The 70589-nt window shown below is 46.8% G+C and overlaps 5 protein-coding genes and 2 long non-coding RNA genes across 10 annotated transcripts in view; 3 read left to right on the top strand and 4 right to left on the bottom strand.

Moving 5' to 3' along the window:
- LOC103633549 (probable indole-3-acetic acid-amido synthetase GH3.11) overlaps nt 1–68 on the top strand; it is a 7556-nt gene extending 7488 nt beyond the window's left edge. For both annotated transcript variants that reach the window (XM_008655231.4, XM_008655234.4), the window contains one exon: nt 1–68. This exon is cut by the window's left edge and continues 792 nt beyond it. The gene's annotated coding sequence lies outside the window, so the exon portion shown is untranslated.
- A 4438-nt stretch (nt 69–4506) lies between these two features.
- On the bottom strand, nt 4507–6043 carry LOC100283516 (copper chaperone). Its single transcript, NM_001156416.1, has 3 exons — nt 5881–6043; nt 5708–5783; nt 4507–5587 (listed from the first exon to the last, which is right to left on the bottom strand). Exons 1-3 carry the CDS (start codon nt 5914–5916, stop codon nt 4710–4712), a joined length of 990 nt encoding a protein of 329 aa, NP_001149888.1. The 5' UTR covers nt 5917–6043; the 3' UTR covers nt 4507–4709.
- Nucleotides 6044–14120: 8077 nt separating this feature from the next.
- On the top strand, nt 14121–23094 carry LOC100278707 (uncharacterized). Its single transcript, XM_008655230.2, has 2 exons — nt 14121–14566; nt 22844–23094. Exons 1-2 carry the CDS (start codon nt 14337–14339, stop codon nt 22878–22880), a joined length of 267 nt encoding a protein of 88 aa, XP_008653452.1. The 5' UTR covers nt 14121–14336; the 3' UTR covers nt 22881–23094.
- Nucleotides 23095–29043: 5949 nt separating this feature from the next.
- LOC100279883 (uncharacterized) lies at nt 29044–36789 on the bottom strand. Of its 3 annotated transcripts, none has more exons than XR_556563.4 (8): nt 36268–36789; nt 35968–36057; nt 35329–35387; nt 32502–34394; nt 32276–32384; nt 31861–32107; nt 29499–31706; nt 29044–29414 (listed from the first exon to the last, which is right to left on the bottom strand). It is a non-coding gene; the product is annotated as an uncharacterized lncRNA (long non-coding RNA). The 3 variants fall into 3 exon arrangements; XR_002263367.3 differs by having other exon boundaries at nt 32502–32585; nt 36268–36786; XR_556564.4 differs by lacking the exon at nt 32276–32384.
- Nucleotides 36790–37230: 441 nt separating this feature from the next.
- On the bottom strand, nt 37231–38362 carry LOC103633548 (flowering-promoting factor 1-like protein 5). Its single transcript, XM_008655229.4, has one exon. The coding sequence runs from the start codon at nt 37909–37911 to the stop codon at nt 37588–37590; it is 324 nt and encodes a 107-aa protein (XP_008653451.1). The 5' UTR covers nt 37912–38362; the 3' UTR covers nt 37231–37587.
- Nucleotides 38363–59818: 21456 nt separating this feature from the next.
- Nucleotides 59819–60618, top strand: LOC111255644 (uncharacterized). The gene is made up of 2 exons (NR_151591.1): nt 59819–60083; nt 60240–60618. It is a non-coding gene; the product is annotated as an uncharacterized lncRNA (long non-coding RNA).
- A 5974-nt stretch (nt 60619–66592) lies between these two features.
- On the bottom strand, nt 66593–67675 carry LOC100381856 (Protein SRC2-like protein). The gene has a single exon (NM_001174643.1). The coding sequence runs from the start codon at nt 67656–67658 to the stop codon at nt 66714–66716; it is 945 nt and encodes a 314-aa protein (NP_001168114.1). The 5' UTR covers nt 67659–67675; the 3' UTR covers nt 66593–66713.
- Between the last annotated feature and the right edge of the window lie 2914 nt (nt 67676–70589).

The raw sequence follows: 70589 nt of genomic DNA, 5'->3' as shown, positions 1-70589 counted from the left end.
ATAAAATAAAGTAAAGAGAGAGGCCACGCATGCTTTTCCGAAAGCATCAGTGGTGAGTGAGCTTTCAACCATGGTAATCATGCATGGCCTGTACGTGCCATTGTGCCAGTGCTAATTGCTTCCAAGCTAAGGACTCGATCCCGCCCGCGTATACCGTACCTGGCTGGCCGGTCAAAGCTACGTAGCTTAAGAGACTGAGCTAGCTTAGCTAAGCTAGAGCACCACATGACACACCGTCAGCAGGTCAGACAAGAAGCAAAGCGGCGCGTGGCCGACGGCTCCTACAGTCCTCCTACTGCACTCTGAAGACTGAACGTGTGAATGGACCCATCAGGATCTCCATTTCAGAATTCACCTGTGCCGCTGTGCCTGTGTGCTGGCCGCTGCCTGCTTTTTCACCTGTCCGTCTCGCTGGGTGCTCTAGCTAGATCCGCGGCCCCCAGGCTAGAGATTGTTTAGCACAATGACAGCCACAGATCTCTGCCGCCGGGATTCCATCGACGGGACTGATGATAATTAAAATGTCAGTTAACCCCGTACGTACGTAGAGGGTGGCGTGGCTAGTCAAACCCATGCTGATGATGGCCAAGTGTGGTAGCCTGGTAGGCATGGCATGTGACTGCACGAAGACCATCCTGCGACGGAAATGCTTTTCAGACTTTACAAGACTGGAGTAGTAGGTTTCTATAGCTACATTGGCATGTATGTGCTAGATGTAGTATTAGTATACTCTATTGTGGATCAATTCAAAAGGACATGTGACCCAGGCCATAACACACTATCGGCTTTCTTTCTTGCAAATTAAGGTTTCACTGGCAGCATCTCACTTAGGCCCCCTTGAATGCAGGGTTTTTTTTAAATCATTTCCTATGTTTTTTTTTTCTGTAAAAATGGACTGCTTCCGTTGTGCATTCTAAAGGAGACCTTAGACCTGGTCTAGCAAGATTCTCTCCTAATTCACACACTAGTTTAGGGGTGGATCTTTGGTTAACCGAAAATTTTCGGGTTTAAATTTAGAATTTTGAGAATCGATACCTCAATTGACAATGAATTTTATAATACCCGAAAAAAGGGCTTACTTGTAAACTCCACATTTGAACCGGACTGACTGAGACGCAGACACGCAGTCACGGATACGATTCCGTCAAAATACGGCATGCTGAATGAGGAAACGAATCTGGATCGGGTCTACCGGGCGGGAGGTGGGGCAACGCTCGTGCCATGAATGAGGCCATTAATGAATGTTGCTGCTGGCTGCCGCCGCTGCGGCGCCTGGCATTGACATTGAAGAAGGGTCATGATCCTCCCTGGCTCCCTAGTACCTAGCAGGCTAGGCTAGCACTGGCAGCGGCAGGCTTTTTGCCTCGTCTCTCGCGGTGAGCAGTGACTCACCAGGACGCCTTCATCACGAGTACTGTAGGAGTAGATCCTCCAGACTCGCATCAAATTAGTGCATTTATATAAGAGATACGTCAAAACGATTTTCAAACGCAATAAACAACTAAGATAGTCCATTATACAATGAATATAAATGTAATTTAATAATAAATACAGAAGTAATGTGTTTGTACTTCATCAGATCGATAGAACAGACGATGAATTTATATCGTAAGAAGTGAAACGTCTGTTGCTATTTGAGTTACAAGCCAGAGACGTCTCTTTACGGAGAGACGGCTCCACGTTTTTATGCAAATGCCCCTCTAAACACTTTAAGATACTCTATATTAAACATCAATCTACATGCTCTTAGTGTTTATTTCGATTTATTTCCAACTTCTAATTGTTAGAAGTTGTTGTAGAAGAGAGAGTTTGATTTTAGGAATCACTCTATAAAAAAGTTGATGTATCATGACTTATTGTTCATATTAGTACTATAAATAATAAGACGGTGATAGATTAACTCATTTCATTTCACAAACCAAACAATAAAAGAAAAGTGAGAAGATGATGGTCTAGCTCATTCTAGAAAACAAACACCTATTAGTTTTTTAGTAAATTTTTATGAGAAACATTTTGGTGAAAAAATGTCTAAAATCAACGTGAAAACAGAATCCACTAGTCATTATGAAAGTACGAACCCGTCACTTTCTAGATAGTAACCCTATATCATTATGAAAGTACGAATCCGTCACTTTCTAGATAGTAACCCTAGGAACCATATCATCTTTGTATCATCTTTCTACGCACGTAATTTCAGCTGTATTCAGATTATCCTTAGAAAAAGCTAAAATAAATAAAACCTATACTATATCCAGATGGTTGTATATATAGCCACGTAAAACAAAAATTTTCGGCAATGCGTAGTGAAGTTTAAAATATTAAGGCTTATTTCAGCGATACCGTGTATGTGAGCACGTAAAACATTGTTTTTCATTGTATGATAAAGAGTGAGATAAAAATTTGCTAGAGATAGTCTAATAAAATGCTGCTGATATCATAAAGCCTCAACTACAACAAAGCGCATGGATGGAAGTCGGTCGACAGGCGCCTTCAGTGACATTTTGGCTGCTGTTACGTCTTCCTGATGACTGGATTGGTGTAATCAGCTTTTCTTTATAGTTAGATAAAAAACTTAGCTATGTTTGTCGCTGTTGGTGTCAGATCTAGGCTGCTTTTGGATTAAAATGGTTTGGTTACTTTGTTAGATTATCAGTCTCTAGATGATCGGTTAACTGTTTCTGGTTTGTTGCGCCTGTTTGTTTGGGTGCCCCTTGCGTAGCTGATAGTTGCGTCGATCTTGTCGACTTTTGGTTAATGGTGGTGTTTGTGGTCTTGTAAGAACCATTGTCCAGTTTCTATTTCTTAATGAAATAGGGGGTGCTCCCCTTGGTCAAAAAAAATATCTAGCTGATTGTTTATATAGCAGTGTAAAACACTAATTTTTACTATAGATGGCAACACGTAATGAAGTTTAAAATATTATGCCAACTCTAGTAACACCGTGTATGCAAGCGCGTATAGCACTATAGATATAGTGTTTGCAGAAAGAAGTTTGAAATAAGAAGTATGATAAGAAGTGAGATAGAAAATATGATAGAGATAGTCTAATAAAATGATGCTGATAGCCTAAAGCCTCAATTCACCCAGACGGGAACGGGATTCGTCATCCCTGGCGTATTAATCACTATATCAAAAATAAGGTGATGTATTATAAGGTCATTCCTTAAATTTTATGGAATGACTTCTTTATTCATATTAGTATTAAATTATAAGGAATAAGACAGTGATAGATCAACTCATTTCATTCTACAAAACAAAAAAAGAGTAAGAAGATGATGAACTAGCTCATTTCTGAAACCAAACATTATATTAAATTTTTAGTTCATTTTTATGAGAAATGTTTCGGTGAAAATCGTTTAAAGTCAATTAGAAAACAGAATAGACGAGTCGTTATGAAAGTACAGACATGTTACTTTTTAGATACTAAACCCTATAAACCATATCATCTCTCTACTCATGTAATTTCAATTATACTCAGATTCTCTTTACAGACATCTTTATAAAAGCTCGTCTCAAAATACCGAAATAAATAAAAATAGACTATATCCAGCTGATTTTATATATAGCTGTAGACGACAATGCGCAGTGAAGTTTAAAATATCAAGGTAAAAGTTTGAAATAAGAAATATATGAGCGTATATAATACGATTTGCACTATACATTGTTTATAGGTAAAAGTTTGAAATAAGAAATATAATAAAGAGTGAGACAGATAATTTGATAGGAGATAGTCTAATAAAATGCTGTTGATATCCTAAAGCCCCAACTCACCTTAGACGGAAACGGGATTCGCAATCCTTGCGCAGTACCGCGCGGAGAAGCCACACCCGCAGGCCCCAGCACCTGTTGTGCATGTTTGTTTCGGCTTCTGGCAGCTTCTGGCCACCAAAAGCTGCTGCGAACTGCCAAACGTTCAGCTTTTCAGTCAGCTTCTATAAAATTCGTTAGGGCAAAAATCATCCAAAATCAATATAAACATATAATCGGTTGAGTCGTTGTAATAGTAGGAATCCATCACTTTCTAGATCCTGAGCCCTATGAACAACTTTATCTTTCTCTACACGTAATTGTAATAATACTCAGATTCTTCCACAGCTAGATTCTCACACAGCTAGATTTTCAGAAAAGTTAGTAAGAAAAAAGCTGAACCAAACATACCCGTTATTCTTCGGGGAAACGTCATGACAAGAGGTTACTAGCAACGCAAAATGTCACGGGAATCATTCCCAAGCAATCATCGTGGGAAAAGGCCTGTCAACCAACAAGGCCCCACCTTTTGATTACCCTGCTTGCGCCGGGGGATGTGGGTCCCGCCTCGCCCCCCACCCCTCACCAATCAGGCAATTATTATTCTAGCAGAGTATTTAAACCTCCGCTTCAATGCCCTACCAACCCACATCACCTTCAAAATTTCAGTCACAAGCCGCCGTACCCATACCCGCGCTCCAAATTTCACGAGAATTTCTTCCACGAGTTCATTCATAGCAATGAAGAGAAAGCCGTTTGCAGCTTGCAAGTGGAAGAATACCACCACCATCTGATTACACGATGCGCCGAGGAGCAATTTATAGCCGAGGGTACAGTAAAAAAAATTAAAATCTGGAGCGCTGTCCGCCTAATTTGACGGCACGAGACACCATCGGGGAGGCTTGTGGTTCACGAGAGCCACCGTAGACGGCCCGGGGACACCACGCCGGCGCGTCGTGACATCACATGAGGCTGCACGAGTTGGCGTTGTCCTCGTTGAACATGTTGTTGTACGACTCGTGCGGCGGGAACGACCGCACGCCGCCCGGCGGGCCGTACACAAACTCCGCCGGCACCGGCACCATGGCCGGGTATGGCGGGTACCAGTACGACACCATCTGCGGCGGCGGCGGGGGCATGGGCACGGCTGCCGTGGGCGCGCAGTACGACACGCTGGAGCTCGGGTGCGCCACGTTGTAGCTAAGCACCGGCTGCGCAGCGTAGCACGGGAACGCGCCGCCGCCGCCGTGCGGGCGCTCGGGACCAGGCGCCGGCGCTGGCACAGCCGAGGGCTGCTGCGGCGCCTTCTTCTCGGGAGGTGCCGCCGGGGTTGCGGCCGGGGCCGGGACATCCCCCTCGCCGCCGTCCTTGGGCTTGTTCTTCTTACTCTTCTTGCCCTTCTTCCTGCCGCCCTCGCCGCCGTCCTTGGGCTCCTCGGCGGCGTCTGGCTTCGCGGCCACAGGCTCAGGGGAGGAGGCCTTTTCCGCCTCCTTGGGCCCCGCGATCACCTCGGCGGCGTCGCTGCTGGCCACGTCCTTGCCGGGTTTCGCGTCGGCGGCCTCGCCCGTTCCGGCATTCTTGCCCGAGCCCTTGTCCTTGGCCGGTTTCTTCTCCTTGGCGTCGGCCTCAGCCGCCTTCGTGTCCGCGGCCTCCTTGGCGCCGCCCTCCCCGGGTGCAGCAGGCGCGGCCTTGTTGGCCTCGACGTTTGCCGGCGCCGGCGAAGGCCACGGCGCCGCCTGCTTGCCGGCCTTGTGCAGCCGCCGGACGAGCGCGGCCGCTTCCACGCTGCCTGTGACGGTCACCTTGTGCTGCGCCGCGTCCACCGTCACCTTGTACACGCCTGCACGTTCGTACGTGCACCGCCGGCCGCCGCAGACAAGCAAAGCAACCCGGTGAGTGCGCCGGCTGGGGAGTGGGGACCCTAAGAGACGGACGAGCCCGCACGTACGTACGTACGTACCTTCGATGCTGTGGAGCACCTTCTTGACCTTCTTCCTGCAGCCCTCGCAGTGGATGGACACCCGCAGCGCGGTGGTCTGGCGGCACGGGAAGAGCAGAAGAGAGGACGTCAGGCGGTCGGTCGGTAAGGGAAACGCAGAGACGCACGGAGAAGAAGCGGTCGTGCTCGCTCACCGTGTACTGCAGCGGCTCTGCTTCCCCTGACGCCATGGCCGAGAGCGAGGTAGAGTGGCCTGAGCTTGAGTGGAGCGCCTCGCGCGCGTGGCTGTCTGTCTCTACTGTGGGGGTGGCAATGCCAGTTGCCAAGGAGGTTGGGTGGGAGATGGAGTAGCTGGCTGCTTAGTGTTGCCGAGCTAAAACCTTTATAATGGCCAGCCAAGCATTGTAGCCACCGTGTACTACTGCTTCCGGAGGAGCAAGTGACACCGACAGGTGGAGCCCGCGCGTGCCGGCAGCAGGGGATTGGGAGCTGGACTGCTGGAGGAGAGGAGAGGCCGCTGATGATGATGCGTCATGGTGGCAGTGCAGCTCCCACCCTGATTAGCGCATGTGTTCCTTCCTGACAGTGGGAAAGGATGGCCCGTCTGCATTCCCGTGTGACAGGGACCGGTCCATGTCGATCGGTCCGTTCCATTCCAGGTGCGGTGCCGGTGCAGGTTTTGGTCTGGTCTGGAGGCTGGAGCTCGACCTCGACAGGCCAATAGCAGCAGGCCCGCCGTCGAGGTCGCGTGGTTTCGGTGGTTCCGTTCCGGCGCTGGCCCTGAGCCTAGCCGAGCTGACCAAGGCCCCTTTCTCCGAGTTGACACACAGAACAGATACGATACGCGCCGTAGGAGGACTAGTAGCTACGGGCACGGTGACAGCAGCGGGGATCGGAGCAGACAGCGCTGGCGTCGCTCAGACTGTTCCTTGTACAGTTGTGCTACTACTCTACTCCTGCAGCTGCTAGGCCTGCTATCTGCACCCTTCTCTCAAGCGCCTGTGGGTGCGTACGTGTACGTCGGTAACGTGTAGTACGCTGTAGTAGTAGTGCTAGTGTCCACGTCGACACGTAGGAGTACGCACGCTGCGATGCATGCGGCGAGGCGCGCGGCGCGGGGAGCCGGCCGGAGTAGCTGCCAGAGCGAGCACGCGCATTCACCGCGCATCCATCCGGCAAAACAAAACGTCCGTAGGGTAGAGAGATTATTCATTCGTTCAATCGTTCGTGGACATTAATTAACCAGTCGTGCTAGCTAGTCTGTCACGTTATTTTTTTTTTGTGAATGTACAGTACCTGAACAGTCGTTTTCGCTGGCTTCTCCTCTCTCGCAAAAGCCCCGTCCGGCCTGCACTGGACCACCGTTGAACTTCTCGAGATGTAAAGGTAAAAAATGTATACAGCAGGCAGCAGTGGCCGCTAGTTGTTGGACGTGTCCTGACCGTACCGTACGTGCAGCTGGGGGACGAGACGACCGCACGACAGAGAACTACGGAGTACGTAATAAATTTCCCTCCTGCCCATTAGACAAAAAAAAAAGATGGGGAGAATGACACAAACATGAAATAGTAGGATCATGACTCTTGGACATGACATATGTAGTACCGTACATACAGTACACCATTTATTTGGGGCTCCTTTGAGATCTAAAGGAACTAGATATATCATACTCTAGTATTACTCAATGGATTATGTATTTTGATGGATCGGTTTATATAATTAAGGACAAGAGATTGCCATCACACTTGTTTCACCAATTAATGTCTCTTTTGACTTCTCTATCCGATTGAAAACGTATTGCAGTAACAATCAACTCGAATATGAGGCCCTCTTATTCGGTTTAGAGCTTTTATATTCTACATGACTAAACCATATGAGGGCATTTGGCGATTCTCAGCTAGTTGTCCAGCAACTTTTAGATAAATATCAATGTTTAAACGACACTTTGAATGGTAGCTTGAAAAAAATATTGGGACATGATCCGTTCTTTTATCGAATTCGATATTCGGCATGTATATCTAGAGTTGAGAATTGCAAATCTAAGAACTTGGCGTGAGATGAATCAGGTTATCGTATAAAGCAATGAAGATTTCACAATGCTTAAAGTCCCATAACCGGCGTTGAGACGAATTCCTAGGCCGCGGACCATCCGGGCTACATAGCCGGACAGTCTGTGGTGTGTTCGTATCGTCCGGGCAAGGAGTCTGGACCGTCCGACTGTACCAAAAGACATCTCCTTGATTAATTCGACTGACAACACAACCGACGCAACTGATTGGATGGTGCATATAATTAATTAGCTACGTAATTCTAGTATTAAGGCAGACATGAATGTTCGGCATACAACTTTCAAATATGTTTTAATTGATGATGAACTCTACAGTCGAACTGTCAATGATGTCCTACTTAGACGCTTGGGCCCAGATGATGCTATAATAGTTATGCCCGTAGTGGATGTAGGGATTTGTGGTACTCGTCAATCGGATACAAAGATAAAGTTGCTATTGAGAAGATCTTACTTCTATTGGCCCTAGTTGATTATTTTAAATACTACAAAGGGTGTCAAGTTCGGCAAGCTGCAGCTACCAACTACATCTTATTATCAAGCCTTGATGAAAGGGAAATGGACCTAATCATTTCCTATAATCGATTTTGGTGGTTGACGCCCAACACAAACCAGCCACTCTCGGGTTTCTTCTAGGCACCGGACATTGTCAAATTGGAGCTAAAGACTTAGAGCGTGCTGATATTTGGGGCACCGGACATTGTCCGGTGCGCCAGGCCAGGCATCCAGCGAACCAGCCACTCTCGGGTTTCTTCTGGGCGCGCTCCACTATAATTCACCGGACTGTTCGGTGTGCCACCGAACTGTCCGGTGAGCCAGCGGAGCAACGACTCCCTGGGCCAACGGTCGACGGCTCAGATGAACAGTAGTGAACAGTGTCGAGACAGAAGTCAGAGCGCAGAAGTCAGAGGTCACCTGACTATCCGAAGATAAACGGCTCCAACGGTCAACTGCTCCAAACCCTAACGGATGCGCTGACGTGGCGCGCATGGGACAGTGAACAATGACTGTCTGGTGCGCCCATCGCCAGCAAACTTTGCCAACGGCTAGGAAGTGGTTGGGGGCTATCATCCAAGCATTCTGAATTCAACATTCAATACAAGAGCAAAAGACTACACTCCAAGACACATTCAATAGATCAAAAATCCTCTCCAAGTCCCATAATCAACTCCACCGCTTAGTGACTTGAGTGAGAGAGTTCTTGTGTTTATTTGTGCTATTGTCGCTTGGATTGCCTTTCTTCCTCCCTCATTCTCTTTCTAAGTGCTTGTAAAGCTAAGCAAGAGACACCAAGTGTGTGGTGGTACTTGCGGGGTCTTTGTGACCCATTTGATTAAGGAGAAGGCTCACTCGGTCTAAGTGACCGTTTGAGAGAGAGGGAAAGGGTTGAAATACATGTTGCAAACTTTGCAAGGTGAGGATGTACCCAAGGCGTTGAATGATCCTTTCTTGAAGCAATATCATCCGCAATATGCTTAGGTAAACCGATGTTATCACATCGAGTTGTTTCCAGCCTGCAGCGTTTTTGGTTCAATCAGCTTCCCCAAAAGAGAGGGGGCATGTGTTGAGCTCCGTTTGTGGCATAGGGCACGGTCGGACGGTCCGACCTTGAGGCCCGTACGGTCCAATCTGCAGACGGTCCGCCCTTAGGCGCAGACAGTCCACGATTAGATCAGATAAGAAGGATTAACTCCTATCTTTACACTTGTTTATCTCCCTAAACTCGTGGGAGTTGTTGGAGAATGCCTAGGAACGGGTCTAGACCTCTCCCTTATATATTTGAAGGGTACAACCAAGCCTTTCTCACCTCAATCTTCATCTCTCTTCGACTCTACGTTGTCTGTAGACGTCTTAGGTGGCCTGCCAATTTCAAGACAAACCCTAGAATCTGTCCTCCTTGATGGGTCCCTCCCGGGGGAGTCAGATCCAGGTGCTGTTGGCGAACGCCGACGCCTTTGTGCACGCAGTGAACCTCGCTGCTGCCACAGGTCGCGGTCCATCTGGTCCTAGACCGTAGATCGTACATGCCTTCACAGAGAGCACTACCGCTAATACACCACGCAGTGATTGTCGATCAGATCGACGCCAATATCAGTGCACTTTGAATAACCATAGTAAAGGCATCTAGCTAGGTCGTCCTAGCTACCATACAAATGTGGCCAGTACTAAGATTCGTTACGTTGCCAAACAACATGTTTACTTTGAATAACCTTTTTCTCTTTGACACCTAGTAACAGGAAGAACAAATCTTAGTCCTGCCTGATCAGCTCGTGAACTATCAGGCTTAACACAGGGTACGTACGTGAAGCTGTCCTCGCATCTCCATTAGCAAAGGAGGCCCTTTGTGGCCCCACAACCACAGGTACTTCGCTGTAGCAATAGTATGTGAAGTAGTAGTACTATATGACTAGGAGCAATTGTAGTGTGAATCGTGATGGAGAGTAGTGTTTGAGGTGGAATAAAAATGATTCATCTTTTTGTCGGCATATATAATAATTGTATGTAAACTTAAGCACATATATGTGTATATATCATGAATATCGGGTATAATTAGATATTTATATATACTCAAATAATTGAGGCTTAAAGTATCTTCATGTTACTAGCCAAATGACTAGTCAAGCCAAATTTTAGCTACTTAGGTAGCGTTTGGTTGAGGAGCCAAGTAAAACGGAGCCATTCTATCCCTGATTCTAGGAACGGAGCCGCTCTGTTCTGTGTTTGGTAAGCTGGAACGGAGTGACTCTGTTTTTTGTTTGGTTGCAGAGTGAACTGGAACAGAGCGGCTTCATCCTTTGTTTGGTTGAATAGGGAGGCGCGCGAGCTGCTGTGCACGGATGGGAGGGCGAGCTGTGCGAGCGGGATGGGAACGGAGCGGCTCCGTCCCATTGATTTTTTTGGAGTGGGATGATTCCGGATCTGAAAAGAATATTCCCTAATTGGAGACATTCCATTCTAGTTATTTTGTAAACAAACAATAACAAAACTGGAACATAACGGATCCGTTCTACTTGGCTCTTCAACCAAACACTACATAGATTATCTCTAGTAGAGCATGAAAAATAGTGGATACGAAATTCTAGACGACACTATTTGCATTTAAAGGCTCTTTGATACCGGTGCTAAACTTTAGCACATAACTCTTAATTAATGCCTAGCACTGTTTTGAGCACGAGCAGCACATGCCTGCCACACGATTGGTTCGGGGAGAGAGAGAGAAAGTAAGTTATGCGGTGGGAGAGAGAAAATAGGATTGGGACCAATTTTGATATAGTTTAGCATCTTTGGACTTTGGTAGAATATAAGGTGTTTGGTTTATAGGGATTAATATGTAGTCCCTTTAATTAGTTCTTATAAACCAAACACCCCTTAAGTGCTAATGAGTGCTATAAAATTAAGCATAACCCTTTTAGCTACCTTATTTGTCTATTTAGTAGCTAAACTTAGTAAAAAGTGTAGTGCTAAACTTTAACAAGGGGAAACAAACGGGGCCTTAATAGAAAAATAACTCCCCAACTTAGTAGCCATCTAATTAGCCAAGCTATCTGCTCTCCAAATTAGGTCTCTCACTAGTCAAACTTGGCTAGCCACTCTGGATAGCCAAACTAACTTGCTAGAGTTTGTTAGAGTGAGATACTATATATATAGTTTAATCTTTATGGAGAATCATATAGATCTTTATGGAGAGTGAAATAGAGAGTTTCTTAGAGATGCTCTTAATTTTTTTTAAAACACATGGTGTTTGATATAAGTCATTATATATATCGGAGCTTATAAATAAACATATCATGAGAAACTAGCCAAAACAGTTTACAAGACCATTGTTCGTTACCATTGCAAAGTAAAATAGTACTACCTTTATAGGTCTCATGATCACTTAAATATCTTAAAGTGGCTAAGGTTATTCATCCGTTACAAGTACCATATATACCAAACTAGCTGTTTGGTCCAGGTAACTCTGCCCCGCTCTTAAGCAAACAAGCCCGCCAACTTTGTCACGCTGCTAAGTGCTAACAGCCGGCTAACTCAAATAGCTTGCGCTGTAGGTTCAAAATTCCACTCAAAAGAGAGGTGGCGGCGGTAATTATTCCCTTGTCCAAAAGCACGCAAAAAGCTCGCCCCATCCCATGGACATGCGAGCACCCCCAAGCCGAGCCGTCGTCGCCTCGAACCGCGGACGCCGCGCCTGGCCGCCAGCTAGCGGCTGGCCTACTAGCCCTGTGGCTTGTGTCTGTCTGCCACTCTGCCCTACCGCGGCGGGATTCAATGCACTCCGCGCTGCCGCTTCACGCAGGTGGGTGGACGAGGAGATGGAGATGGAGATGCAGTGCAGTTAATTGAGCAGCTCGAGGTACGGCCGCGCCGTCGCCGGCCGGCCGGCAGGCAGGCACATGGGGCCTGTTTGGTTCAGCTTTTTTCTGACCAGCTTTTCTGAGAATCTGGCTGTGAGGAGAATCTGGCTGTAGGAAGAATCTGAATATTATTAGGATTACGTGCGGAGGAAGACAAAGATGTTCATAGGGCTCAGGATCTAGAAAGTGACGGATTCCTACTATTGCAACAACTTAACCGATTATATGTTTATTTTAATTTTGAATAGTTTTTATCTAAACGAATTTTATAAAAGCTGGCTGAAAAGCTGACGAGTTTGGTAGTCCGCAGCAGATTTTGGTGGCCAGAAGCTGCAAAAAGCTGAAACAAACAGGGGCATGGCTCGCTCGCGGTTTATCCCATCACCTGATGCATCATGCTCTGGCTACATCATGCCTACATGGAGTTGGAGTACATGCGGTAGCAGTAGCAGGGATCGGATCGGAGCCGTCGCTCGCTGGTCGTGGTCGATCGCTAGCTAGCCAGCTAGCTTATTAGCTAGTAGCAGTGACCTTTCACCACGTACTGCGTCGTCGTCCAGTCCGGGAACGTCGTCCTAGCCAAAAAGGCCCCTCTGCATTTGATCGTCTCCTAGCGCTCTCGGGCCCCGGCTTCAGACCAGACAAACGTACGTGTGTACACACATGCATGCACGTACGTGTGCCCTCCTCTCCTCCCTCTCCCTCGTCATCGTTCTCCCGACTGCAACCGTAACGCACCGTCGTGCACGTGTACATGCCTCATGCGTGCAGCGTGCACCGGCCATGCTCGTCGATGGACGGATGGATGGCCGTCAGTCACGCGCCCGCCCGCCCAGCCCAGGAGGACACTGCATGCGGCCGCATGCATTCAGGCGGCGTCTTGTCTGTGTCGCCGTCGTACCGGCAGCCGCACGAGCCTGGGCGTACTGTACGGTACAGTACACGGCGGGGAGCTAGGCCGGGATCGCCCACGCGGCCACGCCCACGCCCACGCCTGCGTGCGTCAATTTGCTGTCACTGTTATACAGATATTTGCACGTGTAAACTTGCTTCCCCCCTCTTCTTCATCCATTGGAAGGAGATGAATGTCCGGCGCAACAGCCTTCACCTCGATCTATACTACAAGCAAGCACCATGCCAGTCACGCTTGTGTTTCAGCTGTTTCTTCTTCCATACTAGCAGCTAGCATCAGTAGCAGCATGGCTGAGGGTGGCGCCGGGGCGTTCGTCGATCGTCGTCGTCTCGGCGACCATCCGGTTGTTCGATCGGCGATGTGGGCCCCGCCACCGGATCGACTAGTGTTTGTTTGTCTACAGTGGAGCAAGGCTGTGGGGTAGATTGTTTTCTTCCTCGCCCCGGTCTGCCCAGCCAGTTGCTGCTCTCCGCCTCCAATGGTGCGATGCCTTTGTTAGTCTGGTCGCGAGGGCCTCTGTCTATGGTGAGTACACACGCGTGTGGCAAGGCAATGGTATGACCAACCGCTCGGAATTGCTAAATTTGCACGAGGTTCACGAACACAGGAGCCAATCGGATCTGAGCATGGATCTCAGTCAGCAGTCACACTACTGCTTTGGCCTTCTTCTGCAGTGTTTACGCCACTAAGTTTTGGTGTCTAATGATTAACATAATCTTTAAACTAATGATATTTATTATATATTTAGTTTTGATTTAAATGACGAAGAATGGATTTGGGCGGGAGGAACAAGATGATTTTAATTATCAATACCTTAACCAAGACAAGAGTTGAAAAGTAGAACAAATGGACATCCACTGCCTTTGCGTCCACCCACCACCTATCCCTCGCCCGCCTCGACTAACCCTAGTCGCCGCCGTGCAACCGGGTCCCCTCATCTTCCCTCCACCCACCCAACTGGAGAAATTTGCCATTATGGATGTCCTCAGACGTGGCTTCGACGATTTGGAGGCGTAGGCGAGGGATTCTCTATTATAGAAAACTAGGGGACAAACCACACTTCAAAATGGACATGACCACACTATTACCAGTAGTGAACGACGATTAGGACCGTTGAGACAGCCACCGTCCCAGCGCCGTGAGTGCTCGCGGCTTTCCCGTCTTGTCCCTTCTCTCTCTTCTCTCCTTCTCCTTGCTTCAGAAACGCACCAGAGAGCTCTCGGACCGGATTGAAGTGCGCCGCCCGTGAGCTCTCGGCCGACGCTGGGAACTTGAGCAGACTGGGCGAGCACTAGGAAATTTGCGCCGTGGGAGCGGTGGATGGACCTCCGGGAGGCGTCCGTCTGCCACGCCCACGACGAGCTGCTGGCGCTGAGCTCCGCCGCGGCGGCAGCCACGGCGGCCGAGGACTTCCTCCGGTGGCAGTTCCCCGAGTCCCCGCGCGGGAAAGGGTGGTGGTCGGCGGCGCGGCAGCTCGTGGAAGACGCCTGGCGCAGCCTCGGCGAGGCCAAGAACGCGGCGAGGCTCATGGACAACTTCGTGCTCTGCGAGTTCACTACAAGAAAAAAGGCAAGGAGTGTCGGCCAAAACCCCACACTCTTACTGAAATAAGCCGACACTCTAAGTATAAGAGTGTCGGTTGACCGACACTCTTAGCCGTCACTCTAAAATGGACGCTCTTATTCGTATAGAAGTGTGGGGACCGACGCTCTTATGTTAAAAGTGTCGGTTCAACAAGCAACCGACACTCTTATGTTAAAAGTGTCGGCCAGTACCGTGGCCGTCACTCTTACTGCGCGCACGCCAGTAAGCTACCTGTGCGCATATAAGAGTGTGGGGGCCGACACTCTTAGTGAATAATTTTTTTTAATATCCAATTTTATTTTTCTCCCTCCCCGGATGGGAAGCCTCCATAACAGCACAATATAAGCACAACATTCAATATATCACAACACAAGCACCATATTCAACATAACATAACACAAGCACCATATTCAATATTCATACAAGTTCAAGTCCATACGAAAGAAGTTCAAATCCATCTAAAACAAGTTAAAGTCCATACAAAACGCAATCATAGTAAGTTCCACACAAGCCTCCATATTAATTCATTCTGTTGGTGGGTCATTGGAGCCGCCGCCACTTGTGTTCATCAATAAGTCCATAAACGTGCTCTGATCCGAAGGCGGACTAGCATGATGTGAGCCCGAACCCTTTAAAAGAAACAAACATTTGTTAGTTTACCGAGTAACTAATTAAACATATACATAGACTGCAACATATACATGCATGTTTTCTAGTAACTGCTTAAACAACGAAGCAAATAGAGATGCAAAGGATATCAACTTAACGTACTGATCCTGGTGAGTGTGAGGGCAATCCTGGTGATTGTGACTGCCCACGAGGAGGAAATCCCCACGGCATCGGCGGTGGCATCTGTGTTTGCATCGGTGGCCAAATGCCTGGCTGGCGAGGTGCCCACGGCATCATTTGCCCTCCTATCACACCCAATGGCATCAATTGGTCTTGGACAGAAGTTGCAGAACCCTGAAACAGAAGACACACTCTTGTTTATGATTAAGAAGTTACGGTGATCAACAATAAAAGTAACTATAGATCATGCGAATGACAAAAGTTTAAAATAGATCATGTACAAGCAAACATGTAGAAAGACAGAGAGCAAGCAACCAATGATTATCAGACAAATGATGTTTAGTAGAGGATTGTACCTGTGATCCATCTGCCGCTGCAGTGGAGCGGTCCGATGATTGTCCAGACACCGGATGTGTGATGATAGGGGGTTGTTGAAAAGGCGGCATGCCGAACTGAGTTCCGGCACCTCCATACATCTGCAAATAGATTATTCATCAGTTTTTCAGTTAATCGGACTTGAGAAACAACGAAATAACAAAAAAATGATACCTGATGTAGCATCCAATTTTGCATTTGTTGCATCTGTTGCTGCACTTGTTGCTTATATTGCGCCATACTCTCCTCCATCTGAGTCATCTTCTCAAGCAGCTCTCCTTCACGTGCAGATGGTCGTCGGGGTCGATTCGACCCAGCTGAGAAATTGGACCGTCTAGTGTAACTCCGACGGGGGACAACACCGTCACCAATTGCTAACCTGTAAGAGTATCATATATATATATATATATATATATATATGTAGTAAATGACAAGACATGACTAAACAGTAACAATGTGACAAGCGCATATACCTCCCATGTGGTACGCCTCCACCAGCCTTATAAGCCGCCTCCGTATCGAACTCACCAGTGAGCCAATCCGCGTCTGGACCATTTTTTTCTCTCACGTTGTCAATGTAGCGAGCCTATGAAAAAATCATCCAAGTCACAACAAAGGCATATCATGTTCATCTTAGAGTCGATTTTCATACTTACCAGTTTCTCTGTCGCATTACTGTCATTCAGTATTTCCGGATGATTCGGATCGGGACCCTTGTGTCCCTCGACGAAGACTTGAAGCAAAGTAGGCTCCACTCCATTTCGAGCCGCCTGCAACACATGATTAAAAAGTCTAGACAAGTCTATGCAATTAACAATTGACCAGGCAATTTGACACATACCATACGTGCAGCCTTGCCAACGTGTCCATCTGCCCCGAAGAAGTGGACCCCTGGCTTGCTCAACCGATTCATACGATTTCTATTAGATATGGCCAAGAACTCCTCAGAAGCCCAATACTCGCACATCCACGCCCAAGCATCCGAATGGTGGCTCAACCAATCCACCTCACTCTCTTTGTACTGCTGAGCCGTCAGGTGAATTTCCTTTGCCATATTCGCGTCACAATAGTTCCCCTGACGCTTTTGGTACACCGTGACGGCCCTCAATCGTGCTTTATACATCATACCCTTTACAGCTCTATCTGCTGAGCCATTGAATACCTCACGCACATATGAATCATCCAAGGTATAGGGGTCGCACACGCGAAATTGGCCCTGCAAATTTGAAGATCACCAGAGACTTACAAATGCAAAATCTGAATTCAATTTGAATATCACAAGGGACTTACCCAAAACAAATCCCACACTTTGCTTGTGTGTGTCCCGTCGTTCCCGTACGGCTTGAGATCCCAATGAGCCCAGTAATGAGCAGCTATCTCTTGACCGCCCTCTGTCACCATCGCCGGGTAGGCGAATCGCAAACAAATCCCCAACTCTGTGAGGATTGGTGTGCGATGCCCTGTTCCGTCCCAACTAACCTCCTTCCACGCCCTGGTGCCTTTCGGTTCAATAACCCTCCGTTGATCGAAGGGTTTAGAAGGCTTCAATGTGAGGGACCGACGATACCTACAAATGAAAGTTTGTTATTTAACAAAGAAAATCATTTACTTAAAACTTCAACTTGACAATAAAACTTCAACTCAACAATAAGAATACCTGATGGCACGCCGTGGCGGAGCCTGTGTGGCAGCCTCCTCTGTAGAAGCGTCTGCTCCCGAAGTCTCCTCTCCATCGTCCAGTTCTGCGGCAGCTTCCTCAGCCTCCGCGTCCACAGCTGCCTCCGCGTCCACAGCTGCCTCCGCAGTAGGTGCCATAGTAGGTGCCACTAAATCAGCTGCACGCGAAGTAGTCCCTTCTGTATTGGAGGGTCCGCTGCTACCCCGCATCTGCTCTAGGGAGGCAAGCAACTGCTCTTGCCTGCTTCTGCTTGTTGTGGTGCCCTGAAATGTAAACAATTTTAGATTGCTAGCTGGCCCCAGTAACTAAACTAAGAAAAAAACAAGTACCTCAAACATGTTAGGAGCACCACTGGAACCCCTCGACCTTCGTGATCTGGATCTCCTACCAGACGAATCCATCCTGAACATCTGCAATAATTCACAAAATAGTAAGTATGTATAAATTTTTCACAAAGTAATGCATATTAAATAAACAAAAACAAGAGTGTGCCATTACATCTACGAATTATGTATCAAAAATCGTCGGCATCAGAGTCCTCTTCGGCGACACGTGTATTAAGTTGTTCAACCCATTGTTGTGTTTCAAGAACTGTTTCTTCCAACCTTTGACGTTTTGAATTTGATGAAATTGGTTCCTCCATTAACTCTACGGTAAGAGAAGCTAACTCATTTAGTCCTGCCCCTTCGGATACAATACTATCATTGTCGCTATCGTCTGCTTGATCACCGACTTCTTGGAAGACAACATCATCTTCATCATCATCATTGGTGCTTAAATTGTAGTTTTGATATCGGTAAGGGTGAACCTCTGGATTAACTTTATATGCAACCCACCAGGTTTTAAAACTTTTATGAGGATAACTCAAATAGTACACCTGATGCGCTTGATGTGCCAGGATGATATTGTTGTACTCATTGCCTTTATACCTTGATGCGTGCTTTACCTCCACCATCCCGAATTCATCAACTCGTGTGCCAACTTGTGGATCAAACCATATACAATCAAACGTCACAAGTCTCAAAGGTTTGTGACCTCCAAATGTATACTCGGTTATGTCTTGAACAATACCATAATAGTCCTCCAATTGTCCATCGTCGCTATACGAACTTGCTACAACTCCGCTGTTTGTTGTAGCTGCAAGTGGACGACTCGCTTCTAGTTTTGCTGTTCGAAAACGGTATCCATTAATATCATAGCGATCAAATTTTCTTGCGGTCAATTGACCATGTGATATTTGTAGCAAGTCTTTGGAGACACTGGCTTCAGGTTTCTTACACTACAAAAATGAGGAACGGATAAAAATAAATACTATGTAACATCTGAACTTAAGTTCGAAAAAAAGATGGGCATGGAGGAAATTACATGCTCGTGGAACCACTGCACGAAGGACGGGCCACCGTGTAACCCTTTCAGACGTAGGTCATCCAACTGCTTTTGAGTAAGTTGTTTGTTGGGTTTATATATGCTATCAAAGATTTGGAAATAAGGATGAAGTTCTGGCATATTGACATACAAAAAAAGCAGGGTCTTGTTACGCTCTATCGTTCCCACAAGATGTGATGTGTAAGCTCCGACACCTTTACCGTCCCACTTAAAAGCACTTAGATCAGTGATTGGAGCTTGCTCGGCAACATGGTACCGTGTCGTTTGCGCATTCACGTTGTTTGTGTCTGAAAAATACTTGCTTGAGAATAATGTGATCTCTCTGGCTGCGAACGCCTCTGCAATACACCCCTCAACCCTTGCCTTATTCCGCACCATTCCTCTGAGTTTTTTCAATTCTCTTTCTTGACTATACATCCACCTGAACTGTGCAGGTCCTCCTACCAACGCTTCCCAAGGTAGATGCACAAGCAAATGTTGCATACAATTAAAAAATCCAGGTGGGAATACTTTTTCCATCTTACATACAAGGACAACGATTTCCTTCTCAAACCTCAACATCAATTTCTTTGAGATTTCCTTAGCACATATCTGCTTATAAAAATAACTGAGTTCTGCAAATATCTTCCACACATCGGGACTGAAGTATCCACGAAACATTACCGGCACTAGTCTTTCAATCAAAATGTGATAGTCATGACTCTTCAACCCAACGAGTTTACCAGTGTCGAGGTTAACTGCCCGTTTTATATTAGCCGCATAGCGATCTGGGAACCTCAGCTTTTTCAACCATTGAAATATCTCTTCTCGCTCTTGCCGTTTCAGACAATAAGGAGCTTGTGGCCGACTCTCAGATCCACTTGGATTTTTTCTAAGCTCAAGGTGCGGACGATCACAAAGTTCAGCTAAGTCTCTTCTTGCATTCATGTTATCTTTGGTTTGACCGGTGAAGTCGAAGCACATGCTTATGATGCTTTCCGCAACATTACGTTCTTGGTGCATCAAATCTATATTATGTGGTAACAGCAATGCCTTCGTATAAGGTAGCTCCCAGATAAACGAGATGTGCGTCCAATTGTGTTCTTTACCATACCCTTGAAATCGACCTCCTACACCCGGTTTTAGGTCACGATGTTGTCTCATGATATTTTCACCAGTTTGTCGCTTCGGTGGCCCATCTCTAACCCTCTTGCCTTTTCGAAATGACTTTGTATCCTTTCTAAAAGGATGATTATAGGGAAGGAGGCGTCGGTGAACATCAAAAAATGTTTCCTTCTTACCATGTTCTAACCTATATGCTTGTGAGTCACCCATACATATCGGACAACGCAGTATGCCGTGGACACACCAACCAGAAAAAATGCCATATGCTAGCAGATCATGAATTGACCATAGATATGCTGCGCGTAGAGTAAAACAACATTTCAGATGACTATCATATGCCTCAACCCCCTGCCACAACATTTTTAGTTCTTCGATCAACGGTTCCATAAATACATTGATTTTTGTTACAGGATCCTTCGGACCTGGAACAATAAGGGCAAGAAACATGACCTCTTCTTTCATGCATTTGTTAGGAGGGAGATTGTAGGGCATCATAAAAACTGGCCAACATGAGTAAGAAGTGGAATTATTGGAGTAAGGAGTGAATCCATCCGTCGACAAACCAAGACGAACACTCCTAGGGTCTCTTGCAAATTCTGGATCAAAACGGTCGAGAGCCTGCCAGGCCTCGCCATCTGAGGGATGCACCATGACATCCGGATCTTGGCCCTGACGATCCCCTTCTTTATGCCACCTCATTTGCTTTGCTGTCTCTTGATTTAGAAAGAGACGCTTAAGCCGTGGAGTGATAGGCATGTACCGGAGTTGCTTGATCGGCACCTTTGTCGTAACCTCGTTTCCATCCTCATCTAGCACCACTGCATATCTTGACTTACTGCAGTGGATGCAATGTGTGGTATTTTCATGCTCCTTCCAGAACAACATGCAATTGTCCTCGCAAGCATCAATCTTTTGGTAGTTCATGCCAAGACCAGCTACGAGCTTCTTGCAATGGTACAAGTCTTTCGGCATGTTATGATTCGGTGGGCTGATATCAATAATCAGTTTCACAATATCGTTGTAACATTTGTTGGAGAAGGTGTACTTTGACTTCATCGCCATGAGACGTGTTACCACCTGCAGTACGCTCACATTGGTTCCTTCATGCACTTTAGCCTCTGAGGCTTCAAGAAGCTTGTAGAACTCTCTCACATCCTCTGGAAAAGCTTGATTATTCTGTAGATCTGGGTACTCATTCCTAATATCATCCAACATCTCTTCCATTCGGTCTATATCCTGGTCCCCATCCGATTCAATAGTATGGTCCACCTCTCCATGCTCATGCCATACCAGATAGTTTGGCATAAAGCCATGTTTGAAAATATGATACGAGAGCTCCACTTTTTTCAACCGAACCAAGTTCCGACATTTTATACACGGGCACCTCGCTAAACGAGCATCACCAACAAATGCGAGTGCCACGAATTCATCTGCAACTCTCAACCATGCATCAGAGTGACCATGAGTGACACTGTCGAATCCATCGTACATCGCCCTTCTTCGATCGTCACTCATATTCAAAGCTAAAAAAACATATAATTAGTGTCTATTAAATAATTTTGACATATAATTAGTGTCTATTGATACATTATTTATTTATTTAATAATTTTTGAGCTCATGCAGGAAGTTTTTATGCAAAGCAACCAAACAATAATGCTTTTGGGTATGCAGCCTAGTTCCCATATTTTGTTTTCTTGAAACTTGAACAATAATGCTTTTGGGTATGCAGGATTCGTTGAACACAACAGGACAAAACGTTAACAAGTACTACACGTGATATGTTTTCTATTCTAAAACATAAAATCATTGTTTTTTTGGTACATCGCCCTTTTTCGATCGTCACTCATATTCAGAGTGCCCATGAGTGACACTGTCGAATCCATCGTACATCGCCCTTTTTCGATCGTCACTCATATTCAAAGCTAAAGAAACGACACATATTTAACAACATATATACACTTAGGTACGAGTTAATGCATCACTACAATTACACATTAGAAAAATATGCAAGACAATAATGAACAATCAGCAATAAAATATATATCTATATTGCACATCGCATCACAGGTTAATCACTGCATATTTATACTCAAAGTTGGTAGATATTTGTACTCACAGGTTAATGTAGGGTGCTGCGGGCGGGGCGGCGCTTCTGTGCTCAGACGCAGGAGGGCGTGGGCGGCGCAGGTGTCGCTGGACGTCGGTGGGCGTCGCTGGACGTCGGCGGGCGTCGCGGGAGAGAGCGGGCGGGGCGGGCGGCGCTGGAGGGAGCGGGGGACGCGGGATGCAGCGGCTGCGCGGGCTACGGGCGGGATGCAGCCGCGTTGGGCGGGCGGCGCCGGGCAGGCAGCGGGCGGGAGCTGGCGGGGCAGCGGCGCGGGTGGGCGGCGCTTGGCGCGCCCGAGGGAGCCGGGAGGGAGCGGGCGGGAGGGAGCCGGGAGGCGCGGGGCGGCGTGCGGCGAGCTGGGGGGCGGGCGGCGCGCGGCGAGCTGTGGGGCGGGTCGAGCGGCGCGCGGCGAGCAGCGGAGCGGGCGGGCCGAGCAGCGCGGCTGGGCGGCACCGTCGTGAGAGGACGAGGGTGGCGGCGTCGCGGGCAGTGGAGGAGGGCGCGAGGGCGGCGGGCAGTGGAGGATAGCGGCGGCGGCGGCGTCGCGGTGGGGAGGAGAATGAAGAGCGGGAGAACGGCGCGGGATGGAACCGAATGGCTAATTTTGGCTAGGGTAAAAATTAAGAGTGTGCGGCGAGTGGGCGGCCGACACTCTTAAATTAAGAGTGTGGGTTTTCTCGGGACCCCGACACTCTTAATTTAAGAGTGTCGATACAGTAAAACCCACACTTTTATCCGTATTAAGAGTGTCGGAGCCGACACTCTTAAACTTACCGACACTCCTTCAACGTTTTCTTGTAGTGGTTCTTCACCACCTGGATGATTCTGACGCACGCTTAACTGAAGGCGCAATGCTGATGGCGACGCCCCTGCCTCTTTTTGCAACTTGTTATTGCTCCAGTACTTGTGCTTCAATTTCATTCGATTTCTGTGTGCACATTTGAATAAGTGGTTCTTTGCTGGTACAAATGGAAATGACCTGATCCGCCTGTGTCGATAAGATTGTAATAAGTGGTTCTTTGCTCCAATTTCATTCTTTGCCGGTTGTTCTTCTTGTCTCCTCGCAAAGGTAAAAGTAACAAGAAAGAGTGCCTGAACTGAAACGCATGATCCATCATCAAACCCTAAACACCAGGCGTTCTAGTGGTTATACCTCCCTCGTATGCCATTTTGTTCTTGCTTGAAAAGTGTTTATACTGTTCTATACATTTTAATCGTAGGTAAACTTTTCCTTTTTTTTTTCATAAGATGCAACATGCTGTTCAGCGACATTTTGTTGACTTCTGATGGTTGGCATTCTAGTGGTTATCAAAAGCAGTCGTGTCAGCCACAAACCCATCTGTAGTCAACCTTTTCAGTACCACGGTTCCTCGCCTTGAGACGATTATGTATAAATAAACTCTAAACCACAAGCATTTCATCTCCATTCAGACAAATTTAATCCGAAAAGCTGCTTCGACATTCTGTTCCTGCACCGTCTTTGCTTTCCCTTCCATCTTTGCAGAGAAAACAAGCTGGCTAGCTGCTGGAGATGGAGCCAGCAGAGAGGTCCAAGAAGAGGGTGCATCCATAGATCAATGCCAGCGTGCACTTCTTGCTCTGCTTTGCAGTTGGCGCCCTCCTCGCAGTCGCGTCGCTTGCCGCCACCGGAGCCTCGTCGGCCTCCAGCATCCGCTCCGCGTTTCTCGGTCCGACGCGTCCTAGGCTAGCGGCTGTTGCAAGGACGAGGAAGACGGCTGCTGCATTCCAGAGAAAAGAACGACGACTGCTAGGAGAGAGGTAACGGATGTAGACGACGTGAGTATCCATGATTTTAATCAAAGAAGTTACCAAGTAATGAAGTGTTCTTGTTCGTTTTAGCGAGTGACCTATTCCCTGCTTTTCCATATCAGCTAATCCCTCGCCTACGCCTCCAAAACGTCGAAGCCGCACGTGAAGATCCCCATAATAGCAAATTTCTCACTCAACTGCGGCTGTGCCTCCCCTCCCTACAACCGGCGCAAACACACCAATCCCGCCGACGCTCGAACACAACCCCATCACCCCTCAGTCTGCGACCTCCTCCACATGGTCGCTTCCAGCTTACATCCAGAGATTTGGGCAGAATCCTATCGCTTCCCTCGCCCCCTCGTTTTGCGGATGGTCCTCGATGGCAATGCGCCGCCCCTTCTCACCGTGTACCCTTGTTCTTCAGTCCCCTCCAAGCTCGACGACTCTCCTCTATATTCATCGCCTCCTTCATAGAAGAAGACGGTCTGTTCGTCGATGGGGATCTTTCCTCTCAGATATGTCCCCCTTAAGCTCCTCACAGTGTTGCCTGCTTCCAGCCCCCGTCCTATGATTTTGAGGGCCCCCATGCAAGCTCATTGCGATAGGCCTTCTGTATTGTATGTTTTTTTTATGATACATAAATAATATTTGTTAATTTTACTTGCAAAAACATAAACAAATATATTTATATATATTTAATTTAGTATTTCTGATAATTATCGAGAAATAAAGTCGACCAAAATAACAATATATTTTGTGTTAGTTTGGCAACCTCATTTTTCTAAGGGATTCCTATTTTTCCATTTGACCATTTGTTTCGTTGGAAATGAATTGCATTCTAATAATTATAATTTCGATAAAACTAATTAAGCTGCGAGCCAGTGATATGCGATCGACGACGACAGTGAGGACAAGACTGGTTCCGTGCAGCGGTGTAGGAGGCATTCAACCGACACTTTAGTCTGACGTATGCGACGTCTCTTTTGTTTCTATGTGATTCAACAAGACAATTATTTAACATCAACTCTACTATCCTACTAGATATTGGTCCCCTTTATTTCGTGGGCCCCCAACGGTCGCCTTCGCTGCATGGCCCTAGGGCCGGCCCTGCCTGCTTCACCACCACCCCTTCCCCATCCTCTATGGTCCCCTCTCCCTCGGCCACCTTTCCCTGAGAACTAGCTCCAACTCTCCCCCCACCACACGAGGCAGTGTCTCCCCGCCACGATTGCGGGGTTAGGGCTAAAAACGAGCTGGACCGAGCCCGACTCATCTCGGCTCGGTGCGACTCAGCGCATGAGCGAGCTGAGCTCGGCTCGGTTCTTCAGCGAGCTCCAAAATACAACTCGGCTCGGTTCGTCTCTGGCTCGTGAGTCAGCCCGAGTTGGCTCACGAGCCAAACTACACGCAACGCTGCTCAGGCAGTTGTGGCAACGCAAACAACAGTTCTTTGTTGTTTTATTTGTACAATATAATCAGAACCACTCAAGTTCTTTGCTCAACCACCCAAGTTCATCTCTGTAAAATCAGAAGCACAACAATCAACACTCAGTAGTCTGCATAAGCACAACCACAAGAGAATAGAACACTAGTACACTGTCGAAATTCCAAATTAACAAGAATAGTCGTTGCTTCCTGCCTTGCCTTCCTTTTTGTCCATGTTGTGTTGCACACAGAATCCAAAATCGTAGCCCGTTGAGGTGAACCATATGGCACCAGTTGACATACTCTCACCTTTACCTTGCCATCATGAGGTAGCCGCGGAGATAAATAGAGAGAGAGAGGTAGAGGTCTGTCGGAGATAGAGTTCGTCCACACCGTGGTGCTACCTGATCTAGTGGCCAAGATGCTCCACCAAACAATTCCGGACGTGGTCGAGGCGGTGTCAAACGCGGAGAGCGATGGAGAAGAGAGAAATTGCTCACCAGAGCAATTTGGCCATCGCGGTGTTGCCATTGGATGTGTCCAGCATCCTCCACAGCGACAACTCCGGTAAGAAACATGCCATAACATTCGCCTTCTTGTCCTCTTTCTCTCTTGTACCGAATAGATTCGAGAGTGGAACGATGGGAGAGTAGATGGGCTCCGCGCCGGCGATGGCGCCGCGCTATCGGGTGCATGCGTCGCTGCGCTGGGTTGTCAAGAGAAGGAAGAAAGTGTGAGATCCATCGATTCCACGGTGTGGGTACCAGATTATTAGAAGTCGGTTAACGTTTCAGCCGGTTTGATTTTAGGAAACTCAACAAGAATCAATATCAAGCGCATGAGAATCAATCGTATCGAGTTGGGTAGCTTCCTTTTCTGGTCCGTCCGATCCATATCAAGCGCATGAGAATCAATCGTGTTGTTTTAAATCTTGTCCGTCCATCGCTGATCCAGTGGTCTGCGTAGGTACCGATTCCTTTAGTGGTCCAATCTAATCGCGACCATCGGATAAAGATCCAGCGGCGGACATGCACAGATACCCCTCCGCATGCCAGCCTTCCTAAAAGAGCATCTGGAAAATATTGAAACTAACCCGCAATCCATGGCAATATAAATTCTATTACAAAACACTATAGATTTTATTACAATAGACTCTCAGCTCTCGGGTATTAGAACCTACCGTCTCCTTCTTAGAGAAAAACAAATAAAGTAAATTAAGAAAATCGTGGAAAACATCAGAAAAACGTTTTCAAGTGTAAAATTAATATAAAATAACCTAGAAATCATAAAAATTAATATCTTATTCATTTAACTCCGTTTTAGTGGTTCTCAAACCTACGATATCGTAGCGCCATCTAGAACATTCTTACGCAGCTTGATTTCATATTTGGTGTAATGTTATTTGTATCATTATTTGCTTATTTGTATATATTGCTACGAGTAGAAGCGAGGTTACGAGGAATCTGAACCCAATTTTGAGAACTACCTGGAGTTGTACCAAAAAGACAACTTGTGTCCTTGATAACATTCTTTGACCTAACAATATTTATGATTTTGTTATCACCGTGGCACATTTAGGCTAAATTGATGAGAAGCCTTACACTATACTTTCCTCCACACTTGCTGAGCGGTGACCGTATGAGAGCTCACCCTTACTATAACCACACTAGGTCAAGAGCAGGTACCGCCAAGAGGAGGATTATGAAGATGAGTTCGGAGAGGTCTATGTCGTTGTCTCCCAGTCAACTAGGGTTGTGGAGGATCGTTGTCGTCATATGGTGTAATTTATTTAGTTATTTTGCACAGAATTTGTATTAAGTAATAAAGATGTCACATTGTTTTCTGTACACTGAGTCGCCATATGTGTGCGACTTGATCCTGACACACATGTGAGACGATGTATCTAGATTTGTCCTTAAATCTAGGTGTGATATAAAGAAAATGACCTTGTTAGAGATATGTATTCTAATTTGGATCAAATCATCAATGAACCTAACTCTATTGGCTTAACAAAGGTCCCACACTAATTACTCTCTTATGCTCTAATAAGGCCGCTAATCAAGTGGATTTTAATCAAAAGTCCCTCAATATTCAAAAGCTCCTTCTCACACTCTATGTGGGTTATATCAGCCATTGAATGTGCAAGAACACTAGTATGGTCCACTTGGTGGGGTATGTATAGTCCCAATTAACTAGCCTTTGAATTACTATTACGAGCGCATGGCCTGACACTCACCGTTGAACCATTATGATGTCCATAAAACCCACTATGGCTACTTAATAGAGACCATCAAACTTAATTTATTAGTCCAATAGTTTCACTGTTCATAGGGTCCGACTAGTCTATGGAAGAAATCCTAACTAAAACTTTCATGTAGTTTAGTCCGACTCTCACTATCAGACTACTCCGACGCGCACTAGAACTTTGTGGTCTATTTTTACAAATCGTTGAACTCAGTTTATTGGTGTTTATTGGTTTGACGCTCTCATGTTTATAGGGTCCAATAATTAGGCATTCTTGGGCTGCAACTGTTGAAGCATCAGACCAATCATCTATGGTTTGGTGACTTTGAAACTCACGGTTTGACGCCTCAAAAATCTTTATATCTTGTCCAATTTCGGAATGTTTGTAAATGGATTTTGATCCAACTTATTTTAGACCTCTCCTAATCCACACAGAGTTAAATACAACTAGTGTGCACCATACTAAATTCACTAGACTTATCTACGCCAAGCTACTAGTTCTTACCCCTTTATAGTACGGTCAAAGAAAAAACAAAGTACTAAACTATTCTAAGTGTCTCTCAGCTCCAAGTGACACTTAAAACTAATCCATCGTTATCCTTGTCTTTCATCTTTTCAAAACCAAAACGAAAACCATAATTAAGGGCACAAAATTTATAGATTGCTCAAACAATCTTTATCATTGTTTCCTAAATATAATTTGCCTCTGCAAAATATATGTTGTTCACAATAATATTGTGTTGCCATTACTCACCAAAACCACTAAGAGGCTACATATTTTCAAAGACGACAAACATCACTTGTGCATGTAGAAGGACCAGAGTTATCCACGAAGTTATCCGATCGGAACCTTGGGCCTCACATGAGTATCTTTGCAAGGGAGTCCATTAAGAACTAGGGAAAGATTGTGTGCTTATCGATTCATCGGTAAAAATGGTAAGAATACTAGAATCATCGACTGGAGTTTATATCTTTATTGTACTTTAAGCGTCCGCATTTATATTGTGAATTTTTGTTGTATGCTTTACCTTCCTAGCTTCATCATTAGGCTAATAGATTAGTTTGGAACCTATGTCGTATAACTCTTTATGGTAGAGATAATAATATTTAGTAAAGTAGTTACACATATATAGCTTATATATATATATTGTATATGTTTTTAACTAGGTAAAAATTAGATAACATAGTATTTTTTTGAAATACATTGTCTAATTTACCCCACAATCCTTTCCCATTTAGTCATTACCCATTGTTTCTTTTAAAAAAGGATCTTGTTATTAGGAAATATCGGTCCTTGGAGATATAATAATTATAACTAGTGTATGGCGCGCGCCCCGCACGCGATGTACGTAGAGAATAAAGTAGGTGTCAATTCCTGTTTTAACAAAAAAATTTGAACGAATTGTTGTTAGATGCACTTGAAGATAGTTTTGATAAAAAGAATCATAGCTAACAGTAAAGATTATTTCGGAGTATATGAATTAAGGCATACATAGATGATCAAGAAAGAAGAAGACCTTACCACATATCAAGCTAAGAACAATGAAACATATTTTATAAACACTTATTGGTAAGAGACTTAAATAGATGCACATATTTTTTTTTCTCGAAAAGCACAGGAGAACTGCGCCCCACTATATTAAAAGACGAAGAATACAAAGAGCTGAAAGACGCCCGGGATACATGCACTTCTTACGGAGGCCAACAACAGAAGTACATTAAAATATCCATGAAGGATCCAACCACCCTAAATTATATGGCTTGGAGCAGCCAGAAAGGATAACCCTTGGCTCCTGCAACTTGTCATTTCTCGCTTTCCTCATTAGCAGACTCCAGAATAAGAGTGAGGTTGGAAGAAACTCTACCGAACACCACTCTGTTTCTATGCTTCCAAACCACCGAGGCTCCCAGGATAATAAGAGGGTCCAAGCCATCCTTTCAAGTGTCAGAAACAATAGTTGAAGATCTCTCCCACCATTGTAGAAAATTGGAAATCCTCAGGTGACGGGAAACACTTACTATGACAGGAGGTGACGGGAAACAATAGTTTTCAATCGTTTCTGGTGGGAAAAAATACTAATGTAAGTGTCATACCTTTTCTTTTTTTAAAAAATAAAACAAATGGTACAAACTTACCTGTTTTGTATATATAAAGAAAGAAATATAAATCTAGAAGATTGAAATACATACCTGTTTTCAAGCGATATATCTTTTTTTAGTGTTAATAGAATGAGCATTAGAGTAGTAAACTATTCCTATGACAGAGAGGTGATGTAAAACAGTAGTTTTCAATCGTCTGCACTGCAAAAATACTAAAGGAAGTGGCACACATTTGGGAAAATAAAGAAAACAATTAGTACAAAATTGTCCGTAACTCTTCAAAGCTTAGATGCAGTGTAGAAGATGCTTGAAGTACAACACAAATAGTTTTAAAAAGTCAGCGACCAATAATTACTATTAAAATAAAAAACATCAGAAAATGTTACCTCTTGAGCATGATATCATTCTAATTTGGAAGTGAAAAGGTTTTAAAGATACCTGAATGTACCAATTCATTTTGTTAGTTGTATCATAGGAAGGAATCGAGGGTAAGATAAACCAGATTTCTTCTTTGCAAAACATTCGTCGAATGAGTAGAAAGCAGCGGCGGTGGCAATCTAATCACAAAGATGAACCTCTATTCACAATGCAGAACCCTGAAGAGTGGCAAAACGGATTATGTAGATAACATGACTATCCGTGGGCAATAATAATTAAGAGGTTTTGGGAACAAACTCAAGAAAACAATTGACAGCGGTGACATGGTTAATGTGATTTTGCATTGGAGGGAGGCCCTGTCGCATCCTAACTGCATGTCAGCGCAAAGAATGCAAATAAGTGTGTCTGCAAGGAGCTTTTGGGATTTTTGCATTGGAGGGAGGCCATGTCCTGTCACATCCTAATTGCTGACAGGATGCAGACACAAACATAGCAATTAATGATTCGAAATATTTGTTTCATCATAAACAGTTACCACCAAATCTTGTTTGCCAGCTAGCTGGATCAAATGCTCCCCCCATGGTATCTGTTGAATAGGCAGCAAAATTATTCTCAAAATATGATAAACAATTAAAAATAAGTCAAATTTGCTCATCATGAACTTTAAACCATGGAAGACACTTAAATCTTTTGATTTTCTAACATAAGTAGAACTATTGTGGTTTTGACCAAAATGACAGTTAAGATCATTTCTGTATACACCATCTATAGAACAATGCCCCATCCATCAAATACTCGAGATTGAAACACAACAGAGTTCTTCCTACTATTGTTTATCCCTTACTAAAACTCACTCGCTACAACTGGAGAAAAGGGTGGAGAAGGAAGTAATTATTTATTTGGATAACAAAAGGAAACAATTATTTGTGCAACATAAATAGGAAATAGAGAGACAAAAAATTGCACCCGTTCTTTGCCATCAAGTCTAGGATTAAATGTATCATTAGCTCCAAACAAAGATGTTGCAACAGCTAGCATTATTCATATGGAAAACATGAGATTCATGATAAGCATATAGTAAAAACAGGCATCGGCTATATAGTCATATAGATATGTCAAAGAGTGAAGCAAAAAGCATTTTCAGAGCAGAGTTAACGAAAAACACTTCAACATAGTATTAGTTGCAGTTGCAGCAACAAAAATGGTCTAATTTATATATTGGCTGATGTCATAAGACTGTGAGGCTGCATTATCTTGCTAGTGACCATTGCATTGGTATATACAGCCTAACTATAGTATGCAATTAATTAAGTATCTTGAGCATTGTTTGATATGCTAAATATACATCAATTGTATAGCTATATTTTGCTCCCGCTCTTTATAGTAGTAAGTAAATATAGAATTATTCTAGGCTGCTACATTCGTACCCTTAAAAGCTCACTCAATCACTGTGCAAATCAAGGAAATATCAAGAAGTACCTGTCGTGCTTTGATATGAATTTTGTTCAAATTAACAGATAAAATCCTGGTGGACATACATTCTCGAAATGAAACAAGGTAGTCATTTGTCCTAGGCGTTAGCTCTTTCACCATAGAGTTACCTTTCAATAGCTGCTCCAGTTCATCCAACATGTTTACAGGTTTTGTCCACAGCTGTTATACAAAGGCCTAGAAATACAGAAGAGGTCACAAAAGGTACTCAATTTACCTTGTATTACGGATCTTGGAAGCCCAAGTTCATCCACCGTCCTGGTTTGACAAGGGGCAAGTCAACATTAATTGAGATTATTGGAAATATTCTAAAAGTTAGCATCTCGATTTTGCCAAAGCAAAAAAATATTCCACAGAGCTAAATAAAAGTCTAAAAGAAAATCAATCAAGAGCAGTGCGAAGCGATCAGTACCAATGTGAGATCGCGAAGGAACAAGGCGGTGCCAGAGGCGAAGCAGCTCATCATGCGTGACAGCGGAGGTGGCATCGCGCCTTGGGCTGCTCCGCATGGATCATGCCTTCCTCGGTGTCAGCACCGACGGTAACCCGAGCCTGCGACACAAGAGCAGGTGCAACGCGGCGATGAGGCTGTCGGAGCTGCTCACGGGCGATGGCGGCGTGGACGTCCCGCGTCCGACGCAAGCATGGCGGTCCAGAGCCTGACAGCAAGGGAAAATTTACGCAATTAATGAAAGTAAGTGCCAAACAATGTATTCATGTTATGAGACATGGCTACTTGACTAATGTACAACTGCATACCCAACTTTGGCAGTGTTCAAAATGAAAGGGACAGAAATACTGCAATACAATCACAAATTGAGCCTGACCTAGATCAAAAGGGTACTCAAAATGTATCTTGCATTGTCCACATTCCATAATTAATCATTCAGCAACATTATGGAGTTGTAGGTATTCATGTGTGCCACATAAAGGGACCTAAAAGTATAAAAAAGTTGTAGGAATCATTATTGTTTGAACTGCCAACAAAAGGAGGTGTGGACAAATGAGAGTTCAACTTTGTCCCTAATACTGAAAGCTCAACTTTGAACTAACCATTAGAAGCATTTCGACCACCAAGGCCACCACCAGCACCAAGCACACTGAACATGTTCATCAAGGTGTTGAGGTTGACATTGCCTAGGATTCAAATTTTGCAGAAGTTACTAAATAAGCAAAGGGATATGTAAATCCACATAGAAAGGTACTCAATTGTCTAAAGGAGTTTAATTACATCAAGTTCTGGCCAAGACTTGGGACCCCAACAAAGTTGAACCAGCTAAATTAATCAGGAAAATGACACATGCTTCTTCATACTACAGTCACTTGGTCATAGAATATTACTATTCTTGTGTGCGAATTTTCAGTCAAGATAAATATTTAATGGCATTTGGAAGCAATGCTTAAACTGATCTTGTGGTTTGTCCAGACCAACTAAACAAACATAAATATTCTTAGTGCAAATATTTTTTTGGGTAAGCCCATTTCGAAACTACAGGTAGTAAATTCAGGGGATACTTGCGCAAGAGCCTGATTGTGTCCACTCCCTGGATCAAATAACATAAAGAATTCAAAAAACAGTTGGTTGTGCAGGAAATCTTGTGCAGGAGCAACATAAAAAATGGAAGCGTTTGCATCATCAGAACACAAATCACAAAAACAGAAACCAGAGAATATAATGTAAAACCAAATGCTCAAGATTGTTTGAGCTTTATGACTGTAACTGCAGTTCAGGCACATTAAACATCAACTGGACCTGCATTTTTAAGTGAAATCCAAACTCCGTCACATCTCTCAAACATGGCTAAAAAAGTCCAGATGGTAACTGTAGACGATTTATGCACACAAAGCATCTATTAAATCATATATCAAGTTAAATGGTACACTCCAACAGCAGTAGCAATAGCATAGCATTTGAAAGGAGAAGAAAAAATAGATGGCTAAGTATGTATATCGACAAGCTAATCAAAGCTAGTCAACACGCACGTTCCAACGCCCACAGCCCCACATTAATACATTATCCATTGCTTGGAAGTGTTGCATACTCACTGCCAAAATTTTAAAATTTTCATTTGCTTCAATCACTATTGAAATGAAGATAAAAATTACATGACCTTGCCCATGCGGATGTTGACGTAGGGGTCGCCATCAAGCTTGTCGAGTGTGTTGGTGCGAAGTTTTACACTCGCCATTGAGGATGGTGAGGCCCGTGAGCAGGGAGGAGATCCATGCCAGACATTTAATAACCAATTTAAAATCAATAAGCTAATACCTATATTTGCATTTGTGGGGAAAGAACTTTATAAATTCTTTTGTTAGAGATAATACTAAGAAGATCCAGTGAATCATGAAGGTTGGTGTTCAACCATGTATAAAATAAGGAAGAAATTTTTTTAAATCTTAAAAAAATGCAGAGTGACACATAAGTAAAAGATATAATTTCAGTACATAATATTGTAATGGGTGGCTTTGGATTCGAAAATTTTAGGATTTACATATAAAATGGATTCGAATATTTTCATAACTGCCAGATAGGTATCATGTAGTAAGGCAGTGATAGATCAATAACTGCCAGATAGTTATAAAAATATAATTTATGTTTAAGGAAAAAGTAGCAAAGACATACACCAAATGAGAAAATTTCTATGTACAACTACAGATATCAACGCAAGACCACGGCACTGCAGGCCTTAAAACTTCAAAATCTCGCTTCCATCTCCAAGTGGGGTCAAAAAGAGGTATAAAAAACCATGTGTAGAATTATCTCCGTGAACATGTGTGATAGACATATTAAAGGAAGTATCCTGCTTTCTGAACTTGAAAATATTTTTTACCAGGGTCACGATATATCACAATGTCAACTTCAGCAAGGCTTTAAATCAAATAATCCGACTGTGTATCGAATGGAACAACATTTTTTTACTTAAGCACAGAAAAGGAAAGTTGTACCTGCAGATAAGCGCAGTAAAGAGAAATCAGAACTGTATAAGTACCAATATGCAACAATACCATGCCATATAATAATAGTAATAGTTCTAAACCAAAAATACTCAGATTACTCATATCATATAATAATATCTGCTCGAAATTAAAAGAAATATGGAATCACACCCACTTTACAACATATATTACAGTTATGGTGGGCGGAAAATAAACAAAGATTACTAAAAAATAAATGGGCACATAATCCAGTAACAGAGGCTAAGAAGGTCATGTCTAACAATAATAAAGTCTATGTCGTTATACTTCCAGACAAGCTAATCTAAGGCAGCACAAATATCTTACTGTCCTACCTTCTGAATAAACCAATTTGTGTACCAGCAAGCTTTGCAGGCTAAATAATCTGATCAATAGAACTCGCATCACAATGTAATGCAACGTCATAGCTCTATAATATAATTTGAATTGACCTAAGGAAATTTCCTAACTACATCTGCCAAAATCATGAGGGGTACGGAGCAAGACCAATATGGCTGAGGTCATCGTACGCTCCTTACATATTCGAATTAGATTTATTTAATATGGTAAATTGTATTTTATGCTCAAAATAATACGGTAAATAAAATTGAGGTAACGCAATCAAATAGATCTTACAGATTAATATAATTTGTTAATATGAAGAAAAGGAGCGTTGTGTGTTTAGAAATGTAAGTTGTATACGTGAGCAAAATGAAGCTACTACCAGCCATGGACGCATGTGGTTGATTTTTTTTAAGGTAGTCCCACTCGGGAAAATAAAGTATAACTGATATCCAAAAACATCAAACCATGTTAGTACATTTTCTGAAAATTTATTGTACAAAAACATCAAACCAGCCATGGACGCATGTGAATGGTTTTTTTTGCTAGAATAAGCTTCAGAAAAGTGGAATAGATGATGTACCTGAGGCAGCACAATGTCATCCACACTGAGCACAACAGCAGCAGAGGAAAGTCAACTTCCTGCAAAAATAATAGCGCACATTCAGTGGCCATTGTATTGATGATCGGAGATAGTAACTGAACTGAGAAAAGCACAACAACATCAGTGTAGCGTTGGCCTGTTCAACCATGTCAAAGGCAGCACTTCGTATATAAAACAAAGTGCAGTAAAGAAGACTAGGAGAGGTTTGTAATCGATCATTCTAAATGAAAGATTGGCACTAACATTCTAGAAAGCTCGTTACTATCTACTACAACCATCAACTTATCAGGCAGTCAACCACATCCCACAGGAAATTAGCGTCAAAACCCATTTTGTGACCTAAAAGACCCATCCATCCTTATCTGGCTCTGTTTACCGATTGTTATCAATTCTGCAAGGACAATAATTCAGTGGGAGGATATTCGCATCACGATCTCTGTCCCAATACACAAAGATTTGGGCTCAGGCATCCTAGAGAACAATGTCAAGGACTTATGACCCAATCAAGCAATCATACTAATATGTCATCACCATTGGGTCAGGCAAGCCCATATTACAACGGTAAGAGTCACACAATCTATTAAGAATAGTCAAACAGTGCAAAGAAAATCGCCTCACATGTAACTCGACGACAATAGATATCCTCCTAGCTCCTGAATCATGCATCAAGAGCATTTCATTGTTTGGTGAAGCAGCAGCATCAAAGACCTAGAAAAAAATACATGAGGAGTTAAGGTTTCTATGCCTAACTGCCGAACAAACTCGATCAGATGGGGCGCAGGATAAATAATTCTGCCCTGGATTGGGATCTACCGATCCTCCTGCACTGGATCTGGCCTGTACGATTGAATCCTACCCACTAACCCACCCCCAACGTGGGGAGATGACACGAACAACACGCGAGGGTTCTTGTCATACCTGGTAGGGTGTTGGATGTGTGGGCTTGTTGCCGTCCGCCTCCTCGACGCCCCTCCCTCACCCTTGATGCCACGCCCCACGCCCCTCCCATGGTGGTACGAACGCGCCCCTCCCCACCAGCCCGTGTGCGTCACTGGCGGCTGCCTCGCGAGCTGCGACGCGAGGTGGTGGCGCGCAGCGATGTTGACGGAGGCGCCCGGGTCGGCCATCGTGGTGCTAGCCTCTAGAAGGCCCGAAGCAGGGATTCATGCCGGCGGCGAACGCGAGGGGAAGCAGAAGGCGGACATGAGAAGCGGTACTTGCCTGTGAGCCCTAGGTCGTCAGAGTTGCCGGTGACATGATTGCGAGGCGCGGGGGGTCCTAGCGCGGGACGGTGCCCTAGCAGCGGCGTTTGAGGATGGATCTCCAGGCGTCGGGATGAGGATAGGAAAGTTAGGCGGGGTGGTGAGGGGGACGGTGCTCCTGGCTAGGGACACGGGGGAGATGGAGGGCGGTGGCGTTTCCTGCTCGGAGCTTCGATCTTTGGGCGCCGGGGGTGACGCTAGGAATGTTAGGTGAGGGGTGGTGGGGCCGTGGGGGACATGCTCCTGGCCCTGCTCGAAGCTTCTCGACGCGTGGTGCGGAGGCCGTTTGGTGCGGGAGGTTTCGTGGTACGTGGAACTCTTCAATCGTGATCGGACGGCTCCAAAATAAGATGACGACGTGGATGGGCTCATAGCTTCCATTTTGAACCAGCTTTAATAGAATAGGAATGATAAAAACAAAAGGAGGTCAGGATAGACGGCTGCGTCGTAGATCACATCAGACTTAAAACGCCATATATTATCCGGATTGATGGTGCCAAAAGCACTTAAATTCTTCATTTCTAAGCTTGCACATATAATTAACGTTAAAGTCAAAGTAATTAATTAGTTTATGGAGTAAAATTACAAACGGCTGCAATTTAACAAGTACTACCATTGATTTCACACAGAAGAAGAAAAACCAAAAGGCAATATAGAAAACAGCAGAGCATGAGTACAATATTTTACGCACACTTTCTCTCTCACACACACATACACACAAACTCGATCGTCTTAATTAGACGTGCAACTAATTTAAGCCAAGCCAAAGCCGAGCAATATGCATGTACCCACGCACGAACACACACACAATGCATACGTACATAAGCTAGACTTACTATAATTTCTGGCATCAGCTAGCAGTCCGTTGTGCAGTGCACACGCATGCATGTCGAGATCGACGACGGTGGTCGACGACGATGGAGCTAGCTAGTAGCTAGCTGCTTGGTCTGGTCGTAGCTTATGCGGGATGCGGCGGCTAAGCGTCGACGACCTTGAAGTGGTCGCGGTTCTTGACGACGACGTCGTACATGTGGGTGGAGCGGAGGCTGGCGAAGTCGCGCGGGATGGTGATGAGGTCGGCGCCGCCGTCGCGCTTGTGGAGCTGCACGATGCTGCGGTTCTCGTAGTAGCGCTCCCAGCCCAGCGTGCCCAGCCGCCGCTCCAGCGCCTCCACCGACCGCACCACCTCGTTCGTCGGCACGTACACCAGCGCCTTCCGGCTCGCCGCCGCGGCCGGCTGCTCCAGCTGCATCACGCCGTTCTTGAACACCCACACGCCGGAGCCGGACGACCCAGACATCCTCCTGATCCTCTACACCGGCTTCTAGGCTCTTCTAGCTAGATATCTCGGCGGCGCTCTATCCCTGCCCTTTTGCTTGCCTCTACTACGTACGCTGCCACTGCTGTTCCGTTTGACGACTGTGGCTATAAATAGGCGGATAGATGCGCCCAGCCACCAGTCGACCGCCCGGCTGGCCGGCGCAGACCATGAACTATCTAGCTAGATCATCGTCGCCGTTTCATTCCAGTATCCCCAGATTGGTGTTGCCGACGCCGCCGACGCTATGACAGGACAGGAACGCAGCAACACTCCATCTGCCTTTCCTCAAAAGAAGATGCTTATGCTTCCTTCCTCGCTCCTCCTGCACCACCCATGCATGCAAGTGCTTCGATTCGATCCCATTTACTGCTTGGAATTGCTTGTTCTCTCGGATGGAACCCTCCTCGTTTATTAATTCCTACAACAAGCTAGCTCCGCATATGTAATCGCCACTTCCCTTGCACCCGTAATTCCGTAACTACAAGTCCTCACACTTTTTTTTCTAGCTAGGTATATCGTTTTTCTATACGTATCTAAGGATAGATCATAGGCAGATATATAATAAAAAATATATAAATATAAATAAAGAAAAGAAGTGAGAACAAGACTTACAATTTAGAATAAAGTAGCGACATAATCATAAAGACTCACATCAAATACACATAATTATATTAATAGTGCACAATTTGTTCCAAATTAAGCATAGGTCGTCATTATGCTTTTGGCTAAGTTTATACAAAAAATATATTAACGCGTCTATGGTATATCAAAACTGCTAAAATCTATTGCATATTGTGTATAACTTTTGTTTGGTATTATAGATATATAGCTTACAAACTCGATCAAAGTTACAATAATAAAACAACTTGCGATTTAATTAGAATGAACTGGAGGAGATATAGATCTCATTGTGCGATGGAGGAAATGCACACAACAATAAGTACCATCGGATGATTGTGTGTGGCAGCGGTGGATCTACGATGATCTCATATAGGATATGTCTACTTTTTTTGTCGAAAGAATCAGGTTAAATAGGCCATTCTAAAGAATACATAACTTTCAAGGAATAGCATGATCGGAATTTCCTTGGCGGCCGCCGGCCGCCGGGTACTGGACAACCTGAAATCACAGATCAAAAAAAGTTTGCTTCTATTTAATTGATTCTATTTGTTATCGAGAATTGTCAGATATGTAGTAGGTTAATTCCTCCTAAAACCTACAACAAAAATATAGTAACAAGTAGAGCAATACTAATGATCCAAAAGTAATTAAACTTAAACAATGAGAACATAAGGACAAGCAAATGACACACTTGATTTGTTTACTGAAGTTCTAGTCCATGTCCATAAATCCTACATCTCTGTTAAGAAGCTCTCAAGAAAACTAGATCTTTTTCAACCACTTTTCTCGCTACACTATTTGATCTCTTCCTTATGGAGACGAGACCGAGGCCTTCACAAATTTCTCTTTGCTCACCATAAGCTGATAAGCTTGGACTATATACAATTTATAAGCGGTGACAAATAAGTAGGCCCTTGATAGGTTTCCAATTCCACAGGCATTAGGAGACTTGCCTTTCCATTGTACCTTTTCTACCAGAATTTAGTGGCATTTCGGTTACAGCCGAGCAGCGATAGATGCACACATTTTTTTAGAACAGAAAAAACCAAACATTTATCTATGTTGCATCTATCTGACAGCTACGTGTGTTTTACAAAGAGAATCGGCACATAGTACGCCTTTTCCAATTTCCACAGCATAATATACTTTAGCAACTACTCCAGACCACATCTTGGAAAAGCAAGAGACCTTTTCTAGTGAGACAGCAACAGAGGGAATAAACAGATTAAGGACAAAGAAAAACCGTTTCTTAAAGCTCGGATTTGACTAGCCACACACACATTACTACTCAGCACAGCATAACTCTCGGTTAGGCTAATTCTAATCCCAATAAATTATACTTCGTTTAAATTTTAATATGTTTTAAATTTTTAAGACACATTATGTCTAATCCCAATAAATTATACTTTATTTTAACTTTTAAGATATACTACCTCCGTTCACAAATATATGACACCGTTGACTTTTTTCGAAAACTTTGGCCACTCGTCTTATTTAAAATATTTATTCAAAAATATAAAATTATAAGTCAAGCATAAACTACCTTAAGTGATAAAACAAAATCGCAAAAATAAAAATAAGAACTCTTTATTTTTAAATAACACAACTGGTCAAAGTTTTTTTTAAAAAAAGTCAACGGTGTTGTTTGGGGTCTTCTTCTCCGCCAAAGGTCCTCAAGACATAAACACCTTCGGCAAAATGCCACAAGAGGTCCGCCCCACTTCTGTCGAAGGTTCTCAAGACGAAGACCTCGGAAAGAAGCAACGATGCAGAACGCCGGAGCTCAGTAGCTTCGGCTCAGATCAAGCAAAGAAGAAAAAGACTAGATCGACCTTATTAGTTTAAGTTGCTTATAAACAAAGGTTCAAGGGTATGAATGTAATTTTACCCGGACTGCGTCCTGTGTCTATAAATAGATGAACAGTGATACGTACTGTTCACGCTGAATTGTATTCACTCTCTCGCATCCGCACCTTCGAGCAAGCCGAAGGTATCAATGTAATGTTAATCCTGTTAATATTCATACATGTTTTATGGGATACAAATATGAATGAATCATTAAGATGCAGTTATTGCCTTCATCCTTATGAATTCTTATTCGCGTGTTGAATGATGAAGGTATGTCCTTCTTGACCTTCGTCTGATGAGCATTATGCCCATGTGGAGATAATGCTTTGAAAGATGAAGGTCCTTAATCTTTAACATTGTGTTAACTTGTTCTTGATTCACAACATTTGAGAGTAAGCGACCAACATGTGTCATGTATTTATGAACGGAGTGAGTATTATTTTTACTATGTATCTAGACAAATAGTTTATGTCTAATAACATATAAAAAATTATATATATATATATAAACAAAAACATTTTATAATTTAAAATAGAATAAATATCATACATATCAAATGAATGCTCTATAGGATATTTTTTAGGACGCATCGAGTGGAGTTCAAAAGAAAGAAGAAATATATATACTAGAGTTAAATGTATGAGCGACCACTAAACTTGGCAAGGAATGCCATTTAGATCCATGAATTTTGAAAATGCATTTCTAAGTCTTCGAACTTGTTAAGTGGCACACCGCAGTGGTCGATATGATCCAAAACTGGACTTATGATGCATCATTTTTACAAGTTTAGGGATGTGTAACACATCATTTAACAAGTCGCATTCGATAAAAAAACCATTTAACAAGTTCAAGGATCTAGAAATGCATTTTCAAAGTCCATGGACTGACATCCCTTAGTTCATGGTCACCGACTGTCGGCGTTTCGACCCCGGGGGGTCCCTGGACCGACGAGTAAATTGTCGCTGCGTGTCCCAGCCCAGATGGGTCGGCGCGAGACGGAACACAAGGGGAGAAAACACTAGAGGGAAACCGCGGCCTCGTGTTGTCCTGCGCCCAGGGCGGATGCGCTTGCAGTAGGGGGTTACAAGCGTTCGCGTGGGAGAGAGAGAGAGAGCCTAGTTCGTCGGCCCCGTTCTCCCGCGCGGCCACCTTCCGTTGCCACTTGCGGCTCCCTTCCCGCGTGAGGGCCCTGGTCCTTCCTTTTATAGACGTAAGGAGAAGGCCCAGGTGTATAATGGGGATCGTAGCAGTGTGCTAACGTGTTTAGCAGAGAGGAGCTAGAGCCCTAAGTACATGCCGATGTGTCTGTCGGAGAGGTGTTGCTGCCCTGTTCATGTGATGTCGTGGCCGTCGGAGGAGTGCTTGAGCCTTGTGGAAGTACAGCTATCGGGGCTGTAGGATCCTTGCTGACGTCTCCCTGCTTCCGTAAGGGGCCGAGAACCGCCGTCGTCATGGAGCACGCGGGGCGCCATCATTACTTGTTTTACCGGGGCGAGCCAGATGGGACGCCGGTCTTGTTCCCCGTAGCCTGAGCTAGCTAGGGGTAGGGTAATGATGGCCCCCCTGGTGACGTGGTTGGTCCGAGCCCGAGGTCGGGCGAGGCGGCGATTCCTCCGAGGTCGAGGCTGAACGAGGCGGAGTCCGTCGTCCGAGATCAAGGCTGAGTCCGAGCCCTGGGGTCGGGCGAGGCGGAGTCCGTCGTCCGAGGTCGAGGCTGAGTCCGAGCCCTGGGGTCGGGCGAGGCGGAGTCCATCGTCTTTCGGAGTCGAGGTTGAGTCCGAGCCCTGGGGTCGGGCGAGGCGGAGTCCGTCATCTTCCGGAGTCGAGGTTGAGTCCGAGCCCTGGGGTCGGGCGAGGCAGAGCTTCCTATGACGCCCGAGGCTGGACTTAGCTGCTGTCGGCCCCACTCTGGCGGGTGGCACAGCAGTCGGAGCAGGGCAGACGACGCTGTTTTCCTGTCAGGTCGGTCGGTGGAGCGGCGAAGTGACTGCGGTCACTTCGGCCCTATCGACTGAGCGCGCGTCAGGATAAGGTGTCAGGCGATCCTTGCATTGAATGCTCCTGCGATCTGGTCGGTTGGCGTGGCGATCTGGCCAAGGTTGCTTCTCCGTGAAGCCTGTCCGAGCTGGGCCTCGGGCGAGTTGAAGGTGCGCCCGTTGCTTGAGGAGACCCTCGGGCGAGACGTGAATCCTCCGGGGTCGGCTGTCTTTGCCCGAGGCCGGGCTCGGGCAAGGTGGGATCGTGTCCCTTAGGCGGAGCCTTGGCCCGAGTCGCCCCCATCAGGCCTTCGCAGCTTTGTGCTGATGGGGTTTACCAGCTGAGATTAGGAGTCTTGGGGGTACACCTAATTATGGTCCCCGACAGTAGCCCCCGAGCCTCGAAGGGAGTGTTAATACTCGCTTTGAGGCTTTTGTTCGCACTTTTTTGCAAGGGGACCGGCCTTTCTCGGTTGCATTTCGTTCCGGTGGGTGCGCGCGAGCGCACCCGCCGGGTATAGCCCCCGAGGCCTCGAAGGATTGGTTTGACTTCTTCGAGGTCTTAATGCCTTTTGCGATGGCTCGGCCGGTCTGGTTGTTCCCTCATGCGAACTGGACGTTGCCCGGGTGCTTAGTCAGGTTCCAAGTTCTCGGGCTGGTATGTTGACGCTGTCAACGGTTTGGCCGGAGCCGGGTTTGCGAGAGCAGCCCCCGAGCCTCCGCACAGAGCGAGAGGACGGTCAAGGACAGACTCGGCTTTTTTCATACGCCCTTACGTCGCCTTTCCGCAAGGAGGAGGGGGGAAAGCGCCATGTTGCCCTTGGAGGGCGCCAAACATGGTGTCTCCAGCGAGTTGCTAACGGGTGATCCGAGTGGACGCCCGTGCCCCGTTCGTTAGGGGTCAGCTAGTGGCCCAGAGGCGCGCTCCAAAAGTACCTGCGGGTGATTCGCCGGACCCGGTCCCCTTTTGACTGGGTCCGAGGGCTCGATGCCTCCCTCTAGTGGGATTCCGTTACAAATAGTTCCCGCCGGTCTTGGAAATGTCCTAGGGTACCTCGGGAGCGTAGCCCAAGCCTTGGTTATGTATCGAACGTACCTAGAGTCATCCCTCGCTCTGCGTGTTCTGGGGCGGCTGTCGAACCCTTCGGGGGCCAGCCTTCGAACCCCTGATCAGTAGTGGGCGCGGAGCCCGAGTGGCCTGAGGCAGCTGTTGAACCCTTCCGAGGGGCCAGCCTTCGAACCCCTGACCAGTAGTGGGCGCGGAGCCCGAGTGCTCTGAGGCGGCTGTCGAACCTGTTAGTCGCCTAGAGGGGGGGTGAATAGGGCGAAACTGAAATTTACAAATATAAACACAACTACAAGCCTGGTTAGCGTTAGAAATATAAATGAGTCCGCGAGAGAGGGCGCAAAACAAATCGCAAGCGAATAATGAAGTGTGTGACACGAGGATTTGTTTTACCGAGGTTCGGTTCTTTCAAACCTACTCCCCGTTGAGGAGGCCACAAAGGCCGGGTCTCTTTCAACCCTTCCCTCTCTCAATCGGTCCCTCGGACCGAGTGAGCTTCTCTTCTCAAATCACTTGGGAATCAAACTTCCCGCAAGGGCCACCACACAATTGGTGTCTCTTGCCTCAATTACAAGTGAGTGTTTGATCACAAGAAAGAATCAAGAAAGAAAAGAAGCGATCCAAGCGCAAGAGCTCAAATGAACACTACAAATCACTCTCTCTAGTCACTTAATGCTTTGTGTGGAATTGGGAGAGGATTTGATCTCTTTTGGTGTGTTTTGCAATGAATGCTAGCTCTTGTATAGTGGTTGGAAGCTGGAAAACTTGGATGCAATGAATGGTGGGGTGGTTGGGGTATTTATAGCCCCAACCACCAAACTTGACCGTTGGTGGAGGCTGCTGTTCGATGGCGCACCGGACAGTCCGGTGCACACCGGACATGTCCGGTGCCCCCGCCACGTCATCACTGCCGTTGGATTCTGACCGTTGGAGCTTCTGACTTGTGGGCCCGCCTGGGTGTCCGGTGCACACCGGACAGGTACTGTTGGCTGTCCGGTGTGCCAGCATGGGCGATTCTGACTCCTGCGCGCGCTATGCGCGCATTAAATGCCGTAGCAGGTAGCCGTTGGCGCGAAGTAGCCGTTGCTCTGGAGTCGCACCGGACAGTCCGGTGCACACCGGACAGTCCGGTGAATTATAGTGGACGAGCCGTTGGCTTTTCCCGAAGCTGGCGAGTTCCTGAGGCCGACCTCCCTTGGCGCACCGGACACTGTCCGGTGTACACCGGACAGTCCGGTGAATTATAGCCGAATGCCTCTGGAAATTCCCGAAGGTGGCGAGTTCGCGATGGAGTCCTCTGGTGCACCGGACATGTCCGGTGGTGCACCGGACACTGTCCGGTGGCACACCGGACAGTCCGGTGCGCCAAACCAGAGGTGCCTTCGGTTGCCCCTTTGCTCCTTTGTTGAATCCAAAACTTGGTCTTTTTATTGGCTGAGTGTGAACCTTTTACACCTGTATAATCTATACACTTGGGCAAACTAGTTAGTCCAAAGATTTGTGTTGGGCAATTTAACCACCAAAATTATATAGGAACTAGGTGTAAGCCTAATTCCCTTTCAATCTCCCCCTTTTTGGTGATTGATGCCAACACAAACCAAAGCAAATATAGAAGTGCATAATTGAACTAGTTTGCATAATGTAAGTGTAAAGGTTGCTTGGAATTGAGCCAATATAAATACTTACAAGATATGCATGGATTGTTTCTTTCATTTTTAACATTTTGGACCACTTTTGCACCACATGTTTTGTTTTTGCAAATTCTTTTGTAAATCTATTTCAGAGGTCTTTTGCAAATAGTCAAAGGTAAATGAATAAGAGTTTGCAAAGCATTTTCAAGATTTGAAATTTTCTCCCCCTGTTTCAAATGCTTTTCCTTTGACTTAACAAAACTCCCCCTAAATTGAGATCCACCTCTTAGTGTTCAAGAGGGTTTTGATATATCATTTTTGAAATACTACTTTCTCCCCTTCTTGAACATAAAAGAATACCAATTGAAAATACTCTTTGAAAAACTAAGTTTTTGAAATTTGTGGTGGTGCGGTCCTTTTGCTTTGGGCTCATACTTTCTCCCCCTTTGGCATGAATCGCCAAAAACGGAATCATTAGAGCCCATAAAGTACTATCTTCCCCTTTGGTCATAGTTAAATGAGTTAAGATTATACAAAAGACGAAGTCCGGTCCTTTTGCTTTGGGCTCTTACTCTCTCCCCCAAAGACAAGATCCTTTTCTTGGAGCGATGGCGAAGGATGAGTTACGGAGTGGAAGCCTTTGTCTCCGCCGAAGACTCCAATTTCCTTTCAATACACCTATGACTTGGTTTGAGATACACTTGAAAAACACATTAGTCATAGCATATGAAAGAGATATGATCAAAGGTATATAAATGAGCTATGTGTGCAAGTTTAGCAAAAGAAATTTCTAGAATCAAGAATATTGAGCTCATGCCTAAGTTTGGTAAAAGATTGTTCATCAAGTGGCTTGGTAAAGATATCGGCTAATTGATCTTTAGTATTAATGTAAGAAATCTCGATATCTCCCTTTTGTTGGTGATCCCTAAGAAAATGATACCGAATGGCTATGTGCTTAGTGCGGCTATGCTCGACGGGATTGTCGGCCATTTTGATTGCACTCTCATTATCACATAGCAAAGGGACTTTGGTTAATTTGTAACCGTAGTCCCGCAGGGTTTGCCTCATCCAAAGCAATTGCGCGCAACAATGACCTGCGGCAATGTACTCGGCTTCGGCGGTGGAAAGAGCGACCGAATTTTGCTTCTTTGAAGCCCATGACACCAAGGATCTTCCCAAGAACTGGCAAGTCTCCGATGTGCTCTTCCTATTAATCTTACACCCCGCCCAATCGGCATCCGAATAACCAATCAAATCAAAAGTGGATCCCCGAGGGTACCAAAGCCCAAACTTAGGTGTATAAGCCAAATATCTCAAGATTCGTTTTACGGCCGTAAGGTGAGATTCCTTAGGGTCGGATTGGAATCTTGCACACATGCAAACGGAAAGCATAATGTCCGGTCGAGATGCACATAAATAAAGCAATGAACCAATCATCGACCGGTATACCTTTTGATCCACGGACTTACCTCCCGTGTCGAGGTCGAGATGCCCATTTGTTCCCATGGGAGTCTTGATGGGCTTGGCATCCTTCATCCCAAACTTGCTTAGGATGTCTTGAGTGTACTTCGTTTGGCTGATGAAGGTGCCCTCTTGGAGTTGCTTTACTTGAAATCCTAGAAAATACTTCAACTCCCCCATCATAGACATCTCGAATTTCTTTGTCATGATCCTACTAAATTCTTCACATGTAGATTCGTTAGTAGACCCAAATATAATATCATCAACATAAATTTGGCATACAAACAAATCATTGTCAAGAGTTTTAGTGAATAAAGTAGGATCGGCCTTGCCGACTTTGAAGCCATTAGTGATAAGGAAATCTCTTAGGCATTCATACCATGCTCTTGGGGCTTGCTTGAGCCCATAAAGCGCCTTAGAGAGCCTATAGACATGGTTAGGATACTCACTGTCTTCAAAGCCGGGAGGTTGCTCAACGTAGACCTCTTCCTTGATTGGTCCATTGAGGAAGGCACTTTTCACGTCCATTTGATAAAGCTTAAAGCCATGGTAAGTAGCATAGGCCAATAATATGCGAATTGACTCAAGCCTAGCTACGGGTGCATAGGTTTCACCGAAATCCAAACCTTCGACTTGGGAGTATCCCTTGGCCACAAGTCGTGCTTTGTTCCTTGTCACCACACCATGCTCATCTTGCTTGTTGCGGAAGACCCATTTGGTTCCTACAACATTTTGGTTAGGACGTGGAACCAAATGCCATACCTCATTCCTTGTGAAGTTGTTGAGCTCCTCTTGCATCGCCATCACCCAATCCGAATCTTGAAGTGCTTCCTCCACCCTATGTGGCTCAATAGAGGAAACAAAAGAGTAATGCTCACAAAAATGTGCAACCCGAGATCGAGTAGTTACCCCCTTATGAATGTCGCCGAGGATGGTGTCGACGGGGTGATCTCGTTGGATTGCTTGGTGGACTCTTGGGTGTGGCGGCCTTGGTTCTTCCTCATCCTCCTTTTCTTGATTATTTGCATCTCCCCCTTGATCATTGCCATCATCTTGAGGTGGCTCATCTTCTTGATTTTGCCCTTCATCAACTTGAGTCTCATCCTCATTTTGAGTTGGTGGAGATGCTTGCGTGGTGGAGGATGGTTGATCTTGTGCACTTGAAGACTCTTCGGATTCCTTAGGACACACATCCCCAATGGACATGTTCCTTAGCGCTATGCATGGAGCCTCTTCATTACCTATCTCATCAAGATCAACTTGCTCTACTTGAGAGCCGTTAGTTTCATCAAACACAACGTCACACGAGACTTCAACTAGTCCAGTGGACTTGTTAAAGACCCTATATGCCCTTGTGTTTGAGTCATAACCAAGCAAAAAACCTTCTACAGTTTTAGGAGCAAATTTAGATTTTCTACCTCTTTTAACAAGAATAAAGCATTTGCTACCAAAAACTCTAAAGTATGAAATGTTGGGCTTTTTACCGGTTAGGAGTTCATATGATGTCTTCTTGAGGATTCGGTGAAGATATAACCGGTTGATGGCGTAGCAGGCGGTGTTGACGGCTTCGGCCCAAAACCGGTCCGGTGTCTTGTACTCATCAAGCATGGTTCTTGCCATGTCCAATAGAGTTCGATTCTTCCTCTCCACTACACCATTTTGTTGAGGTGTGTAGGGAGAAGAGAACTCATGCTTGATGCCCTTCTCCTCAAGGAAGCCTTCGATTTGAGAGTTCTTGAACTCTGTCCCGTTGTCGCTTCTTATTTTCTTGATCCTTAAGCCGAACTCATTTTGAGCTCGTCTCAAGAATCCCTTTAAGGTCTCTTGGGTTTGAGATTTTTCCTGTAAAAAGAATACCCAAGTGAAGCGAGAATAATCATCCACTATTACAAGACAATACTTACTCCCGCCGATGCTTATGTAAGCAATCGGGCCGAATAGATCCATGTGGAGTAGCTCAAGCGGCCTGTCGGTCGTCATGATGTTTTTGTGTGGATGATGGGCTCCAACTTGCTTTCCCGCCTGGCATGCGCTACAAACCCTGTCTTTCTCAAAATGAACATTTGTTAATCCTAAAATGTGTTCTCCCTTTAGAAGCTTATGAAGATTCTTCATCCCAACATGAGCTAGTCGGCGATGCCAGAGCCAACCCATGTTAGTCTTAGCAATTAAGCATGTGTCGAGTTCAGCTCTATCAAAATCTACTAAGTATAGCTGACCCTCTAACACACCCTTAAATGCTATTGAATCATCACTTCTTCTAAAGACAGTGACACCTACATCAGTAAAAAGACAGTTGTAGCCCATTTGACATAATTGGGAAATAGAAAGCAAGTTGTAGTCTAATGAATCAACAAGAAAAACATTGGAAATAGAATGGTCAGGAGATATAGCAATTTTACCAAGACCTTTGACCAAACCTTGATTTCCATCCCCGAATGTGATAGCTCGTTGGGGATCTTGGTTTTTCTCGTAGGAGGAGAACATTCTTTTCTCCCCGGTCATGTGGTTTGTGCACCCGCTGTCGAGTATCCAACTTGAGCCCCCGGATGCATAAACCTACAAAACAAATTTAGTTCTTGACTTTAGGTACCCAAACTGTTTTGGGTCCTTTGGCATTAGAAACAAGAACTTTGGGTACCCAAACACAAGTCTTTGACCCCTTGTGTTTGCCCCCAACAATCTTGGCAACGACCTTGCCGGATTTGTTAGTAAGCACATAAGAAGCATCAAAAGTTTTAAATGAAATAGCATGATCATTTGATGCATTAGAAATTTTCTTTCTAGGCAACTTGGCACGGGTTGGTTGTCTAGAGCTAGATGTCTCACCCTTATACATAAAAGCATGATTAGGGCCAGAGTGAGACTTCCTAGAATGAATTTTCTTAATTTTGCTCTCAGGATAACCGGCAGGGTATAAAATGTAACCCTCGTTATCCTGAGGCATGGGAGCCTTGCCCTTAACAAAATTTGACAATCTTTTAGGAGGGGCACTAAGTTTGACATTGTCTCCCCTTTGGTAGCCAATGCCATCCTTAATGCCAGGGCGTCTCCCATTATAAAGCATGCTACGAGCAAATTTAAATTTCTCATTCTCTAGGTTGTGCTCGGCAATTTTAGCATCTAGTTTTGCTATATGATCATTTTGTTGTTTAATTAAAGCCATATGATCATGAATAGCATCAACATCAACATTTCTACATCTAGTACAAATAGATACATGCTCAACAATAGATGTAGAGGGTTTGCAAGATTTTAATTCTATAACCTTAGCATGTAACATATCATTCTTAGTTCTAAGGTCGGAAATAATAGAATTGCAAACATCAAAATCTTTAGCCTTAGCAATCAAATTTTCATTCTCTAATCTAAGGCTAGCAAGAGAAATGTTTAATTCTTCAATCCTAGCAAGCAAATTATCATTATTATCTCTAGGATTGGGAATTGAAACATTACAAACATGAGAATCAACCTTAGTATTTAAACTAGCATTTTCATTCCTAAGGTTGTCAATCATCTCACGGCAAGTGCTTAGCTCACTAGATAATTTTTCACATTTTTCTACTTGTAGAGCATAAGCCTTTTTGACCTTAACATGTTTCTTGTTTTCTTTAATTAGACAATCCTCTTGGGAGTCCAAAAGGTCATCCTTTTCATGAATAGCACTAACCAATTCATTTAATTTTTCCTTTTGAGCTATGTTAAGGTTGGCAAAAAGGGAACGCAAATTATCCTCCTCATCACTAGCATTATCATCACTAGAAGATTCATATTTAGTGGAGGAGTTGGATTTAACCTTCTTTCGTTTGCCGTCCTTTGCCATGAGGCACTTGTGGCCGACGTTGGGGAAGAGGAGTCCCTTGGTGACGGCGATGTTGGCGGCGTCCTCGTCGTCGGAGGAGTCGCTTGAGCTTTCGTCGGAATCCCACTCCCGACAAATATGGGCATTGCCGCCCTTCTTCTTGTAGTACCTCTTCTTTTCCTTTCTTCTCCCCTTCTTGTCGTCGCCTCGGTCACTGTCACTAGATATGGGACATTTAGCAATAAAATGACCGGGCTTACCACACTTGTAGCAAACCTTCTTGGAGCGGGACTTGTAGTCCTTCCCCTTCCTTTGCTTGAGGATTTGGCGGAAGCTCTTGATGACGAGCGCCATTTCCTCATTGTCGAGCTTGGAGGCGTCTATTGGTTGTCGACTTGGTGTAGACTCCTCCTTCTTCTCCTCCGTTGCCTTGAATGCAACGGGTTGAGCTTCGGATGTGGTGGCATCATCAAGCTCGTTGATCTTCCTCGAGCCTTCGATCATGCACTCAAAACTAACAAAATTCCTGATAACTTCCTCGGGGGTCATTTTAGTATATCTAGGATTACCACGAATTAATTGAACTTGAGTAGGGTTAAGGAAAATAAGAGATCTTAGAATAACCTTAACCACCTCGTGGTCATCCCACTTTACGCTCCCGAGGTTGCGCACTTGGTTCACCAAGGTCTTGAGCCGATTGTACATGTGTTGTGGCTCCTCCCCTTTGCGAAGCCGGAACCGACCGAGCTCCCCCTCAATCGTTTCCCGCTTGGTGATCTTGGTGAGCTCATCACCTTCGTGCGCGGTCTTGAGTAAATCCCAAATCTCCTTTGCGTTCTTCAACCCTTGAACTTTGTTATACTCCTCTCTACTCAAAGAGGCTAGGAGTATTGTTGTTGCTTGAGAGTTGAAGTGCTCGATTTGGGCCACCTCATCCTCATCATAGCCCTCATCCCCTACGGACGGTACCTGCGCACCAAACTCAACAACATCCCATATACTTTTGTGGAGCGAGGTTAGATGAAATCGCATTAAATCGCTCCACCTTGCATAATCTTCACCATCAAAAGTTGGTGGTTTGCCTAATGGGACGGAAAGTAAAGGTGTATGTTTGGAAATGCGAGGGTAATGTAGGGGGATCTTACTATACTTCTTGCGCTCTTGGCGCTTAGAAGTGACGGATGCCGCGTCGGAGCCGGAGGTAGATGTCGATGAAGTGTCGGTCTCGTAATAGACGACTTTCCTCATCCTCTTGTGTTTGTCCCCACTCCGACGTGGCTTGTGGGAAGAAGATTTCTCCCTCCTCTCCTTGTGATGATGAGAAGAAGACTTCTTCTCCTTCCCTTTGTTGGAGGAGCTCTTCTTCTTCTCCTTCCTTTTGATGCGGGACTCTTCCGATGAAGTGCTCCCGTGGCTTGTAGTGGGCTTTTCGCCGGTCTCCATCTCCTTCTTGGCGTGATCTCCCGACATCACTTCGAGCGGTTAGGCTCTAATGAAGCACCGGGCTCCGATACCAATTGTTAGTCGCCTAGAGGGGGGGTGAATAGGGCGAAACTGAAATTTACAAATATAAACACAACTACAAGCCTGGTTAGCGTTAGAAATATAAATGAGTCCGCGAGAGAGGGCGCAAAACAAATCGCAAGCGAATAATGAAGTGTGTGACACGAGGATTTGTTTTACCGAGGTTCGGTTCTTTCAAACCTACTCCCCGTTGAGGAGGCCACAAAGGCCGGGTCTCTTTCAACCCTTCCCTCTCTCAATCGGTCCCTCGGACCGAGTGAGCTTCTCTTCTCAAATCACTTGGGAATCAAACTTCCCGCAAGGGCCACCACACAATTGGTGCCTCTTGCCTCAATTACAAGTGAGTGTTTGATCACAAGAAAGAATCAAGAAAGAAAAGAAGCGATCCAAGCGCAAGAGCTCAAATGAACACTACAAATCACTCTCTCTAGTCACTTAATGCTTTGTGTGGAATTGGGAGAGGATTTGATCTCTTTTGGTGTGTTTTGCAATGAATGCTAGCTCTTGTATAGTGGTTGGAAGCTGGAAAACTTGGATGCAATGAATGGTGGGGTGGTTGGGGTATTTATAGCCCCAACCACCAAACTTGACTGTTGGTGGAGGCTGCTGTTCGATGGCGCACCGGACAGTCCGGTGCACACCGGACATGTCCGGTGCCCCCGCCACGTCATCACTGCCGTTGGATTCTGACCGTTGGAGCTTCTGACTTGTGGGCCCGCCTGGGTGTCCGGTGCACACCGGACAGGTACTGTTGGCTGTCCGGTGTGCCAGCATGGGCGATTCTGACTCCTGCGCGCGCTGTGCGCGCATTAAATGCCGCAGCAGGTAGCCGTTGGCGCGAAGTAGCCGTTGCTCTGGAGTCGCACCGGACAGTCCGGTGCACACCGGACAGTCCGGTGAATTATAGTGGACGAGCCGTTGGCTTTTCCCGAAGCTGGCGAGTTCCTGAGGCCGACCTCCCTTGGCGCACCGGACACTGTCCGGTGTACACCGGACAGTCCGGTGAATTATAGCCGAGTGCCTCTGGAAATTCCCGAAGGTGGCGAGTTCGCGATGGAGTCCTCTGGTGCACCGGACACTGTCCGGTGGCACACCGGACAGTCCGGTGCGCCAAACCAGAGGTGCCTTCGGTTGCCCCTTTGCTCCTTTGTTGAATCCAAAACTTGGTCTTTTTATTGGCTGAGTGTGAACCTTTTACACCTGTATAATCTATACACTTGGGCAAACTAGTTAGTCCAAAGATTTGTGTTGGGCAATTTAACCACCAAAATTATATAGGAACTAGGTGTAAGCCTAATTCCCTTTCAGAACCCTTCCGAAGGGCCAGCCTTCGAACCTCTGATCAGTAGGGGGGCTTGGAGCCCGTTTCCTTCGCGGAGAAGGATCCCTTTCAGAGTATCCCCTTTCCCGGTCCCTGTAGCAAGAGAGAGAAAGGGGAAGAGGAAAAGGATACGAAATTTGAATGACGTGGCGCACCTTTTTTGACGCGGTCATCATGGCAGAGGTGAAGCGTCGCCCGCTTCGCCTGCCAAAGGTGTCTCCTGTCCTGCCACAGAGTTAATGCGACGGGACGAGTGGTTCGCGGGGCAGCCGTTGTGCGTGCGCGAGCCGTTCGAGGAACGGAACACGGGCGTGTCGTCTTCACGCCGTGGGAGAGAGTCCTCCCGCTGCTCCAGGAGGGGACGTGAGCCTGCAGACGATTAGACTGCTGCTTCCGCCCGCCTGCCGCCATTACTGCCGGCCCACTTTTGGCCATATCAACCGTCGCGCCTTCTCCCGCGGCTGACTTGACCCGTGACCGAAGCGCTCGGTTGGCACTGTTGGGTCATGCGCAGGGTCGCCTTGAGTCGCGGCACCGGTTCCGCAGTCGAGAAGGCGCGGTACTGGCGCAAGTGGCGGTGCAGTTCCCCGCACGTAGCAACCGGCGCGCCTGTTACATGATGTGTGGGCCTGGGCCTCCATGCTGGACGCGTCAAAGTCGGAAGGGTGCGCCCCCTTGGTGCAGTTGCATGCCGCCTGCATGGCGGTTCGCCCTTTCACCCGCTGGTCTGGGCGAAGCGGAGGAGTGCTTGTAACCGCTGGACAGTTACGCGCTCCGTGCGCGGCGGTTTGGCTTCTTCTGTCCTGGGCCAGCTTGTATGACGCGTGGGACCTAGCCCCCGTGTCGTAGGGGGGAGGACCTTGGAGCGTGTTGGTGAAGACTTAGTCCGCGACGGCTGAGGACGCAAGTGGGGAGAGTCGCCTTTAAAACGAGGGCGGCCTCCTTGGATGGCAGCCATGCCTTCGCACTCCCCTTATGCATCGCACCCTTCCACCTTCCGAGCCCCCGGATGGGGAGCGCCCGCGTTGCTTTCGTCTTGCTGTCGTTGGAGGAGCGTAACTTCGCGGAAGTTGGCACCTTTCAGCCATCGTTCGGCTTCAAGGATTTTCATCAGGCAGCCCGGCTGCATCCCCTCGCCGATGGCCACCCCAGACGGTGACACCAGCTTCGTGGTGGGGAGAAGCAAGCCGGGCTGCGGCCTTTGCTCCGCCCTCAGCTTCAAGGATCTTCATCATCCTTGCCGGGGCGGTGGGCGAGCTGAGCCGGAGCTCCACATCTCGCACGGGCTCGTGGGCCACCTTCTCCTTCAGCCTTCAGGGGAGGGGGTGCTCACCGTCCTAGCGGAAGGGGCGGACTTCGACAACGCGGGGCCGAGTGGCCGCAAGCGTCGTCAGCTCCAACATGCCTGGCTCGCTGGCTCAGCTGGCTCTGGCACGGCTTCCGGTGCCACCTCCCACCGCTGGGCGGAGTATGGCTACCATTCGTCGTGAGCCGGGCTGAGGTCCTCGGGGGACGGCTGGGTGCAGGTGGCCGGAGAAGTCCTCGTTGCCGACGAGATCACCGCCACCACCCGCGCCCCGGGCCTCCGGCTCTTTGGCTTTGATAGCTTGTCCTCGCCCCTCGAGTGGGAACGTGGGCGAGGGCCTTGTCGCAGCAGCGTCTGCCTTGAGGTCATCACTGCTGCTGTTTGGCCGCCCGAGGCGGAGGTAGTTGTCGCTGCTGCTGGAGCGATTGTCGGTGAGCCGTTTGGAGTTCGTCGTCCCGCGGGCTTCCTGGTATGGAGGTTGTTCATACCCGCGGGAACAGAACTGGAGTCCCGTTTGTAATGGCACCTTGGGTGCCGGTGTCTATTCATTGTGGCTGTCGGGGCCTGAACATTGATGTATTTGGGCGTAAAGCCATGTCTCTTCCTCATTTCGAGCGCTAGGACTCGCCTGTCGGCTAGCTGAACCGCTTAACCAAGTGTGAGTTGCCCAGTGCGGAAGGTGACGAGTGAGGTATCCGTATCCCGGAGGCGTAGGAGTCCCTCGGCTCGGTCGGCCTTGCCGCCCGAGGCTTCTCTTGCTCAGTTAAAGAAACCCTCGGCTGCTCTACGATGAGCTGAAGCCGGAGGCAGCGGTGCTAGCTTGGACAGAGGCGGAGTTGGCTCGAAAAGAGGAAGCTTCGTCGGCCGGAGCCTGGCCGGGTCGTCCACTGGTGGGACCAACCCTGAGTCGGATTGTCGAGGCCATGAGCCGGGCTGATGTCCCCGGGGGTCAGCTGGCTGAGGCTTCGGAGCGGCCGGCCGAGCCGTCTGCTCGGGCCAGGTTCTTGCCCGAGGCTGGGCTCGGGCGCGGTGCTGACGTGCTCCCCCGAGGTGGAGATCCTCCGATCATGTCGTCGTTCGAGACTGGGTCGGATTCCGCCGAAGGTGGAGTCGATGCCGAGGGTGCTGCTGCTCCCCTCACTGATTGTCTGAACCTGTAGGATCAGTTTTGTCTGTAGTAGGTGTATGTTTTTTGCGGCCGCCGAGGCCCAAACATGCCGACGTCGTGTTGTAAAGCTGTGTTTCTTTTCCCCTTGTTTCGAGTATCAGGACTTGTTTGTCGGTAGCAGAATCATTTATCCGAGCGAGAGTTACTTCTCACGGAAGGTGATGAGTGAGGTATCCGTATCCCGGAGGCATAGGAGTCCCTCGGCTCGGTCGGCCTTGCCGCTTACGTGTACTCTTACTCGTCCGTAGGATTCTGCTATCGATGTAGTCGAGAAGGCCCGAAAAATCATTTCGACAGAAAAGTCTTTCGAGTGTTAGGACTTGTTCGGTCAGCAGAATCGCTTATCCGAGCGTGAGTTACTTATCGCAGAAGGTGATGAGTGAGGTATCTGTATCCCGGAGGCGTAGGAGTCCCTCGGCTCGGTCAGCCTTGCCTGCTTACGTGTACTCCATCGTTTTCATGATCCCACCATCGAAGTAGTCGAAAAGGCACGAAAGATGTTCTGGCAGAAAGATTTTTTCCGAGGAAAATTTTGACGCAGAGGGGGTTCCCCCCTTCTAGCCCCCGAGGGAGGGTCGGGCTTTGCCGAGGCAAGGCTGACCCTTCCTTGATGGTTAGACTTTACTTGCGTGTGTAAACGAGGTGTATGAACGACTTGAAAGCATCTTAAGGGTAGAAACGACGTAGCTGTCGGATGTTCCAAGCGTTGTTGTTGACCTCGCCTTGATTGTCGGCCAACTTGTAAGTTCCGGGCTTCAAGATCTTGGCGATGATGAATGGCCCTTCCCAGGGGGGGTGTGAGCTTGTGGCGGCCTCGGGCGTCTTGTCGTAGCCGAAGCACCAGGTCGCCACCTGGAGGTCTCGGGACCTAACCCCTCGGGCGTGGTAGCGTCGCAGGGACTGCTGATATTGCGCCGAGTGCAATAAGGCCATGTCCTGAGCCTCTTCCAGCTGGTCCAGTGAGTCTTCTCGGTTGCTCCGGTTGTTTCGGTCGTCGTACGCCCTCGCCCTCGGGGAGCCGTATTCTAAGTCTGTGGGCAAGATAGCCTCAGCCCCATAGACTAGAAAGAACGGCGTGAAGCCCGTGGCTCGGCTTGGCGTCGTCCTCAGACTCCAGACCACCGAGGGGAGTTCCTTCATCCATCGCCTGCCGAACTTGTTGAGGTCGTTGTAGATCCTCGGCTTGAGTCCGTGCAGAATCATGCCGTTGGCACGCTCCACTTGCCCATTCGTCATGGGGTGAGCTACGGCGGCCCAGTCCACCCAGATGTGGTGGTCCTCGCAGAAGTCCAGAAACTTTCTGCCAGTGAACTGGGTGCCATTGTCGGTGATGATGGAGTTCGGGACTCCAAAGCGATGGATGATGTTGGTGAAGAACGCCACCGCCTGTTCGGACCGGATGCTGTTTAGGGGTCGGACCTCGATCCACTTGGAGAATTTGTCGATGGCGACCAGCAGGTGCGTGTAGCCCCCGGGTGCCTTCTGCAAGGGACCGACGAGGTCCAGACCCCACACAACAAACAACCAGGTGATGGGTATTATTTGCAGAGCCTGAGCGGGTAGGTGCGTCTGCCTTGCGTAGAACTGACACCCCTGGCAGGAGCGTACAATCCTAGTGGCATCGGCCACCGCGGTTGGCCAGTAGAAACCCTGTCGGAAGGCGTTTCCAATGAGGGCCCGAGGCGCTGCGTGGTGACCGCAAGCCCCCGAGTGTATCTCTTGTAAGAGATCCTGACCTTCGGCGATGGATATGCATCGCTGGAGGATGCCTGATGGGCTGCGGTGGTAGAGCTCCTTTCCATCACCCAGCAAAACAAATGACTTGGCGCGCCGCGCCAGTCGTTGAGCTTCGGCTCGGTCGAGGGGTAGCTCTCCTCGGTGGAGATATTACAGGTACGGGGTCTGCCAATTTCGATTAGGCGCGACCCCATTCCGCTCTTCCTCGACGCGTAGTGCCTCACCCTCGGGGGCCGAGGCTGAGTCCGAGCCCTGGGGTCGGGCGAGGCGGAGTCCGTCGTCTTCCGGAGTCGAGGTTGAGTCCGAGCCCTGGGGTCGGGCGAGGCGGAGTCCGTCGTCTTCCGGAGTCGAGGTTGAGTCCGAGCCCTGGGGTCGGGCGAGGCGGAGTCCGTCGTCTTCCGGAGTCGAGGTTGAGTCCGAGCCCTAAGGTCGGGCGAGGCGGAGCTTCCTATGACGCCCGAGGCTGGACTTAGCTGCTGTCGGCCCCACTCTAGCGGGTGGCACAGCAGTCGGAGCAGGGCAGGTGACGCTGTTTTCCTGTCAGGTCGGTCAGTGGAGCGGCGAAGTGACTGCGATCACTTCGGCCCTGTCGACTGAGCGTGCGAAAGGATAAGGTGTCAGGCGATCCTTGCATTGAATGCTCCTGCGATCTGGTCGGTTGGCGTGGCGATCTGGCCAAGGTTGCTTCTCCGTGAAGCCTGTCCGAGCTGGGCCTCGGGCGAGTTGAAGGTGCGCCCGTTGCTTGAGGAGACCCTCGGGCGAGACGTGAATCCTCCGGGGTCGGCTGTCTTTGCCCGAGGCCGGGCTCGAGCGAGGCGGGATCATGTCCCTTGGGTGGAGCCTTGGCCCGAGTCGCCCCCATCAGGCCTTCGCAGCTTTGTGCTGATGGGGTTTACCAGTTGAGATTATGAGTCTTGGGGGTACCCCTAATTATGGTCCCCGACACCGACGCATTCACTTTCATAAATATTTAGACAACTCTTCCTCACTCTGTTAAAGGCTTTCCAAGCTCTCCATTGAATTCTTTAAGATTCATTAAAAGATTAGTCCCAAAACCTTATTAAAGAGCTACTTAAGCTAAGATCAAACTTTTAGAGTACTCGGTTCCTGCTCAAGGCGATGGGTTGCATTCTTTACTCTTAGAGTAAGGGCTCCTAGCCAATTGGGCGTTTCTAAGTTGAAGTACCCAAGCAATTGTGGTTACTTTGGGAAGTTCGTAATCTTTCCTAACATCTAGTAAGAATTCTTAACCAAGAGACTTGTACTCCTGACTTGAGAAGGGCATATGGCTTCCTCAACAACATGGAGGTAGGTAAGCCTTAATGGCGAGATAAACCATGGGACAAATGATTTGTCTTTTGTATTCTTGCAATTGTGCTTGTGTTGTTCTTGGTTTGCTCTAGATATTGTGCTTAAGCTTTTGACTATGTTCAAATGGTGAAATAGGCTCAACATTACCCCTAAGAAACCTTGGTAAATTAGTCGATTTTCTTTGGATGGTTTTAAAACTGTATACACGAGCTACTATATTGTGTGGTAGTGGTGTAGGTTTACATGGCACGACAATTTTGCACGCGAGTACGACAGTGCCACTTATATTTCTAACTGTTGCATCAAGATTGTTTTAATGAGACTAATTTATCCCTTTTTAGACTTGTGTGATCTCATCAATGCATAAGGTCATCATTTGGCTCCCTTTGCACACAAAAAAGGTACTGATGTTTGTCACGTATAATAAAACGACATGAGAAATACTTTTAAATGACTAGATTATGTTTTGCTAATAGATATCACCTCTGCCTCAAAACAATGTAATTATCGTATTATTGGAGTCGAACTAAATTAAATTCGATCAAATCCATATTAAAAATCGTCCATATTTTTTATATCAAATAAGTATATTTTAAGTCATAAATACGTATGCCCTTTTGTACATACTTGAGTAAGTCTTGCATATGTTGGCTTAAGATAAATATGTATGCCATTTTTCCTATAGGTAGAATTGTAAATTTTTAGACAGAGTGATTAGAAGATAAAAGGAATAAAAAGTGCACACAAAGCATCGAAAAATTCAAGGAGGTTCGCTAAGTCCACGGTTGCATTGCATTTTGATTTGTTTTCTATATTAATAGTTAAAATTTAAAAATAATTAATCAGATGCATACTTTATTTTAGGACCAAGAGAGAAAACACTATTTATATTTATCCTGCCAAAGAGAGGCAAAAAAAAAGGAAAAGAAAAGGCAGGTGCGTCGATCAATTTTTCAGATCCAAACCGTCGCCGCAACAATAATCATCCAGACGGGCCGAGGGCCCACGGCAGAATATCCAGGGCGCAAAGGCTGCGGGGCTTGGGGCACAGCACAGACATGGGCCCTGGACGGCGCTGTCGCACGATGGCCGTCACGTGGAGCCGTGGACGCGCGCGTCGGGGCCGTCACGTGGCCCGTGCCGCCTGCCGCCGCAACTTGCTGCCCGCGACCGAATGGTGGTTGGTCACCGGCTTTCCGCTTCGGGGCGTGGCGGTGGCGGCGGCTGGCCAGCGCCCGCACACGCGTGCGGCGCATGACGGCCGGTCCGGTCACGGTCAGCGTCGGCTCGAGCTTTTTAGGTCTGGTGTGGTGGGTGCTACCTGCCCTGCGCATCGCAACTGGCAAGGACAGGAGATAGCGTCTCAAGATCAGATCAGGGTGCTCACGGATTACTCTCTCTCTCTCTCTCTCTCTCTGAAACTGTTCTCTCTCTCTCTCTCTCTCTCTATCTCTCTCTCTCTGAAACTGTTCTAATACTGGTTTCCTCCAGCGTTTCCGATCCATGAAACTGCTTACAGATTGCCAGTGCAACAGATATGTTTCCAATCCATGGCGCACTCCTCTGCAAGCATGACCAAAGTGAAAGATCGGAATGATACGTCTCCAGCCGGCATCTACGAATACAGCGAATCCCTTTGCAGCTGGGAGGAACTGAGCTCTCATCGTTGACATCCAGTTGCTTGTCGCGGTGCCGCGATCGAACTGCTTGCTGATGGTCGAAGGGGCGTGACTGTTGGACTTCTCTATCGCTACGAGGACCAGATGTGGCCCAAACCCAAGGCAGAAAATGTGCCACGGCCCGGGCCTAATTCCGCCTGCCCCGGACGACATTTTTTTTTTCTTTTGCATGAGGGGCCGTTGGATCGCTTCATTTTGGTGGAATTGGAGTCTTATTAATAAAGTATGTTATTTGGTTTATAATTTGATATTCCACCAATTTTTAAATTTCAGATATAAATTTATCTCAAGTTTATAGGGTGAGGAATGGAAATTGGTATGATGTACCACCAAAATATGTTTCTACTCTTTAATTTCTAACACGCTCTTTGGCTCACTCCACTTCAGTAAAATTGTAGCACATAAATATCTCATGCATATGACCAATAGCAGTATACAAATATACCACACATAAAATCATATTAGTTTAATTAATCTATGCCTAAATTATAATTATGGATCTAAATGGGGGCCTAAACGTAATGGTAAATATGACTATGCAAGTCATTGAGTCAATTTAAGGTACGATTTGGCACGACTCTGGCACCACCAAAAATAGTTCTCTGGCTTTTTGACTTCTCTAGAGGAGTTAAAGTCGTTTTGCAGTTTATTTGGCAAAACAGTTCTCCTGTTGGATTAAATTTAATTAAATCCTTGAAAAATCATAAAAGCCCATATATGACAAGGAAGGTAGCTATCTGACCGCGAGTTTATCGGTTCGTGGACATGGTCCTATATAAGGCGCCTACCAGCCCTTGCCAGACACCATCCCAATCCAACCTGAGTTGGGTGTTCGCCTCTGTTTATAGCTGCGCCTCAATCGTAGTTCTCTTCATCTCGAGCGCTATACATCTAGACTATTTTGGTCATGATTTATATTTAGAATTTAATATGAAAATGTCTAATTATTCAATAGAAACAGCCTCTAAGTATCAATTCAGAAAAAAAGCAAGTCTCGTTAGTCTTACGACTCACCATCCATCCATGCCGGCGATAGGACGATGTCGTTTGGCTATATGTCTGAAGGCCACCACGTACCGCCTTCACGCAGGCGGAACTTGGCAAGCGAACCATCTTGCCTAAGCCCTAAGATATGATGGCACCAAACAGGGACGGATCCAAAACAAAATGAAAGTGGATGCATACTTGTAAGGACTGACACCAAAATAATAGAATAGAGACATCTAAATGACACTGAGTAGAGAACTTTATAGTAAAATTTTAGACTTTACTATTTTTAATGGAGAAATAAACGGCAGCCTAGGGCCTCACTTCACTCGGGACCTATATAGGTCCGCCCCTGACACGAAACCTGCAGCAGGTATTCGAGTTCCAGATAATCTTTAGCACTACCATATGTCCATCTTTACCTCTACACTAGAATTAGACAGCGCCTATCAGGCGCTATAAAATTTCTTTGATGCAGCTCTAGTGTCATATCAACGAAGACATCATGTGTTAGCAAATGCTTCAGGATTGTGCTCTAATGCAGCCTCCCAAATTTCATATATGCCTTTCTGAAATATAGATTAACAACAATATCAAATATTAGTGTCAGATACTTGAAACTGTTTCGGAGGCGTAAGATACAAATATTAGTGTGCCCTTGGCTGTTTGCAGTTTTCTAAATTCAATCAAGATGATAAGTGTTTACTTCTTTGTATGAAGGAGAGTGGGATACTGGCTGCTAGAGCTCAGTTTTCCAAACATGACTTGGGATACTGAGAAGAGTATTGTTCAATGACATTGGTTCTGATACTTCTCTGCTTCATGTTTAGAGTACGTCAATGGCTTGTGTGTCCGTTAACTCTAGCTCCCAACTACCGTGGAATTAGATCTCAAGGCATTCTACTAAATTTTAATACTGGAATAAGACCAATTCTAAGCATGATTCTAAATGCCAGGAAATCGAGAGAGAGAAAAAACAAGTACCGCAATCACACTTACCTTTTGCTATATTCACTGAAAGTGGGAGTTTCCATGCCTTTAAACTAAAACAACGAAGAGGGTGAATCAAAACATAAGTAATCTAAAAAAGTCTTTCAGCCACTGGTGGTTAACAAGTTTGATTTTCCCTTTTTTGCAACCATATGCTTCTCCAACGATACATAACAAAACTATCTAGCATTAAAGATATAATATATGCATACATAGCCAAAGAAATGGACGACGAAAAAATAGAATCTCTAACTACTTTTGACCGGCCGGTGATGGCTTGGCAGGACGCGGGAGCCGACTGGACGCTCGCCTGGCGCGCGTTGGGGTGGTTGCGCGCTGGCGGCGTGCGTGGGCGAGCACGTTGGCGCCTAGGTGGCGAACGCGGGCGAGCGCGCTGGATGCTGGCTACTGGAACGTGAGGCTAGAGGCTGAGCCTGGAGGTGGCTGCTAGGATTTGGCGTGGGGGCCAGGGGCGTTGCCATTTACCAACAACGTCCTAGCGTGAGGGTGGCTAGAGCGTTAAGCAGTGGACGAAGCTTGGCGTGACCTAGGCCGCAGCCGAGTCCAGGTCTCCGCCACTGCCTTGGGGATCAGGTCGCCGAGCTCCTTAGCGTGGGCGGTGCAGCTACGCCCAATGACAACGACCTTTGTGCTTGTCGTCGTAGTTGCTGCCATGGTCGGTGAGTGTTGGTGGACTGGAGGTTTCAAGGATAAAGTGAAGGCGAAGGACATGCAAACTGGTTGCTTCGAAGCCCACCGTCCAGACATTTAATTATCACGAAGCATGAATGGGTGGAGCATAGGCGAGGCGGGACCCGCGGATGTTGCCATCGCAATCACTGGACAGCCTCGCCCATGCGGCCATGCCTTCTCAGTCGTGCGAACAGCATGCTTCCAGCTCCCACTCAGTGTGCGACCATGTGTCAGGCTGCGAAAGCATCGTAAAGCGAGAAGTGGCTGCTTGAAGGGAAAAGAGATTTCTCTGACGCGCGTCGACTGAAGCGCGGGGAGGCGTCTAAAAGGGGTGAGGTTCTAATAACTTAGATTCTTCGGTCTAAACATAGATGAGTTGAGCAAAGGGACTTGTATTGTACCACTGAAGAAAGACCACGACGAGGCTTGCTTGGCGTTCAGTGCTGAGACTGCATTGAGACTATCAGGGCTGTGGCTCTTCTCCTATGCCGGCGACGGCGACGGTGCATCCACGTTGACGCTGAAGACGTGGATCGTCCCCTTGACGCTGGAGGGTACGACGAGCCACTTGGAGTCGGGAGAGAAGGCCATGCTGTACATGTCTGGTGTCGTTTGGTTCATAAAATATAACGTAAATAGTAACGGTAATGGTTCACACTTGATTATCAACGGTAACAAGTTTGAATAGGTCGATATCAAATTCTAGTATGGTATCTAATTATAATTAGACTTAAACAAATATGATTTAACGTTATCTGTTATCTATTACATTCAGGGGCAGATCTACACTCCGAGCCACTTGGGTGGTGGCCTGAGGCTTGATCCATGTAACTCTACATAAATATCTATTTAATCTAGTATAAAATAGTTAAGATAAAAATAAGAGAAGAAAATTTAGTAGGTTTGGTTTGGATCATAGGAAAATTCTAGATCTGTCCCTGATTACATTACAAATATGTGAACCAAGCTGCAACCAACGACGACATGAACAATGTGGCTTGCTTTTGAGATTCACTCAGTTGGTAAAAGCATTCAGATTCCAGTTTAGTAGATGATCTCACCTCTCGAAGCAGCATGTCATCGGCAGCGTGGAAGACGCGCACGACGGTGCCCTTGGTGCTGGCCGTGGCAACGAACCGGCCGTCCCAAGCCGTGACGAGTGCGCACGGAAGGACACGACAGCGGCGCGAACCCGCCCGCCGCCCACCGCTCCACGCGCACCTCGCCATCATCCGCGCCGGCGCACGGCAACACCAGCGGCGCGTCCCGCGACGCCGACGCGGCGTGCTGCCGCATGTCCACCCGCTGGAGCACGTGCAGGCCGCCGACCCCGTCGGGACCGTACACGTCCACGCGGCCATCGTGACGAGCAAGGTCTTGTCGCCGTGGAGCGGAACCGATCTCTGTCACCCAATGGTAGTTCCGGTAGGCCGGCCTCCATCGTCTAAAAAAAGACTAAGTCCGTGTGCAGCAGTTTATTTAATTAAAAAGCACTGTTTTATGCTGTAGAGTGTACTGTTCATAAAGTGGAGTTTGAATATGGGTATATATATGGATAAACGGCTGGAGATAGCCTAATAAATCAGCGTACCTCGTCGACCTTATTACCGTCGTGGAGGCTGCCGTCACACGACACTGGAGCTATGCGTGTGCTCTTCGATATGGGCACTGTACCGGTATCCGGCGACCTAGACAGGCGAGGGCTGGGAGCGTCTCGTCGTTCCCGTCTTGGCGCGCCTCAGCCAACACGTACACGGTACACTCCGAGGGCGTTGGGGTTCAGGGTTACATTTTCGTTTTTAATTTTCAAAGACTAGCACCACCGGCTCTACTCGACGTCACACACTTTGTATTATAGTAACTCCTAGGCCCACCTATTAGGGCTTAGCTCCCTTGTAATATGCCTCTTTGAACTATAAAAGGGAGAGCACCTGCGATATAAGGGGGATTCAGACCCATGACACTCAAGTTATTAAGTAATACAACTCAAAATGGATATAGAGTATTACGCTTCGGCGGCTCGAACCACTTTAAATCTTTGTGTACTTATGTTCATCCTTCTAGTCAGGTAAACCTTAAGGCCCTCTCCTAATCTTAGGACCAGGGCGGGTGCATTCCGCTACCCGATCAAAGGATTCCCCCTCCGACAGACCTAATTAAGCATATATTTGATACTCATAATTGATATTTAAATATTTAATGTTACATGAACTAAACTTTAGTTATGGGAACCAAACACCCCTAAACCTTAAGGTAGCCATTGTGGATAGCGTCGGCTTTCCCTAGGCCAATCTCGATCATCCATAGACTTTTAGTTCTATGGGTTTAATGAGAAACCAAACTGGTTTTCAAATACCTTTAATTGCTCGAATTGACTATCCAATGAAGTGATTTCCATACCAATCATGATAAGTAAATAATTAACTCTGAAGGACTAAATGGATGGTAGTGTTTCTTCCTCATCCCAATAGTTTAGCTCATCAAAATATTTTTTATTTTGCCTTGATGATTTTAGGAAACATTGGCTCTACATTCATCTTCTGTGATTTCAATGCTACAAATAAAATTTTTTATCTCTATACTTCTTAAAGTACGAGATCGATGACCCCATTAATTTGTTCAAGTGTAGCATTTATAGACACAATCTAAATTGCAATTTTTACTTGCTATTTTTGCTACATAATTTGGACCCTCTCGATGCTTGGACCCTAGGTGGTCGCCCCTTCCGTCTATGCCTAGAGCACGATCTTGCTCCTCAGCGGAGCTAGGTGGCATGGTTTGGGAGTGTGGAGGTGGGCTTGACATAGGTGGCCTCGCTTGAGGCAGCGTCGTGGCGGTCGAGGCGCAGCAGGAGGGGGTGGCAGGGGCCTCGCTGCCTGTGGGGCACACCTCAAGCGTGAGGAGCAGGGGAGGGGCCATGCAACCATGCAGGGAGGGTCGCGTTGTCGTGCGTGGCGGGTCTCGCCTCTCCTGGGGTGGAGCTCGAGCGCAAGGTCTGGGAGAGGGGGTGTGCCACCGTGCGGGGAGACGTGCACGTAGAAGAGTCAGACCTCAAGGCATCCGTCGGGTTTACCATACGTGTGGCACGAGATGGGGGTGCGGATGTGGAGGACTTGCACAATGGGTTGATTACAAACAAATATAAAAGATTTCTTTTGCAAAGTTGTTGACAAGCAACCGTAGAAATTGGTGTGCTATAGGAGTATACACTTTACCATGTGTAGTTTCTTCCAACCGGAGCTCCATTGGACCACTACTCCTATAATGAGGTGATGCGCAATGCATGTCAAGTACTATTTTTATTACTAACAGATAGCACGTGCTAACGCTACGATCTCGTGGAGGAATGATGCGTGATGCAAATAATATTGTCCATTAAGTTTGGGTACAGGAGGGGGGATTATCTAGTGTGTTAAATCTGAGTGTAATTTGTTTGATGAATTTAGTGAAGGTTGTAGGTGTGGAGGTGATTTGATTGGATGAGTTTTGCAAAGTTTAAAATGTAGATTATATAATGTTATATTATACAATGTAGAAATATGTAAAATCTCATCTCATTATTATTTATTATTCAATAGATACGCAATTATATTCCATATATATACGGCAGGTACTATTCTTGGTTTGTCAAATCACACAGTTTGCATCGATTCAAGTGACTCACACTGCCGCCCGTTTTGCTTCGACCTTATCGGGAACGCGATAAGAGCTCCTGTACACCGCTGCCGCGCCGCCGTCGGCCAGTCCAGCGCGGTACCCGGAGTTGTAAGCCGCCGCGTCAGACATCATCACGTCGCTGGCGACCAGCATCCCGCCGATCGCGCCGCTGACCAGCCCCGCGCCGAGGCCTACCCCGAAGTCCAGCTTTCCGTTGCTCTCCTCGCTCGCCGGTGCCGGCAGAGCATTGCGCCCGGGACCGGCAGCCGCCTGCTGCGGATAAGCAGAAGCAGCCGGCGGGTAAGTAGCAGCAGGCAAGCTGTACGGCGAAGGCGGGTGCAGGGCCAGGGTGTCGCGTCCGCCGGCAGCTTGCGCGGGAGGAGAGGGCCCGGGCGCCAGGGACAGCGGCGAGGGCAGGTAGGCGTACGGCGCGGGGTAGTACTGCCGCGGCACTACTGGGTAGCCGACGAAGGCGGCAGCGGCCTCGTCGGCTCTCGCCAGAGGCGCCGCCTGCTGGCCGACGATGGGGCCCAGGCGGTACGACACGTTGAGCACGCCGCGAGGCTCGCAACGGTGCACCTTGCGGACCTGGTACGATGCGAGCTGCGGAGGCCGGGGGCCAGGGTCGGACGCGCCGCCAGCGGTGGCGAGGATGTCAGCCAGGGGCACGATGACCTCGCCGACGTCGCGGTCGCCCAGGGCGCGCTCGGTGCGCAGGAGCACGTGGAGGCAGCCGGTGGCCGTCGCGGCGGTGGGCGGGACGTTGAACCGGAACGAGGTGTTCCAGGACGGGTGGCGCCCGCCGTAGGGGTCCGGCTGGGTGCACTGCCGCGTCAGAGGGTCGCCGGAGATGCTCACCACGGCGTATACCTCCATGCGCGAGATCAGGTTCACCCTCTTCAGGTCCTTGGCCGACAGGAGAGTCACCTCCAACGCCCTGTACGCCATGGCGCGCGCTCTGTGTGATGATTGATGGGTGCACCATGCTTTGTCGACTATTCTGCATGTTTATATAGAAGGTGGTGTGGGTCCGGCCATCATTCTAGGTAGAAAACATGTTTAGGCTAAATACCTTGATTTTTAAAAGGAATACACATATACACAAAATTTAAGATTGACAATGAGTATTGTCTGCGTTATGAGGAATCCATACACCCAAATATTAGCAAAATGATCTCCAAAACTCTATCGGTATAACATATATCCAATGGATTTACCTCGGTGCTAGCCTAGCATCTCTAGGATATTTGTTCGCTTCGGATTAAATCCAACTATTTAGACTGCTACAGTTGCAATCTATAGAGACAAAAACAACGTATAACCAGTAGAAGCCGGTACAGATTAAAGCCAAACGAAAAAGATTCCAACATCTCTAGGATCTTAGCGCTGGAAGCCTAGCATCTCTAGGATCTTAGCGTCTCCAGAGTCGAGCCTCATAACGGCTAGATTCTGTGGCCTTACAAGCCAAGAGATTTATGTATGAACCCTAGTCACTTTCCAATACGCCTCCAAGGTAGGACGGACCCGACACCATATGTGCCCCGCTAGATCCCACGACTTAGAGTGTCTGAGATAAGTCTCCCATCCTTCACATTTATTGCACGAGATGATGTTACAGTCAAAAGACATCACTATAGCCACATATGATGTCGTAGGCATATCCACGAGCACTATGCAATACATGTGGTTACAATGGCTACCATGTATGCCAGACTAGCTGACATGGGATGTCACTACAGCTAAGCCTAAGGTCACAAGCATACCCACGAAAACTATACAGTGCGTGCAGCTACATGGGCTACCAACTCGTTGTACTCGATGGCGTGGGATCTCATACATTTATTGTGACAAATCACGCTTGCCACTGTGGCACACAAGAGGCGTACACTGCGTATAACACAACAACTACGAGAAGATAGAAGTAGTTGGACATATGTTGGGTGGCACTACAATTTCGGTGTTGTGTGGTTGTCCAAGCATAGATGCAACAATCTCATTCCTTATGCTATAAAAGGGAAGCGTGGACCAACATAGAAAAACACCGTCACGTGTGTTCAAATCTTGGCAACTACATTCAGATCCTGGCACCTGAGTTTAGAGCCTTTAGGTTCTTATTTCCACTCACTAGCTAAGTCATCATATGAGTATATATGTAAGTTTTGTCCATATTTACATCTATACGTCCATCATATAGAGGATATAGGGTATTATGCTCAAGAGTCCTAACCTCTGTACATAGTTGAGAGCACCTAGAGGGGGGGGTGAATAGGTGATCCTGTAAAAACTTAACTTATAGCCACAAAAACTTGTTAGGGGTTAGCACAATAATTGCCAAGTGGCTAAAGAGGAGATCTTGCACAATACGACAATCACAGAGAATTCAACACAGAGGAGACACGGTGATTTATCCCGTGGTTCGGCCAAGTACAAAACTTGCCTACTCCACGTTGTGGCGTCCCAACGGACGAGGGTTGCAATCAACCCCTCTCAAGCGGTCCAAAGACCCACTTGAATACCACAATGTTTTGCCTTGCTTATCTTTATCCCACTCGCGAGGAATCTCCACAAATTGGAGTCTCTCGCCCTTACACTTAAGATTCACAGAGAAGCACGGAGTAAGGGAGGGAAGCAACACACTCAAATCCACAGCGAAACACGCACACACACGGCCAAGATTCGAGCTCAAAGACTATCTCACAGTTTCTCACAAGAACAGAGCTCGAATCACTTAGAATAACAAACGGATGCGCAAAGACTTAGTGTGGATGATCAGGGATGCTCAAGAGTTGCTTGGTATACTCCTCCATGCGCCTAGGGGTCCCTTTTATAGCCCCAAGGCAGCTAGGAGCCGTTGAGAACAAATCTGGAAGGCCATCTTTGCCTTCTGTCGTCGGGCGCACCGGACAGTCCGGTGCACATCGGACAGTGTCCGGTGCCCGATTCCTTTCCTTAAATGGCGAAGCCGACCGTTGCAGATGCGGGAGCCGTTGGCGCACCGGACAGTCCGGTGCCCCTTCCGACCGTTGGCTCGGCCACGTGTCCCGCGCAGATCGCGCGGCCGACCGTTGGTCCAGCCGACCGTTGGCTCACCGGACAGTCCGGTGCACACCGGACAGTCCGGTGAATTTTAGCCGTACGCCGTCAGCGAATTCCCGAGAGCGGCCTCTTCGGCCGAGGCAGCCTGGCGCACCGGACACTGTCCGGTGCACCACCGGACAGTCCGGTGCCCCAGACCGAAACAGCCCCTTGGCTGTACACAGCCAAGTCTTCTCTTCTCTTCTTCTTTCTGTTTCTAACACTTAGACAAATATATTAGTACATAAAACCAATGTACTAAGACTTAGAAACATACCTTTGCTCTAGATTTGCACTTTGTTCATCCATGGGCATTGATTCACATTTAAGCACTTGTGTTGACACTCAATCACCAAAACACTTAGAAATGGCCTAAGGGCACATTTCCCTTTCAATCTCCCCCTTTTTGGTGATTTATGCCAACACAACATAAAGCAACTAGAACAAGTGCAAAATCACTTCAAATAAAAACTCAAATTGGTTTTGATTCAATTTTGGCATATATGGATCATCCTTTGCCACCACTTGGTTTGTTTTTGCAAATCAAACTCAAATCTCTATTTCTATGTCAAACACACATGTTGAGGCATAAAGAGAGTCATTCCAAAAGAGATTGATCAAAGATTTCAAAAACTCCCCCTATTTCCCATAATCAACACTTCTCCCCACAAGAAGCCAACTTTTGACAATAGAGACAATAAGAGACAATAAAAGCTTTTGACAAAACAAAAACTCTATTCTACTATTTTCAAAATCTCTCAAGTGGTAGCTGATCCATTTATCACTTTGGCCTTTATTTTCTCC

The sequence above is a fragment of the Zea mays genome, chromosome 7 (genome assembly GCF_902167145.1).
Source record: "Zea mays cultivar B73 chromosome 7, Zm-B73-REFERENCE-NAM-5.0, whole genome shotgun sequence".
Taxonomy (NCBI): Eukaryota; Viridiplantae; Streptophyta; class Magnoliopsida; order Poales; family Poaceae; genus Zea; species Zea mays.
The sequence above is the reverse complement of the archived record's forward strand: the minus strand, read 5'-3'. Positions and strand labels throughout refer to the sequence as shown.

Excerpts from the sequence above, each read along its gene's own strand:
- LOC100283516 (NM_001156416.1), bottom strand. The coding sequence starts at position 5,916 with ATGGCGTCAGGGGAAGCAGAGCCGCTGCAGTACACG. Across the intron at positions 5,784-5,880 it reads CAGAGCCGCTGCAGTACACG|ACCACCGCGCTGCGGGTGTC; the intron begins GTGAGCGAGCAC and ends CCGTGCCGCCAG. Across the intron at positions 5,588-5,707 it reads GGTGCTCCACAGCATCGAAG|GCGTGTACAAGGTGACGGTG; the intron begins GTACGTACGTAC and ends ACGAACGTGCAG.
- LOC100278707 (XM_008655230.2), top strand. The coding sequence starts at position 14,337 with ATGGACCTCCGGGAGGCGTCCGTCTGCCACGCCCACGACGAGCTGCTG. Across the intron at positions 14,567-22,843 it reads GACAACTTCGTGCTCTGCGA|GTTCTTCACCACCTGGATGA; the intron begins GTTCACTACAAG and ends TTTCTTGTAGTG.
- LOC103633548 (XM_008655229.4), bottom strand. The coding sequence starts at position 37,911 with ATGTCTGGGTCGTCCGGCTCCGGCGTGTGGGTGTTCAAGAACGGCGTG.
- LOC100381856 (NM_001174643.1), bottom strand. The coding sequence starts at position 67,658 with ATGGCGTACAGGGCGTTGGAGGTGACTCTCCTGTCGGCCAAGGACCTG.